The sequence below is a fragment of the Salvelinus sp. IW2-2015 genome, linkage group LG18 (genome assembly GCF_002910315.2).
Source record: "Salvelinus sp. IW2-2015 linkage group LG18, ASM291031v2, whole genome shotgun sequence".
Taxonomy (NCBI): Eukaryota; Metazoa; Chordata; class Actinopteri; order Salmoniformes; family Salmonidae; genus Salvelinus; species Salvelinus sp. IW2-2015.
Genome location: NC_036858.1, coordinates 53,235,986 through 53,308,074, shown reverse-complemented (window position 1 = coordinate 53,308,074; position 72,089 = coordinate 53,235,986). Strand labels below are relative to the sequence as shown.

At 41.5% G+C, this 72,089-nt stretch overlaps 5 protein-coding genes across 8 annotated transcripts in view; 2 read left to right on the top strand and 3 right to left on the bottom strand.

Annotated features, from left to right (window-relative positions):
- Nucleotides 1–5,050, top strand: part of LOC111977808 (transmembrane protein 14A) — a 9,382-nt gene extending 4,332 nt beyond the window's left edge. For 2 of the 3 annotated variants that reach the window (XM_024007499.1, XM_024007500.3), the window contains exons 2-5: nucleotides 4,057–4,139; nucleotides 4,267–4,368; nucleotides 4,485–4,572; nucleotides 4,712–5,050. In XM_024007499.1, coding sequence (XP_023863267.1) covers nucleotides 4,064–4,139; nucleotides 4,267–4,368; nucleotides 4,485–4,572; nucleotides 4,712–4,760 — 315 coding nt within the window. In that variant the 5' untranslated portion in view covers nucleotides 4,057–4,063 and the 3' untranslated portion in view covers nucleotides 4,761–5,050. Of the gene's footprint in view, nucleotides 1–3,594; nucleotides 3,652–4,056; nucleotides 4,140–4,266; nucleotides 4,369–4,484; nucleotides 4,573–4,711 lie in introns of all 3 variants that reach the window. The other variant, XM_024007497.1, reaches the window with a different exon arrangement.
- Nucleotides 4,681–7,644, bottom strand: LOC111977807 (glutathione S-transferase 3). Its single transcript, XM_024007496.2, has 7 exons — nucleotides 7,324–7,644; nucleotides 6,799–6,902; nucleotides 6,581–6,632; nucleotides 6,362–6,494; nucleotides 6,100–6,241; nucleotides 5,806–5,931; nucleotides 4,681–5,326 (listed from the first exon to the last, which is right to left on the bottom strand). Exons 2-7 carry the CDS (start codon nucleotides 6,883–6,885, stop codon nucleotides 5,198–5,200), a joined length of 669 nt encoding a protein of 222 aa, XP_023863264.1. The 5' UTR covers nucleotides 6,886–6,902; nucleotides 7,324–7,644; the 3' UTR covers nucleotides 4,681–5,197.
- Nucleotides 7,645–22,882: 15,238 nt separating this feature from the next.
- On the bottom strand, nucleotides 22,883–35,365 carry LOC111977875 (serine/threonine-protein kinase ICK). Of its 2 annotated transcripts, none has more exons than XM_024007634.2 (14): nucleotides 35,226–35,365; nucleotides 33,321–33,605; nucleotides 31,820–31,874; nucleotides 28,793–28,914; nucleotides 28,563–28,642; nucleotides 28,324–28,456; nucleotides 26,474–26,645; nucleotides 26,042–26,209; nucleotides 25,414–25,761; nucleotides 25,030–25,229; nucleotides 24,794–24,954; nucleotides 24,289–24,405; nucleotides 24,053–24,160; nucleotides 22,883–23,934 (listed from the first exon to the last, which is right to left on the bottom strand). In XM_024007634.2, the coding sequence occupies exons 2-14, from the start codon at nucleotides 33,419–33,421 to the stop codon at nucleotides 23,780–23,782; spliced, it is 1,920 nt and encodes a 639-aa protein (XP_023863402.1). In that variant the 5' UTR covers nucleotides 33,422–33,605; nucleotides 35,226–35,365; the 3' UTR covers nucleotides 22,883–23,779. The 2 variants fall into 2 exon arrangements, with proteins under 2 accessions (XP_023863402.1, XP_070304706.1); XM_070448605.1 differs by having other exon boundaries at nucleotides 35,230–35,365.
- Nucleotides 35,366–37,413: 2,048 nt separating this feature from the next.
- Nucleotides 37,414–44,733, top strand: LOC111978267 (F-box only protein 9). The gene is made up of 13 exons (XM_024008233.2): nucleotides 37,414–37,754; nucleotides 38,741–38,821; nucleotides 39,428–39,562; nucleotides 41,002–41,059; nucleotides 41,457–41,544; nucleotides 41,664–41,791; nucleotides 42,118–42,232; nucleotides 42,432–42,550; nucleotides 42,758–42,848; nucleotides 42,941–43,036; nucleotides 43,165–43,258; nucleotides 43,938–44,098; nucleotides 44,256–44,733. The coding sequence occupies exons 1-13, from the start codon at nucleotides 37,752–37,754 to the stop codon at nucleotides 44,362–44,364; spliced, it is 1,278 nt and encodes a 425-aa protein (XP_023864001.1). The 5' UTR covers nucleotides 37,414–37,751; the 3' UTR covers nucleotides 44,365–44,733.
- A 9,109-nt stretch (nucleotides 44,734–53,842) lies between these two features.
- On the bottom strand, nucleotides 53,843–67,983 carry LOC111978130 (very long chain fatty acid elongase 5). Its single transcript, XM_024007967.2, has 8 exons — nucleotides 67,771–67,983; nucleotides 66,509–66,573; nucleotides 65,914–66,101; nucleotides 59,377–59,454; nucleotides 58,006–58,177; nucleotides 55,283–55,407; nucleotides 54,785–54,919; nucleotides 53,843–54,576 (listed from the first exon to the last, which is right to left on the bottom strand). The coding sequence occupies exons 1-8, from the start codon at nucleotides 67,911–67,913 to the stop codon at nucleotides 54,445–54,447; spliced, it is 1,038 nt and encodes a 345-aa protein (XP_023863735.1). The 5' UTR covers nucleotides 67,914–67,983; the 3' UTR covers nucleotides 53,843–54,444.
- Nucleotides 67,984–72,089: the final 4,106 nt, after the last annotated feature.

Here is a 72,089-nt window from a genome sequence, read left to right as displayed (position 1 = left end):
GATCCCATAGTATAGGCTTGGGCCTTCAACAAATTACTTGTGTGAGAATGATAAAGAAACAGAAGAGCCTTGTCTAGAATAACCACCTGAGCTGCAAAATAGAAAGCAAATATGATATTTTTTTAAATATATTTTTTAAATATTTTATTTCACCTTTATTTAACCATGTAGGCCAGTGTAGAACAAGTTCTCATTTACAACTGCAACCTGGCCAAGATAAAGCAAAGCAAAGCGGCAAAAACACACTTATAACACAATAGAAAAAATCTATATACAGTGTGTGCAAATGTAGTAAGATTAGGGAGGTAAAGCAATAAATAGGCCATAGTGGCGAAATAATTACAATTTAGCATTAACACTGGAGTGATAGATGTGCAGATGATGATGTGCAAGTAGAGATACTGGGGTGCAAAATAGCAAAAATAAATAACAATATGGGGATGAGGTAGTTGGGTGGGCTATTTACAGATGGGCTGTGTACAGGTACAATGATCGGTAAGCTTCTCTGACAGCTGATTCTTAAAGTTATTGAGGGAGATTTAAGTCTCCAGCTTCAGTGATTTTTGCAATTTGTTCCAGTCATTGGCAGCAGAGAACTGGAAGGAAARGCAGCCAAAGGAGGAGTTGGCTTTGGGRATGACCAGTGAAATATACCTGCTGGAGCGAGTGCWRCGGGTGGGTGTTGCTATGGTGACCAGTGAGCTGAGATAAGGCAGGGCTTTACCTAGCAAAGACATAGATGACCTTGAGCCAGTGGGTTTGGCGACGAATATGAAGCGAGGGCCAGTAGGTTAGTCAGTTTTACGAGGGTATGTTTGGTAGCATGAGTGAAGGAGGCTTTGTTGCAGAATAGGAAGCCGATTTCTAGATGTAATATTGGATTGGGGATGCTTAATGTGGGTCTGGAAGGAGAGTTTATAAGGTGTCATAAGGTGAATGCACCAATTTGTAAGTCGCTCTGGATAAGAGCGTCTGCTAAATGACTTAAATGTAAATGTTTACAGTCTAACCAGACACCTAGGTATTTGTAGTTGTCCACATATTCTAAGTCAGAACCGTCCAGAGTAGTGATGCTAGTCGGGCGGCCGGGTGTGGGCAGTGATCGGTTGAAGAGCATGCATTTRGTTTTRCTWGCRTTTAAGAKCAGTTGGAGGCCACGGAAGTAGTGTTGTATGGCATTGAAGCTCGTCTGGAGGTTTGTTAACACAGTGTCCAAAGAAGGGCCAGAAGTATACAGAATGGTGTTGTCTGCGTAGAGGTGGATCAGAGGATCACCAGCAGCAAGAGCGACATCATTGATATATACAGAGAAAAGAGTCAGCCCGAGAATTGAACCCTGTGGCACCCCCATAGACTGCCAGAGGGCCGGACAACAGGCCCTCCGATTTGACACACTGAACTCTATCTAAGGAGTAGTTGGCGAGGCAGTAGTTTGAGAAACCAAGGCTGTTGAGTCTAATCCGCTATCTAAATATGCCATGCTGTTGTGTGTTATYTAATGGCCATATAATTGCATAATTTATTTTTATAGCCGCGTGGGGCTATTGTGGTGATCATGTAACCTAATGAATCACACTTTTTCCAGTATTTGGGAGCACGGACTGTAGGCCTCATATTAGGCATTTCGACTGTTATATTAATGAATTCCATTCTATATAGGCTTGTTATAGCCATTTGCGTTACACAACCCCATCACGCAGAGGCTATATCCATTTCAATAAATGAGACAAAACTAAATATTGATTAAGTCTTGGCTGTAACCTGTCCTGAGYGAAATAGCCAAGGGGTCCCAAATGGTCAAGACTATCTATAGCCTATTCTTATTGCGAGATCTTTTTTCCCTATCAGTCACTGCACGTGCTGCTTCAACAATTTTTTCACATTTATTTAGAGGCTGTATTTAGAGGCCTGTGAGCTAGTCTCTTTGTTTTTATTTAACTAGGCAAGTCAGTTAAGAACAATATTTACAATGACGGCCTACTCTATAATAAAAACAGTTAAACACAAATAGTTAAAAAATGATTCCGCAAGACACCAGTACCCAAAATGAAGTACCCAAAAACCCTAAATTGCAATGCCTACAAGTTGAAGGACAATTTMTTTTATTTGGATAGGCCTAAATTAAACATTTAATTATTAAAGTGAATACACATGCATTTCAATAAACAAGTGGATAAGACTGTTCTATTCTCWTTGGATCCTATTGCAACTCAGACAAATGACTGAATGGATGACATACTGACTGACTGAACTGAATGAAGGATTAATTAAATGTTCAAATATGTTGGAATGATGAGTTGCACGCATCATGCATGCTCTGCACTTTATTTGGCTAGTAGGCAAATAGGCCTACATTAGGGTAAAATTACTATGACTGCATGACTCCGGAAGGTCATCTTCTGAGGCTGAGGGGTGCTTTTCCTCAAGGCGCATTGTGCTGTGGTGCTGCATGGAGTTCACAAGCTCTTCAACTGGGCAGCAGTGTCGCAATGRGGGGAATGGCCTATACGGAGACTACCTAAGCTCCACTGCAACGTTTAACCTCTCCCTTGTTTATTTCAAAGTCCATATGTTCATGACCCAATTCATATAAATTATGTCAAATTATTTTAAATTCATATTAACTCCTCCTACAGAATATGTTTTGCAAGATTGAGTGATGAAATAAATATCAAAATATTGAGTGGCAAAGACTCCAGTGGTCATACATAATTCATAGATTCACCAAACATCTATTATTCTGTGTTTCATTATTCCTGGTATATACTACTGGTTAGGATTTCAGACAGAGCCCAGAGAATGGGATGGTGCAATATTGAATTAGTCATATTTTGATAAGGTACACTTCACCCAGCGACATGCCCATGCTGTGGAGATACACCTAGCGGACTGAAAATGAACTGTTGTAGGCATAATACAGCTAGTGCTATCTAGACTTGTACTGGCAAACAAATCCATTACCGTAGCTACCTAAATGTGAAGTAAACTCAACAGGAGTAATAGAGAATGGAGACTTTTAACTTGAAAACGTGCAGAATACCTTTTTCCGGGTTCCCTGACCTCTGTTTTTTTTAAATGTTATACTGCGTTATGCTTGTTCGAGTAGCACTCCTAACAGACTGTTTGGTGTACGTTTTTTTGTTGTTGTTGGTGAGATGAAACTGCCAAAACTCTGAAAGGTATTATTGTACATCAGAATTGCAACACAAGATTTGTTCAAGCCTAAAGGTCTGTAATCGTTACATGGTGTTTGTATGTTCACAGATTAAATTTCACGCATTGCTTTTCTTTCGAACCTAACAATACATATGTTCAAGCTTTTGGCAGGTATCTGGCTCCATAAGACAACACTTCTACTAATAAGGCTCAATCTCAMAGGCACAAACATGACTGGAGTCTCACTATCATGATAACCTCCCGCCCTGAAAGGGGCAGGTGAAAATGTTTGTCTCATCTGTGATATTTTTGTTAAAAGACTCTGGTCACAAAAATGTAATTATTCAATATACCACATTAGAAATAAATGTTTTGTTTTAGAAACATTACAAGTCATGTGCATCTTTTTTTTGTGGTCTTTTGTTGGTGTAATTTTAGCAGCAAAAATAAAACCGCTGACTGGCTGGTGGACCAAAAAATAAATGTTATGACCTGGTGAGTGTCTGTGCATGAAAACGAACCATCTTTCACTTGAGAAATACTACAGATGATCCATTATATAGACCAGATACTCTAGTGGCAGTTACAAAAATGATAAGATATGTCTTCAAAAATGGAAGGCAGTCAGGAGGAGGCAAGATCAGGTGGGACCATTCTAGCCAATGAGAGGGCAGATGAACAATCTGATTTTGGGCCCAGTTATCCCTCGCTTTGACTCTTCCTCTCTAGAAAAACTGCTCCAACGCTAGGGCATTTTTTTCTTGATTTTCARGCAAAGGTCTTTTAAGGGAAGGGGCTATGTGAGCACATTCTTTCGGTTTGCCTAGTCGAAGCCAGCCAAATCGAAATATGCAGAAGCCTTAAGATTTATTGATGTGTCCCAATACTCCTGTTCCACAGCACTGCAATGGCAATTGACTGGCTTGGATTTGGCTATGCTGCAGCCATAGCCCTGGGGGGATTCATGGGGTACAAGAAAAAAGGTAGGAGTTTCCAGTCAAGCATTTCAAAATACACAAAGCAACATGAATTTGTCTGTGTCATTGTTTCATTGACCCTGTTAACAAGACGATGGAAAGTAATAGCTATTTTTGTATTTTTTTACTACAGGTAGTGTCATGTCACTGATAGCTGGGATATTGTTTGGCAGCATGGCCACCTATGGGGCCTTAATGATTTCATATGACCCAACCAAGACTTTCTATTCCCTCGGTAAGTATGCCTACGTGTTGGTCACCAGAAACCTGAATGAAATATAATTTATTATTTTAGGCCTTGACATATCTTTAAATTGCATTTCATAAATGTATAAATCTTTATTTTCTCAGTTGCCTCAGGAGTGCTGACAATAGTGATGGGAATGAGATTCAAGAAATCTGGGAAAATAATGCCAGCTGGCATCATGGCAGGACTAAGGTGAGAATCACCAAATGTGCACTATACTCAGTATTGGTTACATTTAACTCCTTTTCATTGTATTTGTTTGAATGTTTCAAATTAAATAATGAACATGCACAGTCAATATGAAGTTATCATATCTGGTTTCTTTATTCAGTTTGCTGATGGTCCTGCGACTTCTCTTCATGGGTGTGATTGTAATGTGATTTGAACAACACAACTGTCTAAAGTGAAAATATCACTGCAAGGGATGAAGTTCCATTTGCACATTGTTTGTGCTTGCCTATGTATTGTTTTTGTAATGATTTGTTCAATGAATATGGGAACAGAAATACAGTAACATTTACTACTTGATCTGAAGGTATGACTACTTACTTAGACAATCATGTTTAGCTGCCTCACTGTAAATAACCTAATAACTGTTTGATATAAATGATGGAATAGCTTAGAACAGACATGAAGTGTTTAATTACAGCTGATATTTTGTTTAACAGCCTTTTGTTTTTTGTGTGTATTATTGAAAAACAAATACTTGTTCTACTTGAACAATTTGGTCCTTATTCATACATGTTACAAGAAATGACAATCTGGAATAATGTATATATTATATTCACTTCAACTCTTTACATTTCTTAGATAAGCATCAGTGCTTGAAGTTGAACACCTCATACACAGTCTTTACATAGAAGTCATCTGGTTGAGGCTTTCTCTTGCTGCCTGGCTGCAGGAACTTCTGAATAGCTGGCAGGCTTTTCATCCTCCCTTGAAAAGCCTGAAAAAATAATTTGCACCCAATCAAGAATGAATCAAATGAAGTATTTATGGATATTTTGACCTTTCTTTCAGATATGCTGCTGACTATGTCCTAATTATCTCTCCTTCCTCCCAAAGTGTGCCTGGGTTCACTTTCCTTAACCGATTTGAAAGGAAATGACAGTCAAATAAATATGCCTCCACCAATCCAATGCTTTTAGATTTGTGGGAAGTAGTGAACGAGGGCATACTTGAGAGATTATTGAGACGCAGTACAGTACATTTAATATAGACAGGGTGTTGTAGCAGTACATTCAAAACAGTATGGCCAGACTTATGTTTATCTGTATGAAAATGTGCAGCAGGTATGCAATATTCATATGCTGTTTGGGTTATGTGAACCTGTAACATGTTTTGATGAGATGCACTTYAAATGTATCAAGATTTGTCTAATAACTTATTTTGTCAAGAACAAAATACATTTGTAMTAAACTTTACCTTAACAACAGGGAATTTGGAGAGAATTGTAGGAAATTTCTCCTCCAACATCAAGGTGATTTCAAGTAGCTGGACATCAGCACAGCTCAACTGATAACCCACCAGGTACTGGGAGCTAGCGAGAGCCTGTAAGAAATCAGCGCACACCCTCACATTAGACAATACATAAACTTGTACAGACGTGCCAACCTTTTCACTTAGCAGACATGGTATTTCGCAATGATAATAAAACTGCTTAGATTCAGGTTACTTTAGTGAGCCCTACCCTTCCCGGCTGGCCAAGGCCCACAGTACCTTTTCGAACACGGGAATGTAGCGGCTTGTAGCTTTCCTCTCAATGTCCTCCAGTTTAGTTTTCTTGGTGTCAGGTGAAATGAATGGCAACATCATTATCATTTCCATCAAGTCCCTCACACCTTCAGAATACATGTCAATCCTAAAGGTAAATGAAAACCAAACCCTTAGCAGAATTCCCCCCCTTTTGTACGAACAGCTACCATTATGCCTCTAACACAGCCAAACAAGTAAATACAAGTTATGACATTAAAATTCATACATGACTCGTTCTTTTAGGTCATTCCCGTAAAGATTGTATTTCCCTGCTATGTAGTTTAGGATAGCCTTGGTTTGAACCAGCTTCATTCCATCAATTTCCACCAATGGAACCTGCTCAAACATGAGTGCTCCATCTGGGGGGGAAAAAGGTCCAACATTTAAACACCCTTCAACACAATGAGCATGTTATCGGCGTTATTAACACCGTGACCAAACTTACCACTCAACAGCTTTACATATTCCTCGTGCTTTGTCATATTCACTTCTTCAAACTATGGATATAAAATGTATATTTTCAGAACGACATCAGTTTAGTGATCCATCTGTGCATCGCCTGTAGGCCTGTCCACTATTTCACTTAGGGTAGGTCTACTTGAAAATGCAAGTCCTGTAAACAGCCCACAGCCACATTTTTTTGTATTTGTTCAGCCTACTTACCTCAACTCCAGCAACTGCTAAAAGCCATCGAATTGACTCCATTTTCCCCCTCCCATTGAAATAAGTCAACACCACTTTTCCAGACATGGTGAAATTAAAGTTTACTGCAGGAAGGAAACAACCACACTCCATTACACTTTCATGTGCAAATGCAGTAATGTTGTGTTTGATACATTGCAGTAGATTTAGTGTATGCAGGCAAATCCCTGTCTGTTTGCTAAAAGTAATGTGCATTACTTTTACTGTGCATTTTAAATCAGACTACTCAAACTATTTTTTTTATTTAACTAGGCAAGTCAGTTTAGAACAAATTCTTATTTACAATGACGGCCTACAATGGCCAAACCCAGACAACGCTGGGCCAATTGTGCGCCTCCCTATGGGACTTCCAATCACAGACGGTTGTTATACAGCCTCAACTAGAACCATATATGAAAATAAAGCTGAAAAAAAAGCCTACAAAACATACGGTTGTCTGTTTCATTATCAACCTACAATTTTAAGATAAGTTTAAGAAATACTGACCTTGTGTGTCGGAGAGAAGTATGAACCTGTGTGAACACCAAAAAAGTTAACTTGCAAAGTTATGTAACGCCACACCTTTGGAACTCCTTCCGGACAAKCTCAGGGCTGTTCAGACTGTTGGAGCTTTTGGAGCAAAGTCTAAGTGGAAAGGTTTCCWCTTAGACTTTGATATGGTTATATACTGTATATTTGCTTTGTTTAAAAAAAAAAAGTTTTTTACTTTTATTTTATGAACTTTGAGATTATTCTTGTATAATAATAGTCATCTGCTAAATGACTTAAATAATAAAAAGCGCTTTACAAATGTCATAAATTATCAATGACGTAGCAGGCGGGGGGTGGGACGTCTCTTCTGCACTGTTCAACAAATCCAGTAAATGTGGAGGAGGAGTTAAGATGCAGTGTCGCCTTGTTAATGGTCGTCACTAGTTACCACAGCCACAAAGTCTTAAACCCTGCCTATTTCTACAATTTATCTTATTAAAATCAGATTTTAAACCTCAACCACACTGCTAATCTTATACCTAACCATAATTTAAGAAAGTTCATCTGTGTCGTTTACAGTGGGACAAATGAAGCATAGTGGGCAGAACAGGCAAGGAGGTGTGCAAAGCCAAGCACGAGCTAGCGAGAGCCTATTGGCGCCTTGTTCCGAAGTGCGAACAAACTCCATTCGACCTTGCACTCTTTCTAAACTATGCAKTTTTTTTGTAACTTTGGCAAAGCGTTAAGTCTGTTACAAACACAGCGCACTGTGTTCGTAACAGATTCTAGTTTTGGGAACAGAAAAATGTATTAAGATCAATGTTTCATCAATGACAACATTTGCAGAATGTCAGCCCAGTTTACTTCCATCCTCTCCCACTTCCTCTCACTACATTTGGTGGTGAGAATGTTCAAAACGGATGCTTCAGGTCTGTGTCCTGTCCCTGGTGCTGCCCCCATTCAGCCATGTCGACAGTCTGCAGCTCACAGCAGACAGGCCCGCTCGCCCGACCCACTGTGGAACAGACCCCCTCCTTCCCACACAGCTCTCTCTGCAGTACAGGGCCGACGGGACATGGCGTTGGAGTGGCGTGCCCCTGCCCTGTGCACCATTGTGAAGTTGTATGGCTGAAGCTCCTCCAACCAGCGAGCAACCTGCCCCTCTGGCTCTTTGAAAGACATGAGCCACTGGAGAGCAGTGGTGAGTCCTTACAGTAAAGGGCAGGTCACCCAGGTAGTACTTGAAGTGTTTGATGGAAGCCACAACAGCCAGGAGCTCCCAACGGGTGACACAGTAGCGGCGCTCATATTTGTTGAATGTTTTGCTGAAGTACGCCACCACTCTCTCCCCCTCCGGCCCCACCTGAGCCAGCATCCCACCCATGCCCACATTGCTCGCGTCTGTGTCCAGGATAAAGGACAAGGTGAGGTCAGGGGGGGGCAAGCACAGGGGCCTCGATCATTGCACATATGAGGGTGTTGAAGGCCTCCTCGTACTCCACTGTCCAAATGAAGACCTTGTCCTTCGGCAGCAGGTGGTTCAGGGGAGCAGCGATGCTTGAGAAGCCCTGTCCAAACCTCCTGTAGTACGAGGCCAGGCCCAGGAAACCATTCAGCTGATGCTGGTTGGTGGCGGTGGGCCAGTCTCGGACAACACACACTTTGTCCTCCGTGGTTCTGATACCCTCCTTCCCCACTTGGTGGCCCAAGAAGGACACCTCTTTCCTCATGAAGTGGCACTTCTCGGGGTGGAGCTTCAGGCCTGCGGCAGCCACCCTCTCCAGCACATGCCATAGCGCCCCCAGGGCTGACTAGAAGGAGCTGCCATGGGCCAGGATGTCGYCGAGGTATACCAGACACTCCTGTTGGGGTATACCAGACACTCCCTGTCCATCAACGCTCAAAAGTAGCTGGAGCATTGCACAGGCCGAAGCACAGGACCTTGAACTGCCAGTGTCCTCTGTTAGTGGAGAACGCAGTTTTGGCTCTGGCCTCTGGGGAGAGGGGCACCTGCCAGTATCCACTGCGGAGGTCTAGTGAGGAGAACCAGGAGGACCCCCTAACCAGGTCCAGCGACTCATCGATACGTGGTATGGGGTCTGAGTCCTTCCTGGTTACCTCATTCAGCCGCATGTAGTCAGCACAGAACCTCAGCTTGCCCCCCTTCTTAGGAACCATGACGACTGGTGCCGTCCAGGGGCTGTCTGAGGGCTCAATGAAGTCTGCTCACTGCATCTCCAACACAGCCTTGTCTGCCGCCTCCTGGCGTGCCAGCAGGATACGGTGGGGATGCATCTTGATGTGCCGAGCATCACCTGTGTCGATCTCATGCTGCACCAGATTATTCTGACCCACCTCTTCCTCACTCAGCGCAAAGCTGTCTCTGAATTCAAACAGCAACTGCCACAACCATTCCTGCTGCTCGGGGTCAAGACCAACACAGTTTTCCCCCCATATCTCCCTCACTGCAGACAGTGTCCTCTACTCTCCCATCTGGGGTAGCTGGGCTGGGGGGGGCACGGCCCGGGCTCACGGAGGGATGTATCGTGGAGGTAGCTGGGGGAATGTAACACACAGCCGTAGGTGATAGAAGGGCTGGGAAAAAGTCACACACCGACGTGGGGGAGGGAGGGCAGCCATGTGTCTCTGCTGCTTTAACTGTTGGAGTAAGGGGGTAGTTGGGTTGTGTGAATGGGACATTGGGACATTGGGAGGGCCATGATGACTGCTGGCCCTCCCTGGAAGCTCAGTGTGCCCCTATTTAGGTCTAACTGGCAGCCTGTGCTCCTAAGAAAGTCCAACCCCAGGATTCAAGGGTCCTGCACAGCCACCACCCACACAGGATGACGTACAGTCCTGCCCACTACTGTCAGAGTCATTATTCCCTTTCCTTTCATGGGTGCCAGCTCACCTGTGACTGTGCGGAGCTACACAGCTGTGGGCTCAAACTGAGTCCAACCTGGCACAATATCCAGCCTCACCGGGGTTACTGTGGACCCAGTGTCCACCAGGGCAGAGCAGGGCACCCCCTCCACAGTGACAGGGACATGACAAAAGTCCCCAACACAGGTCCGGCCCACCACAACAACAGGCTCCACCTGCTTGCACTCGTCTGCTTCTGGGGGAAGTGGAGCCTTGCACCCACGTCCGTGCCAGTGGGCTCCTCCTGGCGATGGTGGTGGTTGGGAAAGAGAGCCAGGGGTCCGCACTGCCCCGTCTATGCGGAYCCCGAGCCGTTTCCCTGAACTCTAGGGGACCTAGGGCAATCCCGGCGCAGATGGGACCAGGGCAAATCTGACCACGACTCCATTTTGTTGCTCCCAGCCTATAGACAGAAACTAAAACAGGAAACGTTCGTGCTCAGGTCTGTTCAACGCTGGTCCGACCAATCTGATTCCACGCTTCAAGATTGCTTCGATCACATGGACTGGGATATGTTCCGGATAGCGTCGAACAACAACAACGCTGATTCGGTGAGCGAGTTTATTAGCAAGTGCATCGGTGACTTCGCCAACCAGAAACCATGGATTGATAGCAGCATTCGCGCAAAACTGAAAGCTCGAACCACTGCTTTTAATCAGGGCAAGGCGACCAGAAACATGACYGAATACAAACAGTGTAGCTATTCCCTCCGCAAGGCAATCAAACAAGMTAAGCGTCAGTATAGAGACAAAGTAGAGTCGCAATTCAACGGCTCAGACACGAGAGGAATGTGGCAGGGTCTACAGTCAATCACGGACTACAAAAAGAAAACCAGCCCCGTCGCGGACCCCGATGTCTTGCTCACAGACAAACTAAACAACTTCTTCACTTGCTTTGAGGACAATACAGTGCCACATTCAGTGCCGCTACCAAAACCTGTGGACTCTCCTTCACCGCAGCCAACGTGAGTAAAACATTTAAACATGTTAACCCTCGCAAGGCTGCCGGCCCAGACGGCATCCCTAGCCACGTCCTCAGAGCATGCGCAGACCAGCTGGCTGGTGTGTTTACGGACATATAATCCCTATCCCATTCTGCTGTTCCCACATGCTTCAAGAGGGCCACCATTGTTCCTATTCCCAAGAAAGCTAAGGTAACTGAGCTAAACGACTATCGCCCCGTAGCACTCACTTCCGTCATCATCAAATCAAATMTTTTTATATAGCCCTTCTTACATTAGCTGATATCTCAAAGTGCTGTACAGAAACCCAGCCTAAAACCCCAAACAGCAAGCAATGCAGGTGTAGAAGCACGGTGACTAGGAAAAACTCCCATGAAAGGCCAAAACCTAGGAAGAAACCTAGAGAGGAACCAGGCTATGAGGGGTGGCCAGCCCTCTTCTGGCTGTGCCGGCTGGAGATTATAACAGAACATGGCCAGATGTTCAAATGTTCATAAATGACCAGCATGGTCAAATAATATAATCACAGTAGTTGTCGAGGGTGCAACAAGTCAGCACCTCAGGAGTAAATGTCAGTTGGCTTTTCATAGCCGATCATTAAGAGATACTCTACCGCTCTGCTGTCTCTAGAGAGTTGAAAACAGCAGGTCGGGACAGGTAGCACGTCTGGTGAACAGGTCAGGGTTCCATAGCCGCAGGAGAACAGTTGAAACTTGAGCAGCAGCACGGTCAGGTGGACTGGGGACAGCAAGGAGTCATCATGCCAGGTAGTCCTGAGCATGGTCCTAAGGCTCAGGTTCTCCGAGAGACAGAAGAAAGAGAGAACTAGAGAGACGATACTTAAATTCACACAGGACACCGGATAAGACAGGAGAAGTTACTCCAGATATAACAAACTGACCAAGCCCCCCGACACAAACTACTGCAGCATAAATACTGGAGGCTGAGACAGGAGGGGTCAGGAGACACTGTGGCCCCATCCGATGATACCCCGGACAGGGCCAAACAGGAAGGACAGGAAGGATATAACCCCCATCATGAAGTGCTTTGAGAGACTAGTCAAGGATCATATCACCTCCACCCTAACTGACACCCTAGACCCACTCCAATTTGCTTACCGCCCCAATAGGTCCACAGACGACGCAATCGCAATCACACTGCCCTAACCCATCTGGACAAGAGCAATAACTATGTAAGAATGCTGTTGATTGACTACAGCTCAGCATTTAACAACCTGGGTCTCGACCCCACCCTGTGTAACTGGGTCCTGGACTTTCTGAAGGGCCATCCCCAGGTGGTGAGGGTAGGAAACAACATCTCCACCCCGTTGATCCTCAACACTGGGGGCTCCACAAGGTGCGTTCTCAGCCCTCTCCTGTACTCCCTGTTCACCCATGACTGAGTGGCCATGCATGCACATCTCCAACTCAATCATCAAGTTTGCAGATGACACTACAGTGGTAGGCCTGATAACCAACAACGACGAGACGGCCTACAGGGAGGAAGTGAGGGCCCTCGGAGTGTGGTGTCAGGAAAACAACCTCACACTCAACGTCAACAAAACAAAGGAGATGATCGTGGACTTAAGGAAACAGCAGAGGGAGCACCTTCCTATCCACATCGACGGGACAGTAGTGGAGAAGGTGGAAAGTTAAGTTCCTCGGCGTACACATCACAGACAAACTGAAATGGTCCACCCACACAGACAGCATGGTGAAGAAGGCGCAACAGCGCCTTTTCAACCTCAGGAGGCTGAAGAAATTTGGCTTGTCACCAAAAACACTCACAAACTTTTACAGATGCACAATCGAGAGCATCCTGTCGGGCTGTATCACCGCCTGGTACGGCAACTGCTCCGCCCACAACCGCAAGGCTCTCCAGAGGGTAGTGAGGTCTGCACAACGCATCACCGGGGACAAACTACCTGCCCTCCAGGATACCTACACCACCCGATGTCACAGGAAGGCCAAAAAGATCATCAAGGACAACAACCACCCGAGCCACTGCCTGTTCACCCCCGCTATCATCCAGAAGGCAAGGTCAGTACAGGTGCATCAAAGCTAAGACCGAGAGACTGAAAAACAGCTTATATCTCAACGCCATCAGACTGTTAAACAGCCATCACTAACATTGAGTGGCTGCTGCCAACATACTGACTCAAATCTCTAGCCACTTTAATAATTAAAAATTGGATGTAATAAATGTATCACTAGTCACTTTAAACAATGCCACTTTATATAATGTTTACATACCCTACATTACTCATCTCATATGTATATACTGTACTCTATATAATCTACTGCATCTTGCCTATGCCGTTCGGCCATCRCTCATGCATATATTTATATGTGAATATTCTTATTCATTCTTTTACACTTGTGTGTATAAGGTAGTTGTTGTGGAATTGTTAGATTACTTGTTAGATATTACTGCATGGTCGGAACTAGAAGCACAAGCATTTCGCTACACTTCACTTTGCATTAACATCTGCTAACCATGACCAATAAAATTTGATTTGATTTGGCTTGTGTTTCGTGCCACCTGTAGCGACACATCACGAATGAGTTCATTCATTTCAGCCACCCATGTAGGCTTTTCCGGCTCTGGGCTGCTCTGGAGCTCCCTCTCCAAAGCCATCTCTAAGGCTATCTGCAATGCCTCAGGTGGAGCCAGCTGGGTCTTTATTGGCAGCTCGATCGGAGAGAGCTCCTGTATGAACTGGTCCCTTGCTAGCTTGCTCTGCACGGAGGGGGGCATGTGTATGAACTGCCCCCCGAGATATGTTCTCAAAGAATTTGTTCTTAACTGACTTGCCTAGTTAAAGGTTAAATAAATAAATGTAATTAKGTAGCACCCATRKTGGCTCTCCAGGCTGCCTGCGTCTATGGGGGGTGATAAGAGACTTTATAAAGCCTCGACAATCATACCACCGTGTGGCTGCCTTACTAACGTCTGCATCAATTAAGCCAAGGCAAACGTACCACCGTGTGGCTGCCTTACTAATGTCTGCGTGACGCCTGCGTTATTAATAATGAAAGTCATAATGTGCATAGTTTWTATTTATATTAATTAAATCTCAATCATAAATGTTAGAAACTTACAATTTTTCCCGTACAAGCAGACATTCCRACGTAGACACCTTGAACTATAGTGTAGCCTACGCTTGTGTATTTCCTGTTATTCTAATGGCCTAGAAAAKATGATGCCCAATCTATAGGTAATCTATCTTTCCCTCAACACCTCATGGCATGGTATGTTATCTTATCTCGCTGTATACAGATCTAAATGTAGTTAGCCAATCACAGACTGTGTTGTTACCAGTTGCCAGTAGCCTACATCAGACAACCAATAAGAGTTGTGTCCACGGCTTTCAGAGGAGTTCATGGGTGTTATTCGGGTTCCTTGGGATGTACATTCAGTCGAATAGAGCAGTTCATAGACTTTCCTAGAGGGTACGTGCTATTCGGGATCCTTGGGATGTCCCTACCTCTATCAAGTATAAATATGAAATGGTTAAGTTTAGTGTTAGTTAGGGTAAGGACGTCCCAAGGAATCCGGATTGCAGTGACCGTTCATAGACTGAGAGACTGGCACAGTATTTGAGAGCTCGGCGGCGACACAGACAAGCGGCAGAAGCGATTTTCGAGTGTTTGCCCCAGATAGTTCCCTTAGAGACGATGAAAAGAATTACCAAGATGTACTTGATCCAATTGAGGAGTAAGTAGGCTATATTTAAGTAGTGATATCGTTTGGAAATATTTAGGCCTACTGTGTAAAGGCATATTTGGTTTATTTGAAAAATGTTTTTGTTGATAACGTATTGTCGAAAACACGTAGGCAATATTATTTACTGTGTCGATAGCGGAGTAGGCTAGTGTACAATAATGTAATTTTATGTGCCTAGTATTATTTATCTAATTGATCAATTAAATTGTAAATGTGGATGGGTACACTACTTCATTCAATGATTACGGTATTGTACAAGGTAGATACAGGAGTAGTCTACAATAATAATGTAACTGAATGTGCTATAGTATCATTTATTTCATTGATGAATACATTTGTAAATGGGGATGGGTAGACTACTTCATTCAGTGAATACTGAATTTATTGATACCCCTGGAGTATGTTAATGACTGCTTTTCAGCTGTTGAACTATGGCAATGTCAAACTAATTTCTAAATCTCTTTCTTTTAGTCAAGATGTGATGAGCCAGAGCAACCAATCATCTTCACTGCAGCTGCTCAACCCACCACTCTCACTATTCTCCCTCCACAAGTAACCACAGCCTCTTCTCCTGTTCAAAATGGTGGTGCTATGTTGTGTGTTAYACCAGGCAGATGTTTGAGTACAGAATGAAATGGTGTAAAACATTTTTTAAGTACACTCTTTGAAAAAGGGGTTCCAACAGGTTCTTTGGCTGTCACCAAATGATAACTGTTTGGTTCCATGTAGAACCCTYTGTGSAATGGAGCCCAAAAGGGTTCTACCTAGACACAGAAGGGGTTCTACCTGGAACCAAAAAGGGTTATCCTATGGGGACAGCAGAAGAATCCTGGTAGTTTGTAGATAGCACCTTTTTAACTGAGTGTAGGCCTATATTGCACTGGTGGTTCTGTGGTTTTCTGTAAAAAATCTAATTCATTGGTGGTGGTGAGTTAAGATAATCAGAAAAACTGTGAAACATCCCCACTTTTAGCACACATTTGCACAGTAACCTTTTATGTGTGCTGAGGCATTTCTGATCAGTCAACATTGACAGGACCCCCCAAAAAAAGACATGCTTGGGGCTGCATCTCAGTGCTAGAGGCGTCACTACAGACCTTGGTTTGTTTCCAGGCTGTTTCACAACCGGCTGTGATTGGGAGTCCAATAGGGCAGCGCACAATTGGCCCAGCGTCGTTAGGGTTTGGCCAGGGTAGGTCGTCATTGTAAATAAGAATTTGTTCTTAACTGACTTGCCTAGTTAAATAAAGGTCTAATTAAAAAAAGAAAAACATGCAAACAAAAGATAACGTGTCTAACTTGAACCGTTATGCAATTATTAGGAGACTAGATACAAATAGCTAATCCTGGGTACCAATGTTCTAGCATTAATTTATTGAGGCAAGCAGATCAGAGATATCAAGGTGGTACTTAAGTATATGCCATGTGTATATGTGACACACACACATATGTATGGTCATGTTTTGTATGTTTTATTTTATTTATTTTGCCTCCCAGGTATTTGCATTTAATGTATGTATATAATTACTGCCGCTAGGGGAGCTGTGGCGTCAATGGAGTGCGTTAGTGAGATCTTTCACATTTCTTCTTCATTATGGAGAATTACTWGTTCTGAAAACKAACGTTTCTCCGTCTCATAATTTWATYCAATTAATTCAGGTATGTAGTGTGCAAAGTGCAATATGACTMAAAAATATTGAGGTAACATGGTTAATTACATAGTCCATGAGTTTGATGATGTTTGAAGGCAATTGAAGGGAGTGTTAACCGAGTGAAAAACTGGTTGGTATTTTATCCATTGTAAGTAATGGAGTTAGGCTAGGTTGCTAATGGTTTTCATGTAAGAGAAGGAATTAAGATGTCTGAATTTTTGTACTTTTATTTTACAACTTTTATTTTAGTTTAACAGTTCTCTAGCTTGATGCTAACCATATTTAGCTTGKCTAAGTGCTAGTTAGCTCCAGCCTAGTTAGTTTTAGTCAATGTCAGCTTACATGTTAGTGGTTTATAATGTAATGGTTGTACCAATGTTTCGCATAGGCGTCCAGTAATTACGTTTTTTGAAATTAACACTGATAGTACAGTGAGTTATATATAATGTGAACGTGTATGGTGACTCCAGGTTTGGATGAACGGACCAACGGGACTGCCATGGGCAAGTCCCTTGACGGGTACCAGGAATTGTAGAAGGACAACCAGAAGGTAATTATCTTTGCACACAACAGCAGCGTCCAGGCCTCCAGAGTATTCACTTTATCGCCTGCTGTTCAGACGGGAGCCGCAGCTGTTTACTGGGGTTAAACGATGCAATTGTATATAAAATTATTGCCTATACTGTAGTATAACAAATGTGTGATTGACTTAGTGTTTTTCTATTGATATTTTTGTATAACGTACTTTGAGATCACTGATACTCCACCAGATGTGGTGGAAGTTGTCGAACCAGATCAGAACGCCTTCGAGGACCACCTCCATGCAAGGATGTGGAGGTTTTTGACCAGGTAAAAATTATTGTCTGCTGTTAATTTATTTTCTGGCCTTCCAAGAGATATAAGAGATGCATTTGTAATAATATGAAATATAATTGCATTTATTTCTATTATCAATCAAGGTGAGACTGAACATGGACAAGGCGCATGAGAAAAAGGAGAGTCACCGGAGGAGAATCAAGGGGACCAAATGCTTCGACATCTGGGCGAATGACTTGGCTTGGAAGAAGGACGAAAGGAAAGTGAGACCTGGGAAAGCTTGGTGCTCTTTTGCTCCTAGCTGGGGTCAACATCCGTTAAGGTGAATCTAAAAATCTCAGATGATAACTATTTGCATTTGCCGCCTCATGGTGGGCGGCATTGCCACGTTGTCAGCAGTACCATCACTGGCCCAGGGATTTCTCCAAATAGTCAATCTCAAGGCTAACCACCACTTCCAGTTAGGTAGTTAAGGTCTATGACTCCAGTGGTCATGACAACACCCTGGAGTTTCTCTCACAACTGATCTCTATCTTTTCCAGGGACCATCCCTTACCTCCCTCATCAACCCCACTGACATAAAAAATTGACATGTATCCTTTCTTTTCTGTCTGCCATTAACATTATTGCATGTCTAATCAAACAGTTAAATTAAATCATTCAATAACTGTATTTTGACATACATGATAATCCTTTKACCTGTGTGTTGGCTTGTTTACGTATGTCTCTCCTACCTTTTTCCCTTTACTCTGCTCCTGTTCTCCAGGACCTAGGGGTTCTGCCTAACACCCAGACATGGATCCACCTGATGTCCTCCATAACCAACCACCCTCTAACTTTTCATTACATCAGCTACTGTTATTGTCATTATCTGCTAAGAGCAATAAAACTATCATACTGGGCACATAATGTGAGATGCACAGATTAGCTAAAAACACTAGCACTTCAAACATTCAGAACAAAGAGGGCAGCAGCGCCTGGACTTTGCCGTTCCCCTCATCGAGTCCACCTTCCAAGACTGACTACCTGTTAAAAACATGTGACAGGCAGAACCTCCCATCCACACAGTACCCAACTCCTCTCTATTCCACACACTAGAATTCAGTATTTCAGTCTATGATTGCCATGTGAGTGTACAAAAATATCTGAAAGTAAATTGACACGCATGTACCAAAAAAAATTGACGTYTATGTATTTAAATCTAAAATATTGCCAGATTGGTTTTCACAGCTGTTTCRTAAGGTTTTYATTATTGTAATGTATCCCTTGATGGTATTTGTTAGTTCAACATTATTCATTGTTGTATCATAGGACCTACAATAAATATATATTCAACCACAAAGGTGTATGAATGAGCTATGATTCTTTATTATGATTAAAAAGAGGACTAATATTATTTCAGTGTAGATAAGGGAAGGCCTGTTTAAAATGAAAATATGCCAGCCAGACAAGCCAGTGTATGAATAAAATGTATTTGCAAATGAATGGAGTGGAAATTAGCTGACTGGGATCTGTAAGGTAAGTAACAATGTGTGTGTGGTGGGTTGGGGGGGCATTGAAATTATATTATGTTTTACCCTGATGCCTGTTTATTCATGAAAAGCAGAAGATGGTAAATAACAATCGCAATGCTTAGCCTATGCAAATTAATAGGAATGCATTTAGCCTAATTGGTAACAAATATGATGTGGGATCCTAGTACGGATTTTGTTTGTCAAATCCAGATTAAATATAGGTCTTCATGTGTATCAAATCTGTAGGCGATTGTGGGCTAAATTTACGTTTACATTTAAGTCATTTAGCAGACGCTCTTATCCAGAGCGACTTACAAATTGGTGCATTCACCTAAATCAATGACAAACAGCTGAAATGTTTAGGCTTCATCATGATCTGTGGCTAAACCAGGCTGGGGTGTTTTCGGTTCGGGTTAGTCTAAGGTTATGCGTAAGAACGCAACTGCACTGAAATKAATAGCCTGATTCAATGGGATTCTCCTRARTGATAAATGTTTTTATCTGTTAAGCTGTTTGGTCTATGTATAGACCTATAAAGATTCWAACTTTTTGGTATTTTGCAGTAGGCAGAGCTCTAAATTGCAGAGCATTTAATAAACCAACCACATTTTCCTGTGATATTTGAGGCTGAACAAGATCTTCGATAGGCTAGTAGACAGCAGAAATAATCATGTAGTTAATCATTGTTATAGCCTAGATTGCTTTATATCATCTGGACCATTGATTTTCCTATGGCTAAGCAAACAAGTGGTAGCATATGCTTTTTGCCTGTCTCTATAACAAGGGTTRGGCCTATATCCTCACATACCCCCTCAATTCAAACCTTGCTTTTAACCATAAGACATCTCCACAGAAATGTATAGCCTAAGGATTGCGTGGTGACAGTGATTGTGTCTGTTAATCCGGTAAACTGGGATGTGGGGGGAAAACGGGGTCTAATCATGACATCAGGGATTTTCAGGTCAGAGAAAGATGCCAGAGTTTCTGATTGAAATTCCGAGTTGGATGACCGTTTAAAACAAAAAAAAAATCACAGTCAGCTATTTTTTTTTTTGAGGTCCCAGTTGTCTTGAACTTACTGAAGTTGGAAGTCAGAGATTGCCGACTTCCGAATTGTTTTAAATGCGCCACTAGAGACCTAGGCTACCTCTTGTTTCTGAATAGGGCTACCTCCAACAAAGAAGCCCTTGTGTCTGTATTGATGTGAGAAATAGGCATATCTACATAGTAATGGTGGATGGCTACGATATCAACTAGCCTAATAGGTTTTGTATTGAGGTTATAGCCCTATTTAGGAAAAAAATACAATTTYCCCCCCCACCTTTATTTAACCAGGTAGGCCAGTTAACAAGTTCKCATTTACAACTGCGACCTGGCCAAGATAAAGCAAAGCAGAACGACAAAAACAACAACACAGAATTACACATGAGATAAGAAAACATAGTCAATAACACAATAGAAAAATCTATGTACAGTGTGTGCAAATGTAGTAAGATTAGGGAGGTAAGGCAATAAATAGGCCATAGTGGCGAAATAATTACAATTTAGCATTAACACTGGGGTGATAGATGTGCAGATGATGATGTGCAAGTAAATCAACAAATTAAATAAATTAGATGACTCTGGCAATGAACATGTAGAAGTTTGTAAGACATTCATGGTGAGATCTTTAATAATAAACTAAACAGACACTTAAACTAACACGTCGCTCGTAACACATGTAGACGTTTTTAAGGCGTTCATGGTAAGATCCTTTATAATAAACTTACACGCAAACTGATACATGATGCGAAGTGAACACAATGTGAATACTACGTCTACATAACRTGTACGTATCACTTGACGTGAACGCGTCGGCAGTTTGACGCCTTACATGCTGACCAGACCGGACACGTCAGGTGCGTCGCAAAATAAATGTAGAAATCCATGTTATTCAATTATTGCACCCACACTGCTCGCGCGCGCCAACAAGCGTCTGCGATGCCAAGTGCTAAAATAGAACTCCTTTCTATTTCTGACGCAGATCGCGCTGAAAATCCTGCCTCTCCCATCTCCTCATTGGTTTATAGAAGCAGGTACCCACGTGCCATCTCCTCATTGGTTATACCCACGTGCGTGATTGAAAGACGAACTGTTTTGCCCGTCATCGTGGTAATACTATGATAGTTTAGATGCGATCACCATATAAATTCAAAGATGAAAAAGCCTGAAGGAGGAGAGATGACTAGAAACGATTCGGTTGGTCGTTTTATGTGTGGATTAATTGCCGGAGTAGAGGACCTTGTGCATTTCAGGTAAAATAACAACTCAATGTTTATATCCCAGGACAAATTAGCTAGCAACAGCAAGCTAGCTAAATAAGGCAAATTAGCTAGCAAGTGCAAGCTAACTAGCTAAATTTCCATACATGTTTAATGCTTTTTGACCTGTCCCCAAATTAATGTCATTGGTTCAGAATTTGTTTTGATATTTTAACCTGCTGTAGTGATTGAGTTTGATGTAGGGGGACAAAATAAATGTATGCACGATAGCGCACGCTTTCGGTTTGGGTTCCGTGTAAGAAACAAACTTGTCTCCATTGACAGTCCATGTTAATTCATGGCGGTATTTTATAGCGCTAGGAAGACATTAGGTGACTCGGTGAGCGGTATCAGTAGCTTCACGAGGCTTAATTCTGGCATRGATCACCACCCATAGTCGACGAAGCACTCATKCCCTCTTCAGCGCCCATCATTCTAGCAGTCACCCTCAAGCGGTCTCTGTTCTAAAGACATGACTGAAACAGGAGTCAACTTTGCAGCAATAGTTGAGAGGGGATGTTTCTATGGTGATTTAAAGGGAAATATTTAGAAATACACAATGAAAACAGGAACAGATTGTCTTCCTGGAGAGTGGATATTGAAATGTAGTCTCTTAGTATTATAAATAAATATATATTTAGTTCCTATTTAGTTTTGTATTCAGCGTGTTTTCACTCACAAACCTGCAGCTACTAGTTAGCTCGTCAGTTGACCTTCGAAGTTAGACAAGCTAAATTCTCAAGAGTAACTTTTTAACCATATATGGTAGATACATGGGGTTTGAACTATGTTTTTCTGACCGAATTCTCTATTGAATTAACATATTAGCGTAAACCTTGAATTAATTCATMATTTTATGGGTGATATTGGGGTTGGATAATTTATTTCGACATAAAGAAAAACTTGGCACCTCCCGACCTTACTCCTTAACGAAAGACTGAAGGCCGTGCAGGCTGAAAAACTCAAAGACACTCCTTCCGTGTAAAGTTGTTTTTGACGAAAATGAAAACTTGTCCGTTTTTCACTTTCACAAGGTCGGAGTAATAACATGTTCAAGTACTTAAGACGTTGACTCGAATCTAGGTTGTGCCGTTAGATTGAGAAAATTAACTAAGGATGAATATTTGTGTTTAGATGTCAAAATATCGTAAACATTTAAAAATGTTTTTTTGGTCAAGGTTGGCAATGTGCTTTAAGAAGAACAATTGTAGAAATAGCCGGGGTTTATTACTGTGGCTGTGGTAACCCAATGGGAGGACTGGAGATGTGCATGTCAGCGTAGCATCATGGGTAAAATAACACATGTAATGTTTATTCACAATATAAGACAAATCACATTTTCTCTGACGATTTCGCGTCTACATTTCCTCAAGAGATGTCATAACAAGCCATTTTTAAATATTAACATTTCAAAACGTAACTACAATTCGTATGGGTCTTTCTCAATATTTAAAGTGATGGGCTAACTAAATCTTATTGAATGTGTGAACAAGTGAGCCTAGGCTAGATTATGCACATGGAGTAATGAGTAGGGTTCTGTTTTAAATGCAAAAGTAATTTTTTGTGTGAAAAAAAACAAACTTTCTGCCTTCCAAATGAAAACTAGTTTGAAAATTCAAACATATTTTATGGGAAAGAGATGTTTCTGGATGATGCATTATCAAATTAAAGCAATTAACACAATTAGAGTCTATCCACCAATGAGTTTATTGAATATAAAACCAAAACAGAATTGATGTCAAAGACATGACCTTACAGCTTGTCCAAAAACAGTTATCAAGAAAATAATGTGTCATTACAATACCACATAAATAAACATTTTGCAATGGCATTTGGTAACTGGCAGTTATATGTTTGTAGAATTTGGCCCAGCAGATAGGCCCTACTGTTGACTTGGTTTCTCTCTCAATAAAAAAAGAGCCATGTAATTCAATACAAAGATCATATTAATGCTAGTGTTAGCAATTCTGCTTGAAATATGCACAGAGTTGTTTTAAAWAWTTTTTTTAAACAATGAATAAAATCTAAAAGAATGCATCAAATACAAGTGTTTTCCTGTATTGCATTACAGAATGTCTCATGAAAGAAAGCACCAAGAAAAATATATYCGAACAAAAAAACAAGACAAATCGGCAACATAAAAACAGGGCTCAGCCAAAATATCACAGTGATATTTGCAATATAAAATGCATAAAGACTGGATAGGTAATTTAAACATCATGGAGGCGTTTTACAAAATCTATGGAACAAACATTCTACAAARGCAACAAAGGGGGTGAGAAAGCTATGCAATAAACAAACCTGGTAGGGAATTTGTCACGAACAAAATTAAAAAATASATCTATTGCATGTGATAACACCAACTTTTTGCTGAGTGCATTTAGCCATATAATACACATACATTGAAAAGGTTGTACATTGAACAATATATACACAGAATAATACAAAACCAAGGTTATTGCTGTATAACACATACATACTTTGATATGAAAAACTGATGTTTTCCTTTTATAGGGAAAAGAGAAATCAGGAATACAGACATCTGTACCAGGCCATAACACAAGTGCCCCAAAGAGGCCACTAGCGGTGTCCATATTTGGCAGACCAGTCTGTGCGCCCATGGATGGCCTGTACTGGGGGGCGAGACCGTAGGCCAGGTGTAGTCTTGGTGGGTGACGGCACATAGGATGAGGCACCCATCTGACTTCTGCTTGACGACCTCCAGGTTGCATAATCTATGACAGCAGGGACAAGCCACATTATTACACAGCACTAAGCCTGGATTGACAACTGTGCATTGCGTCTGCTAAATGACTTAAATGTAAATGCATTGAGACTACAAAGATCACTCACTTGATGCTGTTGAGTCCCCTATAGGTCCAAGTTGCACTCTTTGGCCGGCAGAGTCAACCTCTTTTTTGAAATAGGATGGTACATATCCACTTGGAAGTGTATTTGAACCTGCAATTGGGCCATCAAAGATAAAAGGACATTCAAGTTATATTTTTACTGTAAACACACAGACACCACAGCCCTCTGTTTAGTAAGGTGACAGGTGCCAGGACATTGGTCCCAACCCAAACCGTTACCATGAGTGTTTCTGCTAGGAAACGTCCCTCCTACAGGAATACTGCTGCTGCCCCAGAGGTTGCTTTCACTGTAGTCTTTGTTGGAATTTATTGCCATATTMTTTTTGGTACTTAAACCTGCGGGTGAGATAGGAGAGATTAGGAAGTAGAAGTTGAGAAAGTTTGCAATGTAACTTAATTCACAACAAGCTGCCCCTTGTGGCTCAACAAGACTAAATCATCATGACTCAGCAACATTAACCAATCCTTAGATTGGTAAATCAAGTGATGAAAATAATGTAGTTTCACCCAGATTTAAAAAATCATTTGGCATTCTATATCAGAGCATGTACATGCATATGTCTCTGATTTGGTAGACAAATGGCAAATAAAGCGAGTTCAAAGTTTACTGATAAAAAAGGCTCAATGCCGAGTGACCCCATTTTATGATATACATAACAGTAACTAGATGTTCCTTACTGAAAATATGAATTTGTAAAGAAGGTAATGTTTTTGTATTTTCTACCTGGTAGATATCTTGACTGCTTCAAGTAATGCTGTTTGGCAGAGGCTGTCCTCAAAGGCTCCTGGTAGGACATGGCCTTGTTCAGATTCAAAGGTGCATTGTCACCTGTCGACACCTGCCCCTTAACTTTGGGGTTGCTGAAATCCAAAACATTTCCGTACCTGAAAGACAAAGAAGAAATACATAAAGCCTTTATCTGAAAATATCAAACTGATAACACATGGGGACAGTCTCACCTKCTCAACGTCTCCTCTCTTCGTTTTTCAGTAGGAAAGTTTGTTTTGCACAGAGCATTTAGAGAGGTCAACTCTGTGTCCTCAAAGTCATCCCAGCCGTCACCCTTTAAAAGGCCTGAGCCGTGGCCCCATCGCCGGCGTCCTCCACCCTTAGGTTTCACCTGATAGCTTAAGTTGGCATTTTCAGCCTCCTGGGTCAACTGGAAAAAGGAAATAGTGTATTAACAAAGAAGCAAAATGGTTCAATTACATTTTATCAACTTTGCATGCCTAGCCATTGAATTTTGGATGAATTTAACAAGGTATTCTAACATCTAATGACAGGTTTACACTGATGACAAGCATTCGTGCTCAGCTAGCCCTGGTTGATGACTGCAAACTSACCTGGCTCGGCAAGCTCTTATCAACAATGTAAGGTAAACGGGTCTTTGGGACTCTTGCAGTCTCCTCCTGCTTCACAATGCGGTTGGGCTGCTCTCGCAGCAGCTCTGTGTGCCTCTGGTATAATGGAACCAGGGTAGGGGCTCGTTCGATCTGTTGCAGGGGCCTGGACGAGGTGAAATGTGGATTTGGGGGCACTGACTGGGGAGGGGGCACTGGTTTGAGCAGCAGTGGTTGATGCTGCTGTGATGATTGTGGAGGTAGAGGACCAGGCTGAGGCCTGCCCTGCTCCAGGATCTGCTGAGGAGTACCCAACGCCTGACCCACATAGAAGTACGAGTACCTGAGGGCCTGCAAATGGAGAATAAAATGATTGATTGGTTTCCATTGAGCCCTAAGCAGGACATATTAATCAGCCAACATGCCATTAAATGTTAGAATATCTCAAATTGTTTAGCTATGCACAAGCTAACATAGCTGTAGATCTATTAATTAATTCAGTATTCACCACTCTATTGGTGGATGTTAAAATAACTATTGTACAGATGCATGCATGTTCATATGGATCCATTCTCAACATTTCTTTTAGTACAGTTTATAACAGAGATATGCCCYAGCCAGGGTTAGCTACCTGTGCAGAGGCTGGCCTCTTCTTAGGGTCCCACTGGAGTAGGTCTCTCATGAGGTGGATGGCCTCAGTACTGGCGTTAGGGATCAGACTCCTCAGATTACTGGGGACACATTGAGGCCAGCGGAAATTCATGGCTACCGACAACTGGAAGCCCTCTGGCCAGTCATTCTAGAGGAAGTGGATTAAAAAAATATATTATTGAACTGCTTAAATTTCACCATACAGAAAAAAAAATTAACAAATGTTATGACAAATAATCTGAKAAAAAGTTTAATTTCAAAAGCATGTCACACAAGACCAATCACATCTTCAGTGAGGTTTGAATTATGCATTTAACAACACCATGATACATTCTACATGAAGATGTGAGGACAGTATAGCTTATAATCAGGTTGATATACTGGATCTAACAGCCCCAGAAAACAAGGCTACCTTCTTTGGAGTTCCCAAGACTTGGCAAATTTTGAAGATGGTGTCCACTTCACTGGAGCCTGGGAACAGAGGCCTGAGGGTGTAGAGCTCTGCCATAATGCAGCCAACGGCCCACTGGTCTATAGGAGAGCTGTAGGTGGTGGACCTCAGCAGCACCTCTGGAGCTCTGTACCTGGATATCAAATCAAAAAGTTTGTCGCATACACAGATTAGCAGATGTTAAAGCAGGTAAAGGGAAATGCCTTTGTTCCTAACTCCAGCAATGCAGTAAATGTCTAACAGAACCATAGTAATACACAAATAATCCCCCCCTCCCCCTAAAAAAGAAGAAACAAATATCAGAACTAGCAATGTCAGAGTCCGGGATATACTTGGGATGTATAGACAAATAGGGAAAAAGTTATGTATAGCAGTAGTTATATAGGATGATCCATGTCGAGAATACTGTATGTACAGTGCATTCGGAAATTATTCAGACACCTTGACTTTTCCCACATTTTGTTACGTTACAGCCTTGTTTTAAAATTGATTAAATGTTTTTTCCCCCCTCATCAATCTACACACAATACCCCACAATGACAAAGCAAAAACAGGTCATTAGAAATTGTCGCAAATTCATAATTTTTATTTTATTTTATTTAAATAATACATTTACATAAGTATTCAGACTCTTTCCTCAGTACTTTGTTGAAGCACCTTTGGCAGCGATTACAGCCTCAGGTCTTCTTGGGTATGACGCTACAAGCTTGGCACACCTGTATTTGGGGAGTTTCTCCCATTCTTCTCAAGCTCTGCCAGTTCTCTCCAGAGATGTTCAATTGGTTTCAAATCCGGACTCTGGCTGGGCCACTCAAGGACATTCAGAAACTTGTCCCGAGGCCACTCCGGCGTTGTCTTGRCTGTGTGCTTAGGGTCGTTGTCCTGTTGGAAGTGAACTTTCGCCCCAGTCTGAGGTCCTGAGAACTCTGGAGCAGGTTTTCATCAAGGATTTCTGTACTTTGCTCCGTTCATCTTTCCCTCGATCCTGACTAGTCTCCCAGTCACTACCGCTGAAAAACATCCCCACAGCATGCTGCCACCACTATGTTTCACCGTAGGGATAGTGCCGAGTTTCCACCAGACGTGACACTTGGCCTCGGCCCAAAGCGTTCAATCTTGGTTTCATCAGACCAGAGAATCTTGTTTGAGGAGTGGCTTCCATCTGGCCACTGCCATAAAGGCCTGATTGATGGAGGGCTGCAGAGATGGTTGTCCTTCTGGAAGGTTCTCCCATCTCCACAGACGAACTCTATTACTCAGCTCTAGGAAGAGTCTTGGTCGGGTCTAAACTTCTTCCATTTAAGAATGATGGAGGCCACCATGTTATTGGTGGGTATTGTGTGTAGGTTAATGGAGGAAAAAAATATATTTAATACATTTTAGAATAAGGCTGTACCGTAACAAAATGTGAAAAAYGTCAAGGGGTCTGAATACTTTCCGAATGCACTATACATAAAGTGAGTAATCAATTGGTTTAAATCAAATTCAAACAGTATAATGTTGCAGGAATGCTAATCTTATCTTTGTCTAACTACAGAAACGATTTTAGAACAATAGACATTACGTAAACATTAAAGTGAACAGTGTTCAATGACTGTACATAGAGCAGCAGTCTAAGGTCTCAACACAAGGAAGGGAGAAAGGCTTTATAGGCTGGTTGATGCTTCACGTGAGAGAAAATACAAGAGRAATCATGTTGTCACAAGCTGACAGAAAAGGAGACCAATAAATTCAGATTGATCAGTRAGACAGAACTTGATCAATCACAAAATGGTGTCACAGACACATCATATGGAGGTAACAAAACTAACCATCTTGTTGAAACATAGTCTGTGTACGGCGGCCGAGATCTTATCTCACGGGCAAGCCCAAAGTCAGCTATTTTCACCAGCTCTGGTCCCATGCACAGAAGGTTCTCAGGTTTCATATCCCTGTGAAAGAATCCTGAGGGGAAAATCATACAGCGAGCATACAAAGTAACAAGTGTACCTCATTTATAGAAAATGTGCAACTAAAAAACATCTCCATGCTAGTATACAGTGGATCATACCATGCTTATGAATAAATGCTAATCCCTGCAGTATCTGGAACATAATATTTCGCACAGCAGATTCAGGGAACAGCCGAGACCTGTAACATGATACAAATAACAATACATGAGCCATGATTTTGACCTACTGACATACTGAGAAAATGTATCCCCAAAGCATTGAACCCATTTCAAATATCCTATATTTAGGCTGTGTGATAAAAAAAAAAAAAAAAAAAAAATGTATTTACCTGTCTTTCATTAGTTGATACAAGTTCTCCTTCATGTATTCAAACACAAAGTACAAGTGGTCATTTTCCCTTATAACCTCCTTGAGTTTGACCACATTCGCATGGTTGAGTTTCTTCAAGGACTGAAAGAAGGAACAAATTAGATTGTACCTCAGCAATCAAGAACAGGCATAAAGAAATCACCTCAATCTGTATATCATCAAAAACAGCTCTGCAACACTCCATGAAAGACTTCGATACATAAAACRTTAACACATTGAAGGCCTCACCCTTAAACCTGCCATACAAAACATGTTTGTTCAAAATCAAAACATGGTTTGACAATCAAAGCACTTCCCTTTGGTCACTGGCCAGGATGTCATTGTAAAAAATAATTTGTTCTTAATCGACTCACCTGGATAAATAAAAGGTCAAATTAAAAATATATATAATAACCTGTATATCATCTTGGGTACAGTGTGGGAGACAACTGGTATTTCTAAAAGTGCAGCCATTAGTGATTGTTTATGCTTCTTAATGTTTTAAGCAAACCAGGGCAGCTCAACAATGACAAGCCACCGGGGTCTGACAATCTGGATGAAAAATGACTGGGGATAATAGCACACGATATTGCCACATCTTCAAGTGTGTGCCCTCAGGCCTGGAGGGAAGCTAAAGTCATTCCACTACCCAAGAATAGTAAAGCCCCCTTTACTGGCTCAAATAGCCGACCAAGCAGCCTGTTGCCAACCCTTAGTAAACTTCTGAGGGGAAAAATGGTGTTGTTTGACCAGATACAATGCTATTTCACAGTAAACAGACTTTCAGCAAGCTTATAGGGAAGGACACTCAACAAGCACAGCACTTACACAAATGACTGATTATAGAATAACTATCTTCAAAGTAATGACTCGGGACGTTGGGTTTGATATGAAAGCTTATTTTAGTAATAATACTTTTGCACGTTACATTTACAAACTTTAGACTCTACAGAACAATGAATAATGAGTTGCTAGCGCAAAGGAGTCAGGATAATCACCTGTCAATTGTACTTAACTAGCGCGTTCGCTCTCTACTTCCTGTCGCAAGGCATTCTGGAACTTGCAGTCAAAAGCCTAATTCAATACTAACCAGTACAAAATATGTWTGTAGTTCTCTCAATCTCCAACACACAAATTCTAATACAATTACAAATATCTTTAGATAGAGCTCGATGAATTAACTTAAACATTAACTCTGTAACCCATTAAAGTTACAACACTGATTGGCTGAGAGAAATTGATGAAAAAAGATTGTGTGGGCTGTCTTGTTAGACTTCAGTGGAGCTTTTGACGTTATCGATCATAGTCTACTGCTGGAAAAACTTGTTATGGCTTTACACCCCCAGCTATAATGTGGATAAACAGTTACTTGTCTAACAGAACACAGAGGGTGTTCTTTAATGGAAGTCTCTCAAACATAATCCAGGTAGAATCAGGAAATCCCCAGGGTAGCTGTTTAGGCACCTTGCTTTTTTCAATCTTTACTAATGACATGCCACTGACTTTGGTAAAGCCAGTGTCTATGTATGCGGATGACAACACTATACAAGTCAGTTACTACAGCAACTGAAATGACGGCAACACTTAACAAAGAACTGCAGTTAGTTTCAGAGTGGGTGGCAAGGAATAAGTTAGCCCTAAATATTTCTAAACCGAAAAGCATTTTATTTTGGACAAATCATTTACTAAACCCTAAACTAAATCTTGTAATTAATAATGTGGAAATTGAGATGRCTAAACTGCTTGGAGTAACCCTGGATTGTAAACTGTCATGGTCAAAACATATTGATACAACAGTAACTAAGATGGGGAGAGGTATGTCCATAATAAAAAGTGCTGCTCTGCCTTCTTAACAACACTATCAACAAGGCAGGTCCTACAGGCCCTAGTTGTCACACCTTGACTACTGTTCAGTCATGTGGTCAGGAGCCACGAAAAACGACTTAGGAAAATTGCAATTGGCTCAGAACAGGGCAGCACGGCTGGCCCTTGGATGTAAACAGAGAGCTAATATTAATAATATGCATGTCAATCTCTCCTGGCTCAAAGTGGAGGAGAGATCGACTTCATCACTACTTGTATTCATGAGARGTATTGACATGTTGAATGCACTGAGCTGTCTGACTGAACTACTGGCACACAGCTCAGACACCCATGCATACCCCACAAGAGGTCTCTTCACAGTCCAGAACAGACTATGGGAGGYGCACAGTACTACATAGAGCMATGACTACATGGAACTCTATTCCACATCAAGTAACTGATGCAAGCAGTAAAATTAGATTTAAAAACAGATAAAAAATAAATAAAAAACACCTTATGGAATAGTAGGGACTGTGAAGCAACAATAACATAACACAAACAATAACACACACGTGGATTTAGTACTGTAGATATGTGGTAGCGTAGGGGCCTGAAGACACACAGTGGGTTGTGAATGAATGTATTGTAATGTTTTTAAAATTGTATAAACTGCCTTAATTTTGCTGGACCCCAGGAAGAGTAGCTGCTGCCTTGGCAGAAGCTAATGGGGATCCATAATAAATACAAGCCACAGTAAACGGGTGAAGCAGGACTCAGTTTTCCCATGCACTGGACAGTAATGGAGGCAACTTTCAGCATGCCATATTTTCTTAGAAGGGAAAGTCATTATGGGTCTTGGTGGTGGCACATGCTATTTACAGTTGACATTCCAACTAAGATCCCTCAGGGGCTGGATTATTCTAATATGCTTCTTTGGTACCAAGCTCTGAAGTAAGGAATGAATGTCTGGCACAGGATCTAGAGTTCAAATCCAAGGGCAGTACACAGAAGAATCCCCTTCTAGATTACTTGTGCTGGTTTCTGTGGTTCTGAGCTGAGGTGGAATTTAAATAGTCATACAAAAACTGTAACAAGTGAAACAGTTAACAGCTGTGGTAGGTTGTATTTATTATGTTTCCATGTTTTGGAATCAATAGGTGGAGCATTTTACCCACAAGCATCATATCTGGAAAGGAGCACTTACTATGACCTCACGAAGATTCATGCATTCTTCCCATGAGTAGAACTTTCTCTTCATTCTGAAACAAATTTGCAATCATTCACGATTAGCTTAACTTAAAGGGATTTTTGGCAATGAAGCCCGTTATCTACTTTCCCAGAGTCAGAAGAACTAATGGATACCATTTTCATGTCTYTGCATCCAGTATGAAGGAAGTTTTGGAAGCCAATGCTAACTAGCATTAGAGCAATCACTGGAAGTCTGAGGTATCTACCAGCAATAGCGCTAATGCTACTTAGCAACTTCCTTGGGAAATAAAACTGGTATCCACAAGTTCATCTTACTCCAGGGAAGTARATAAAGGGCTTCATTGTCAAAGGGCTTTATTATCCTTTTAATAAAAAGGACAGACATCATAGATCCTTTTTATTATAAAACATACTGGGACTCTTAATTGATATAAGAAGTTTGAGTCATAAGAGATGAATACGTAGTGCGTAAAATATATGATTGAAAACACCAAACATGTTCATAACATGTAGGCCTTCTCTATTTCAATCTCAAGACAGAGAAACCACCAACATCATGGATTTACGCAGCTAATAATGGCTAGTCCGACATTACTATCTGTTCCAGCTGGCAGATAGCCGCTGATACGTTGGTAGTGAGGGATACTGCATGATTCTGGCAAGTTCTACCTGCCCAGAGTCAGACGAACTTGTGGATAACATTTTTATATCCCTGCATATATGGGTATGAAGGAAGTTAGTGGTAGTTTCACGAGCCAATCCTAACTAGCGTTAGCGCAATGACAAAGTCTACAGGTACAGTAGCGTTGCTTTACAACCAACCTTTATTTGGCAATAGGCTACTTTCTCAATTCCCGACTTGGAAGCCACCGCTGTCTTCTAAACTTCCATAGCTAGTTGCAGGTGGTTCGTTGGAATTTAGAAAATGCTGTTAAATTAAATAAATGTTTTGCTCCATGGTCAAAAATTTGCTGTTTACCCTTAACACTACCTACATATCAACAGCTATCCGCCAGCTGGAACAGATAGTAATGTCATACTAGCCATTGATTTATTAGCTTGGATTTATGCTGCTCGTCTGCGGCTGACCCACACAYTTCCTGTCAAAGCTATAAATAGAATCCAGAGGCTTTTATGGTGCCGCCCAAAGGTACCGTACCCACCGAGATGCTTTTTTTATCAGCTAAATGGGTGGGCCTGTCAGTCATCCGTGCACTTTTATTTGTCTACACATCGGTCTAGCCAGCTGTCAGGTTAACCACACATACTGTGGGAGTGGCCACCTGCTAATGCCATTCCTAGCAAATCCCACAGGCACTGGCAGCTCATTTTCTACACGGCTTAGCAGCTACAACCACTTGTAGGCTAAAGCCCTTCAATTTAGCTACCAGAGGATAATATGTAGCCTACACTAGCTACCAACCCTGCAAGGATGTACTGGATAGGCAAACAGAGATCAGACATATTTTTTCAATGACAATGTGCCCTACACTCACTTCTTAATGGCGACTAGTTCCCCTGATTCCAGGCTGCGGCCGAGGATGACTGAGCCGTAGGTGCCATCCCCGAGCTGCCTGAGAGTGGTGTATCTATTCATGGCGCTGCCCTCTCCTCGCCATTGCCTAGGGGAAGATCAGATCACTATGGGCAGGAGGAACACAGAGGTGGCAGGCTTGAAGCCCCCTGCATCTGTTGAGTGTAACCAGATTTTCCTGTGACAACAGCAGTGGACCACAGGCACAGCTGCAGGACWCATGTTGTSATGGGCTTMKTGCCTCTTCCTGAGGAGAAGGGATGGGATGTCATTAGAGGAAGCCAGAAAACCAGCAATAAAATCACAGAGGGAAAATATACACTTGGTAGATGCTAACTACCTTTAGCACCTAATTTAGGAATGCAAATTTCGGTCAATTTTGCTGCCGACTAACTGACCCTCAGTAACCTTAACCGTCAACAAATATTTTTTACCCAGAAAAGACTATGCATGCATACAAGGAACGGCCAATTTAATTTAAGAGCTTAATGGAAACATGCAACAATAGCAAGTCTATCATCTTACAGTCAATAGGATATAGMCTACTGTTGAGCATGCAAGCTAATAGAAGCTAATAAAACGTCATTTTCAAACATTTGCCAAAAGGCAATTCGCGGGAAAACACCGTTCTAAACAGCGCACCTAATGTGAGCGGTTACATGTGTCAGAGATGAACATCTGTTATACATTTTGAAGGAGGGGGCATCTAATAGCAACAACTATGATTAGTTGTTAATATGACTAGGATTAACGTTAGTTGCTAATACGACCTAGGATTGTGCTTTCAGCTTCTGGACAACGAAAGAAAGTTGACACGAAAACCAATAAAACAGGAGAGAAATGCTGGTTAAAGGCATGAGGAAGTCTCTAAAATAATTGCCTCCAYGTTTCTGTGGATGGATTTTGGCAAGGCTACTTTGAATCAGGATAAAACATTATTTGAAGTAAAGTGTTAAAAAGCCTCAAGCTCACATTGCATAATGGTGGGTGACAGCCTGCCTTACCGTTGACTATAGCATATGCACTCGAATGGCAAATGGGAGGCGCGCTTTAATTACGAGTTGAGATGGATAAATAAAAAATACTAGTTTTAATCGTGGCCATCACAACAGTTAAACACGCGATTRMATTTAGAATTGTTATTTTTTAGGCAATGCCTAAATCGGCTCTATATGCTGGCGCGTGTGATAAATAAGATACATGACCACTAACGAAACGCACCAATGTCATTCCACAAAATTATGCAAATTAACTTGGACTGTTAAGCATGACAGGTCAAATGTATTTTCGTTAAAGGTTAATTAACATCTCTAGCGCCTATTGGTGAAGGCATCGGTTTTCTAAACGTGAACACGCATCGCTTGCGGTACGGTTTGGAAACATAAGGAATATCTTCCATATCAGCGAGAAATAAAAAACGAAAGGTTAAATGACTAGGGTTAGTGTTACCACACTAACAGACCGGAGGCAGACCACCTGTGTTACAGTAATTAGTTATCTACCATGTTCCGAACACCTGTTTATGCAAAGAAGGCCGCCAGAAACCAGTTGCAACTGAAAACTACTGTGGGCTGCAACTGTCGGTAGGACACTACTAATTAAGAGTACATACTTTGAGACTAGCTATTTCATCACTAGCTAGCTAGTGACCTAACGTTACCAAAAGACATGCATAAGATTAAGTGTAAAAAAAAAAACTGGTAAGATTTCTGACCATAATGTCATGTTTACATAGTTAGCAGTACTGCTAGATAACTTACTGCTGCAACAAGAAACAAAACAATGCTGCAGCGAGCTAACGTTAACCACACGATCAATCTTTGATTGCTGCTGATAATGACAAAAATTAAGAGTAAAAGACGCTCACCCACTCTGTTTCAACTCGAATAACAAAGCATCGCTGAACTACAATAGTCAACCACCCTCACATCACAACAAATCACAGYTGCGCGACCACCAAGGCAAGGGTGTAGCCTATTCTTCTTCAGTGGTGTTTGGCAACCAATGTTATATTACCGCCACCTACTGGACTTTCCCCTCTTGATGTTCTTCCCACTTATGACGAAGCCTGTCTATTTTTTTAAAATTTAAATAATTAGATAAGAACAGATTWTTTATTTACAATGACAGCCTACCCCAAACAACGCTGGGTCARTTGAGCACCACCCTATGTGATGCAGCCTGGATTCGAACCAGGGACACCTCTTGCACTGAGATGCAGTGCCTTAGACCGCTGCGCCACTCTGGAGTCTAACATCWTTTCTGTTCTGTTCTGACCATTGACTGTATTCTGACACCAACACCTGGTTGGAGCCATAGATAATGATAAAGGACTCTAGTGTCCAAAAGCTTGATTTAGCATGGGCAGAGCCATTGAGACCGTTCAACATTTTGAAGTAGTAGGTGGGACTTCCTATGGGTTATTAAGGAAGGATCTTCTTCTTTGGTATCATGGCATTCAAACATTTTGTTTGTGCATGCCACCACTTACTGTGCGGTAGTGTGTGGTCGATGACATTACATTTTGTGACACAAAAATAAAAAGAGCGAAAGKGAAAAATGCACCACCAACTAACCCTACGCCTACTGTATATACCACTATTTCATCAAATTATCCTACACCAGGCCGACGGCCTGGGAGGACGGGAGTCTTTCGTTCAACACACCTTGTAACTCTTCTGTGATTTATGTAACATTTCTGCAGTACAGTTGATAACCATGACAATGAATGCTAAGAAGCCAACCTTACTGAAGCACAAATTCGTATCACTCTGTATTGGCCTAGAGCTACTACTCACTCTTGACCTATCATCCTCTACTCTCTTCACTGCCTCAGCATCAGACACCGTCTGTTCTACTCTCACCCTGCCAACCTCAACCTGTCTCACACCGGGCACTTCTGATCCCCAGCAACATGGGCACCCCCACAATTGACACACATCCACCGATACTACAAATTCCTTTGTCCCATGCCCTCCTGCACACTTTTCACATCTCAGAATCTCCCTCCTACAGACTGCTGCAACCTGACCATGAGCTTGACATCTAAAACACCTTAGTGGGTTCGGCACAAAAGCTGTCACAGAATAACTGACATATCCTAACATGACTTTGTCAGGTAAAGACTCTACTTCATAACGACAGACAGTGTCTTCTCAGTTTTACCAGGTTCGCCACAGGTTCTGCGTCACACCAAACGGCAGGCTTCACAGACACAGCGAATCTTCCATTTCAGTTGCTCCACCTCAACACTTAACTCCACCCCAGTAATCACTCCTTTCAAAGGTGCCTGCTACGGACAGCAACACTAAATCAAATCAACAACAAAAAAAATCACATGCGCCGAATACAACAGGTGTAGACCTTACAGTGAAATGTTTACTTACAAGCCCTTAACCAACAATTCAGTTTGAAGAAAATCCCCCCCAAATTAAGAGTTAATAAAAACAAATAATTAAAGAGCAGCAGTAAATGACAATAGCGGGGCTATATACAGGGGRTACCGGTACAGTCAATGTGTCAGTTACAAAGAATAGTTCTCTAACATTCTCTGATTGGTGCCCATCATCACATTTTTTTATTTAACTAGGCAAGTCAGTTAAGAACTAATTCTTATTTACAATGACGGCCTACCCCGGCCAAACCCTAACCYGGCGCCGCCCTATGGGACTCCCAATCACGGCCGGTTGTGATACAGCCTGGAAGATGCCAATTGTTGTGGAAATTCTTTCACTGCACACTCAAAGTCAATATTAAATGAATCACTCTTTATTGTCAGCAARCTGGATAGGTCACAGTCAAACTTAGATGCATTAAGTACCGGTCTGAAGTGAGGTCTAAAAAGGGCGTTCCTTACATAGAGCCGTATATACTGCTATCTAAACCTACATACACATTAATAATTGGATTGGATCCCACATGTGACTGACTCCGTCTCTATTTTAATTTAAATAACATATTCTGGGCGTTCTGCCAGATGCTGCTCCGGAGGGGGCCCCCCCTTAATGCTCTACACTTGGTGCTTTCAAGACAACTGGGAAATCGGAAAAGAACGATGTCAAATCATGACGTCAGTGATYTTCAGCTCTGAGTAAAACAAAGATGCCCGAGTTTCCGACTTGGAATTCCGAGTTGCGTGACCGTTCAAAACTATTTTTCACAGTCGGAGTTCGTTTTTCCCCAGAGTTCCCAGTTGTATTTAACGCAGTGAAGTCGGAGATTTCCGAGTTCCCAGTCGTTTTGAACGTGGTATAAGTACTCAGCTGTTCGAGGCAAGTCGTCGAAATGGCTGCATTTCTGCGATCTCTCAAATTTCCCCGATGTGTTGTCCGTTTTTCTGACCGTGATCTGTAGACCCTCATCTGAATACGTTTACGGACAACAGAAGACCACAATGGTAGCTCAATGTCGTTTGCTATGGCTAAGCCTTGCACATAGGCAGTTGTTATCTAGCTAGCTAGGCTAACGTAGCTAGCCAGCAAGTATGGTCACTAACGCCTACTGCTTTGCTGGTGGTTGCATGACCTGTCTCGTAAGCACGAAGGATACGAACTAACTCGCTAGTCAGCTAGCGATAGTTAATGTATTGGTAAATTAAAATGGCCAGGTGTCAACAGATKAATATACAAACTAGCTAACTGTTTGACAAATAAAACATGGCAATGGCATGCTAAACCCTGATTGCTTCTWTAAGTAGCCATCTCCACGATTTACGATGGAGTTGAGGGCAACTAGTCTGGGCGGACTGGAGCTCCGACGTCAGATACTTTTTAATAWWWTTTTTTTTAAACGACGGATTTCAGCAACCGAATAATAGCCTGCATTTACACATGACATTGTCCTCTGTGTAAATGAATTATATTTCGTGCGGATATACATCGTTTTTGATCACTTTTATGTGACATAGAAACTCCAGTCCGCCGCACAAGTCGCTGCTCAAATCCATCATAAATCGTGGAGTTGAGTTTAGTTGGCAATTGTTTAGGTAACGTCAACTAGCTAGTGCCATGTTGGGAATAGGTGAAGCCAAGAAAGGGTGCTTGTTTGCTAGCTAGCTATTGTGGTGCCAAATTTGTTTGAATAATAGTGTTGCAGCTAACTTGTGCACTTTTTTTGTTGCATGCTCACACCTCAAAGTAACTTAAACACTGATCACTTTTTCCTTCCTTGAATATTGGTTGGGTGTGGTTTGTCTGTCTTGTCTAATTAGCCGCTTCACTTCCATAAACACAGCTTGTATTTGGGAGAATGGGTATCGATATTGATGATTTAAGCCCTATTTGTTAAGACAGCCAGACACTCCACGTTTGTGATTCTCTGCCATGTTTAGGCCTATATTATTATTATTTTTTTTACAATACGTTTATTTTTTTTGTTCTGCAGGCTGAAAGCATTATCAATTCTCGTGGCATTGTAGAAGATCATGAGGGAGATAATGAAGATACTGATGACTCAAACCTCCAAGTAAGATGGCCTATACAAAGGTCTAAACAATTGTCTCAGGACCACTCTGAGTGATAATGAAGAGTTTAATAGAAATCCATATTGGCATTTTTTTTTTGCCATGATAGCGTACCTATACACACAGTTATGAACAAAGTTTACAAGATTGAGGATTATTGCATTTTATGTGTGTACACAGGGATTGACATTAAAGTCTGAAATGCACTTGTCATGAGTATTTTTTTTGGTTGCCCGAAGATTATGATCAATTAGCTATTTACACACAGAATTGCCATATTATATTGCCTGCCTTTCACCTGCAAATAGGGGAGGAATCAGAAAGATCAGTACTGGAATWATTTTTTATTTAGTGATCAGTAAAAACATTCTCAGAGCAGGCTCAACTTGCCAGACTGCCATAAATAGTCTGTCTTCCACTTAAACAATGGGGAGGAACCAGAAATATCAGTTTTAGGCTACTGGAATTCWTTGCAGTATTCTATATATATTTTTAAATCACCTGCCCAATGGGGCAACCTCAGAGCATGCTAATCTTGTAAGACTGCTCAGTTCACTTAGGGAAACCCTTAATGTCAATCACTTATACACCGTTGTTCATGTGACTAGGTGGAGCTCAATGTGTTCAGGGCCCAATGGATGTCTGAACTGAAGCCCAACTCTGGGTCCAATGGGGGGAACAGAGGACTGTCGTCAAGAGCTGCAGACTTGAGAAGAAAACAGGAACTGGCCCGGGAGGAAAAAGTAAGCTGTTTTGTTAGAGCCATTTACACTGAACAAAAATATAAATGCAACATGTAAAGTGTTGGTCCAATCATGAGCTGAAATAAAAGATCCCAGAAATGTTTCATATGCACCAAGTGTATTTCTCTAAAATTTTGTGCATAAATTTGTTTACATCCCTGTTCGTGAGCATTTCTCCTTTGCCAAGATAATTCATCCACCTGACAGGTGTGGCATATCAAAAAGCTGAGTAAACAGCATGATCTTTACACAGGTGCTGGGGACAATAAAAGGCCACTCTAAAATGTGCAGCTTTGTCACACAACACAATGCCACAAATGTCTCAAGTTTTGAGGGAGCATGTAATTAGCATGCTGATTGCAAGAATGTCCACCAGAGCTGTTCCCGGATAATTTTATGTTAATTTCTTGACCATAAGCCGCCTCCAGCGTAGTTTTAGAGAATTTGGCAGTACGTCCAACTGGCCTCACAACCGCAGACCACGTGTAACCACGCCAGCCCAGGACCTCCATATCCGGCTTCTTCACCTTCAGGATCATCTGAGACCAGCCACCCAGACAGCTGATGAAACTGTGGGTTTGCACAACTGAAGAATTTCTGCACAAACTGTCAGAACCCGTCTCAGGGAAGCTCATATGCGTGCTCGTAGTCCTCACCAGGGGCTTGACCTGACTGAAGTGTGCCGTTGTCACTGACTTCAATGGGCAAATGCTCAGCTTCAATGGCCACTGGCACACTGAAGAAGTGTGCTCTTTACAGATGAATCCCRATACATTTTATCGATGGCAATTTGAATGCACAGAGATACCGTGATGCGGTCCTGAGGCCCATTGTCGTGCCATTCATCCGTCGCCATCACCTCATGTTTCAGCATGATAAATCACGGYCCCATGTCCCAAGGATCTGTACACAATTCCTAGAAGCTGAAAATGTCCCAATTCTTCCATGGCCTGCATACTCACCAGACATATCACACATTAAGCGTGTTTGGGATGCTCTGGATCGACGTGTACGACAGCGTGTTCCAGTTCCCGCCAATATCCAGCAATGAAAAGGAGTGGGACAACATTCCAAAGGCCACAATCAACAGCCTGATCAACTCTATGCAAAGGAGATGTCGCAATGCATGAGGCAAATGATAGTCACACCAGATACTGACTGGTTTTCTGATCCACACCCCTACCTTTTTAAAAGTTATGTGACCAACAGATTCATATCTGTATTCCCAGTCTTGTGAAATCCATAGATTAGGGCCCAATKAATTTATTTAAATTGACTGATTTCCTTATGATCTGTAACGCAGTAAAATCTTTGAAATTGTTGCATGTTGAGTTTTATATTTTTACTGTCATATAGAATATTAGTTTTACACCAGATTTTACTGCCTGCTATCAGCATCATCTTCACKATCGTTCTCAACGTTTGTTTCTTTGTCTTAGGCCAGAGAGTTGTTCCTAAAAGCTGTTGAGGAAGAAGAAAATGGAGCTGTTTATGAAGGTATGTCTTTGAGACAAGATATGCTTCACAAAATTAAATTTGTATTTTATGGTCAAAATTATTGACCATTAAATGTATCGTTCACCCAAATTACAAAATGACACATTGGTTTCCTTAATCAGTAAGCAGTCTACGGACAAGGTATGACCGCAACTGTTTCCAAATGCTAATATTTTTGCATTTGTAGCATATCTCATTCAAGTCATGGTACCATTTAGATTTTTTTGCACATCATGTTTAAATCATCTTAAAGTATGATTTTAAAAGTAATTACGATTTCAAATGTTAATATTGGTACCATGATTTGAATGGGATTATTGTGTGGCTATAGTTGGGATTGGGAATAATGGTTTTACACAAAGTAAAAGCTAAACTTCTTCCCCTCCCAAATTTGCAGCAATTAAGTACTATCGCAGGGCAATGCAGATTGTGCCTGACATTGAGTTTAAAATCAACTACAGTCGTTCTCCTGATCCAGATGGTGGGTAAGTCTTAATATGTTGGTATACAGTAACACTACAATGACGACTACATACTGAAAGTGTCATGCCTCTTTTCCATACAAGTTCTACCATGTGAATGATACTGCATATCTGTTTCCTAGCAATGAGAATGACATGGATGGTGAAATAGAGGATCTACTGGCCTACTTCCATCAACAGCTCACTCTGCAAGACAACTCTCTGAAGATATGTGTTCCTGAGGTGGAGATGACTCAGATGCACATTTCAGGTAGAGTTTCTGCAATAGTTAGAAAGGAAAAATCCCCACATCAAATAACATTAAAAAAGTTATGTTGGCAACTCTCATGCTACCACAGTGGTTTATTAAGATGCTCCCGCATACAATGTTTCAATCCCACTGGGATCTTGGTCAGGATTGGAACCTCTCAATAAACCACTCAATGAACCACTGTCTGGGAGAATATTGGATTTGCAGTACTCAATTAGTATACTGGATTTTCTGTCTGGTTTACCTTTACACAAACTTTGATGGACTTCTATACATTACATAATCTCTCTCACTGTCAGTCTGTTCCTTTGGGTTTCTGTCCACAGCACTGCCTCCAGAGGTCTTGATATACATATTCCGTTGGGTTGTGTCTAGTGATCTGGACCTGCGTGCCCTGGAGCAGCTCTCCCTAGTCTGTAGAGGCTTCTACATTTGTGCTAGGTCAGACCAGTCATTACAAATCCAACACATTTTAAATGTACTTGCCACAAACATGGTTTTGATTCATTTTAATTCATGCTAAACTTTCTAGTGCTGTGAAACACTGTCCATACACTGTATCAAACAGGCTCCTGAATGATGTATTGTTTTTTTTTAAATGAAACAGATTGTTATGCCCTTGGTGTTGATTTCTCCTCAGGGACCCAGAAATWTGGCGTTCGGCCTGTCTAAGAGTGTGGGGCCGGAGCTGTACCAAACTGGTACCCTTCAACTCCTGGAGGGAGATGTTTCTTGAGAGGCCACGTGTGCGCTTTGATGGTAAACACTAAGGAATATTACTTATTTATCATCCTTAGAGAAAGAAAAACCCTTCTAACATATGTGGATTTGTTTCATATACTTCTCMATTTTCTCAATACCAATGCACAATTGGCATGTCTAGCAAAGGTTGCATAGCTAAAACTAGATTGGTCCCATTTTATCAGATGCTTGTTTTGTTTGGTCAATTCAATGTTGATTTTGCAGGTGTTTACATCAGCAAAACGGCATACATTCGTCAGGGAGAGGAGTCCCTTGATGGATTCTACAGGGCTTGGCACCAGGTGGAGTATTACAGGTCAGTGCTTCAGTCAGTCACTAGTGTCCTTGTTATGACATGCTAATGACTGTACAGTCGGACAAGACTAGCTATAATGTTTGTGTCCCCAGATATCTGCGTTTCTTCCCTGATGGCCAAGTCATGATGCTGACCACGCCTGAGGACCCACTGGTCACCGTTCCTCGTCTGCGTAGCAGGAACACCAGGTATTTAAAATGCAACATACACTGGCATCCAAGTCTGGAGTAACACATTTGAGGGTAATAATGTGTTTTTAGATGATCACAACAGTTGGATTTGTAACATTCATGGCTTTCCTTTTCCCTCTACACAGGGTGGAGTCCATTATGTGTGGTCATTACCGTCTGTCACAGGACACAGACAATCAAACCAAAGTCTTTGTTGTTGTCTCCAAGAGAAAAGAAGAGGTGAGTGAGAGAAGTTACAGCATTGGACAGGGATTCATTGACGTGGGAAGGTATTTGCATATTTTGTTTTCCTGTTATTTGTTTACCCCTTTTTCTCCCCAATTTCGTGKTATCCAATTGGTAGTTAGTCTTGTCCCATCGCTGCAACTCCCATACGGACTCGGGAGAGGCGACAGTTGAGAACCGYGTGTCCTCCGAAACACAACCCAGCTTAACCAGGAAGCCAGCCGCACCAATGTGTTACAGGAAACACCGTACACCTGGTAACCGTGTCAGCGTGTATTGCGCCAGGCCTGCCACAGGAGTCGCAATGGGACAAGAACATCCCTGCGGGCCAAACCCTCCTCTAACCCGGACGACGCTGAGCCAATTGTGCACCGCTCCATGGGTCTTCCGGTCGCGGCCGGCTGCGACAGAGCCTGGACTCGAACCAGGATCTCTAGTGGCACAGCTAGCGATGCAGTGCCTTAGGCCACTTGGGAGGCCCGTTTGTTTTCCTGTTATACCTTAAACCCAACAAGATAGTCTGTTTCCTTACCTATTAACTGGTGCAGTGCAGGACACAGGATAGGATAAAATACTTTTTGGACTCATGTCATTGTTCACAGATAATTGAAGAGTGCTTTGGCTGTCCAGTTCTGACTGTCCGGATCCCTGTGTGCGTGTTCTCTCTTGACAGAAGGTGGCAGAGTACCAGAGAAACTCTCGGTTTTGCCGGCGGAACCCAGCGGCGCCCGAGACGGAGCACAGCTTTCACGTGGGACTGCAGCTGTCGTCTGGCGGGCGCCAGAGCTTCAACAAGCTGAATTGGATTCACCATTCCTGCCACATCAACTACAGGTAATACACTGGGAAGTTAAGGTTTTGATTTGACACCACTCATTCAATGAATGTCATTGCAAGAGAGAAAAGTGATTGGAAATGTAACTTTTCATTGAGTTCTCAGGTGTATCCATCTCCTAAAGCAGCATAAATGTTTTTTATTTTTATTTTTTAGATCCACCGGAGAAACGGTTGTCACTGCCTTCGACTTGGACCAGATGTATGCATCTTTCTTCTTTGCACGTGTGAAAAGCTACACAGCATTTTCTGAACGCCCACTGTAGGGAAGCCTAGAGAGAAGAGATAAACGTCACCACCCAAAAGTTTACACAACACTTAGACTAAATGCATATTTCTCTGCCTGTTGGCTTTGGGCTGAACTATGATTTTTAATGAATGTATCAACCTGCATCTGATTCTAAACTTAGTGTGTGCCACATAGCCATTATGTCTATGGCTGTCACAGAAAACAACAATTATTCTACTGATTCTTTTGAAGACTGGGTAGTTGTCCAGTATGATGACATAAAATGTCAATAATAGATTTTTCACCCATTTCCAATAATGAATATTTTGACGTTGTTTTTGTTAATTCTCTAGTAATATATTTTCTCCCATATGGTAAATCAACTGGAATAAACAAGTGGAAACTGTGTAGTTGTTTTTTATCACTATAAGGCGCACAACAAAAGCAGAACACTGATGGAGTTCCTCTTACCACACCCTCAATCGTAATACAACACTCTTCCTCGTCGAACACACATTTAAATTATTTCATTCTAAATCACTTTTTTTGACCAGGGCACACATAATCAATCCACTTATTGCATATTCTAGGAACCCAGGGCTGAAATGGATTTAGATTAAAACTAATTTGATTTACTATATATTTGTATCAGATTACAAAATATGTAAAATTGTAAAGGCTCTCTTTAGTGATATTTATCTAAATGGAATTGATGAAATGCATAACCTCAAATCAGCCTTCCTCTCAGATGATAATGGTGAAATGAATGATAAAATCTCATCTTTTCACATGACCTTTGATAGTTGTTCAGGTGTGCTAGTGTGTCCTCATAAGCGTCATAAATAATATTGGCATGTTTTCCAATCCTGTAGATTTTTTTTCATCTTCAGAGCCATCATTTTTTATAACCCATGGATCAGTCTGGGGTGAAAAGAGTGTTCCCCCAGGTGATAGTTTGGTCACATACCAGGGAAGATTAGCATATAAGAACAGAGGAAGAAATCATCTAGGATTTGTGACATGACAATCCCCACAAGCTTCATGATTACTTATGGGGTGATATGCATCTATATTTAAATAATAGGCTTACTGTATGATAGCTGGCTTAATAATAGGAAGGTGTGTATAGGGAATATCATTGTAAGTGATAATTGCAATGGGGGGTGATAAGATCCTAGTGCTATTTATTTATTTAACCTTTATTTAACTAGGCAAGTCAGTTGAGAACAAATTCTTATTTACAATGACGGCCTACCCTGGTTATTGAGGAAGCAGTACTGGCTTTGACTTGATCAAAGTGCTCTAGAACRATGCCTGAAATACATCACAGGAGATACAGACAAAACATGAATGATTTTATTATTTCCAATCTAGGACATGGCTTTACTTGCATTGTTAGAAAGCTGAGAACATTTTTACAGACTACTGTAGATACACTTCTGATCTTGCAGTCCATTCACAGATTGGGAGGACATGAGAATGTTGTCATGCTGTTTCATTCTCAACTAGTCATTTATCTGAGAACATTTCATCATTTGATTACATAATTCAAACAGCTAACATAGCATTTCCACTTTTCAGTATTATGTGGCTATAAATGTCTTTCAAAGAGAGACATCTCTACAACATAAGTTGGTGATTTGGCCCCTGAACTTTATAATTAAGGCATATGTGGACTACAATACAACACCATAATTAAGGGAACAAACATAAGTAGCAACATCTATTAAGGAAATGCTTTGGAGAAAATGAGTCGCATTCAAACGTCATGGCTTGATGTAACTTGTAGCCTGATTCAATCTAATGAGTGAAAACAAGGAGTCAAACACTTGAGTGTAAGAGAGGTGTCGGTTTAAAACAGCATGAACCATGCACATATATTAAATATGATACAGAATTGTAAGTTTAGTTTGTACATTAAATGTATTTATTATTTTATGCGTTCCATGGAGTTGAGGTTGAAATTCAAAGAATACAGGTAGTACCAGTAATACTTGGGTAAAGAGATACTGAGAATATGAGAATGTGTCATACCAGAGGCTGGATTCTGAGGGTGGAGTGGACACCTTTATCTACTTCATATATTTTCAACCCAATCCATGACATTATCAGTGTGATTTTTGCTGCATAATATGTTGCAATAAAGTAGGTCATAAATATACAAACTGGGAAACATTAAATAGAAACTAAATTGCTACTGTAGAGGAATGGTCTTGTGCAGTAGCTAGGGCTCTCAATCTCAGACACCCATAACTAAAATATTACGTGATTGCATCTGTTCATGAGAGATTAGGGCTCTCATAAAATGTCCTCGTACATAAACTATTGCTACAACAACGGCAATATCTAAAGCAAGACCTAAAATATAAATGACAATTTCTAATATTTCTCGTTCACAGAATTCATTGTTCTGATCAGTGCCATTTGATGCAAATACTTTCAAATCTGATCAACTGATGGACAACAGACAAAGCTATTATTGCAACTGGTTTTGAGCTATAGCTCTCCTGAGTCATGAATTTACGGTGCAGGTGAACCTCTCTAAGGAGAGTTTCCATACTCACTGGATAAAGTTACTTACTGGATAAATTTGACACTGTGACAKCGTTCTCAATGCACCTGGTAGTTACTTGGCTCCAGACGATGAATACATAGATCATGTTAAATAGGAGTAATTCAACTTATCACGCACATGCAGAAGAATCTGACCCTAGTAACATTCCAGGGATCATTTGAGAGTGAAAGTACAGTCTTTACCGGTGTTTACCTCATTGCTGTACCTAAAACTTTAAAGGTGCTGGACACAATGATCTCATAGTTTATATGGAATAATAAAAGCCACAAATCCGTAAAGCCATACTGCAAAATCTAAAAGAACTAGGGGGTTTGGGGCTCCCTCACTTTCATGTTTTGGATTCAGCCTCTTGACTTTAACTCCAGGGTCAATTATACAATCCAAATCCTGTATGGCCACATCTTTAAGAGCTATCGTATGCTCTCCCCTACCAGCTCCATTTGCTACCTTCAGTAAAGATTACCTGGTCAGACAAACTCTCAAGATATGGAATAACCTAAGGCTGAACCTAGATATTAGTGATATTCTTGCCTACTCACCTTTTGTTTGTAGGCTATTTCCACCATCCCTTGCAGACAAAGCTTTTGATATATGGAGACAAAATGGTGTGAAATCACTCAGTGACCTCTATAAAGAWGGCACCTTTGCATTATTTTAATTTCTTTCAAATACATTCAATTTTCCAAATGCCCATTTCTTTAGATACTTACAAGCCTGAGATTGGCCCAATATACACTGCTCAAAATAATAAAGGGAACACTAAAATAACACATCCTAGATCTGAATGAATGAAATATTCTTATTAAATACTTTTTTCTTTACATAGTTGAATGTGCTGACAACAAAATCACACAAAAATKATCAATGGAAATCAAATTTATCAACCCATGGAGGTCTGGATTTGGAGTCACACTCAAAATTAAAGTGGAAAACCACACTACAGGCTGATCCAACTTTGATGTAATGGCCTTAAAACAAGTCAAAATGAGGCTCAGTATGTGTGTGGCCTCCACGTGCCTGTATGACCTCCCTACAGGCCTGGGCATGCTCCTGATGAGGTGGCGGATGGTCTCCTGAGGGATCTCCTCCCAGACCTGGACTAAAGCATCCGCCAACTCCTGGACAGTCTGTGGTGCAACGTGGCGTTGGTGGATGGAGCGAGACATGATGTCCCAGATGTGCTCAATTGGATTCAGGTCTGGGGAACGGGCGGGCCAGTCCATAGCATCAATGCCTTCCTCTTGCAGGAACTGCTGACACACTCCAGCCACATGAGGTCTAGCATTGTCTTGCATTAGGAGGACCCAGGGCCAACCGCACCAGCATATGTCTCACAAGGGGTCTGAGGATCTCATATCGGTACCTAATGGCAGTCAGGCTACCTCTGGCGAGCACATGGAGGGCTGTGCGGCCCCCAAAGAAATGCCACCCCACCACCATGACTGACCCACCGCCAAACCGGTCATGCTGGAGGATGTTGCAGGCAGCAGAACGTTCTCCACGCGTCTCCAGACTCTGTCTCGTCTGTCACATGTGCTCAGTGTGAACCTGCTTTCATCTGTGAAGAGCACAGGGCGCCAAGTGGCGAATTTGCCAATCTTGGTGTTCTCTGGCAAATGCCAAACGTCCTGCACGGTGTTGGGCTGTAAGCACAACCCCCACCTGTGGACGTCGGGCCCTCATACACCCTCATGGAGTCTGTTTCTGACCGTTTGAGCAGACACATGCACATTTGTGGCCTGCTGGAGGTCATTTTGCAGGGCTCTGGCAGTGCTCCTCGTTGCACAAAGGCGGAGGTAGCGGTCCTGCTGCTGGGTTGTTGCCCTCCTACGGCCTCCTCCACGTCTCCTATGTACTGGCCTGTCTCCTGGTAGCGCCTCCATGCTCTGGACACTACGCTGACAGACACAGCAAACCTTCTTGCCACAACTCACATTGATGTGCCATCCTGGATGAGCTGCACTACCTGAGCCACTTGTGTGGGTTGTAGACTCCGTCTCATGCTACCACTAGAGTGAAAGCACCGCCAGCATTCAAAAGTGACCAAAACATCAGCCAGGAAGCATAGGAACTGAGAATGGTCTGTGGTCACCACCTGCAGAACCCCTCCTTTATTGGGTGTCTTGCTAATTGCCATAATTTCCACCTGTTGTCTATTCCATTTGCAAAACAGCATGTGAAATGTATTGTCAATCAGTGTTGCTTCCTAAGTGGACAGGTTGATTTCACAGAAGTGTGATTGACTTGGAGTTACATTGTGTTGTTTAAGTGTTCCCTTATTTTTTTGAGCGTGTATATATATATATATATATACACAGTGGGGAGAACAAGTATTTGATACACTGCCGATTTTGCAGGTTTTCCTACTTACAAAGCATGTAGAGGTCTGTAATTTTTTATCAGAGGTACACTTCAACTGTGAGAGACAGAATCTAAACAAAAATCCAGAAAATCACATTGTAAGAAAGTAATTAATTTGCATTTATTGCATGACATAAGTATTTGATCACCTACCAACCAGTAAGAATTCCAGCTCTACAGACCTGTTAGTTTTTCTTTAAGAAGCCCTCCTGTTCTCCACTCGTTACCTGTTATAAAAGACACCTGTCCACACACTCAAACAGACCCACCTCTCCACAATGGCCAAGACCAGAGAGCTGTGTTAGGACATCAGGGATAAAATTGTAGACCTGCACAAAGCTGGGATGGGCTACAGGACAATAGGGAAGCAGCTTGGTGAGAAGGCAACAACTGTTGGCGCAATTATTAGAAAATGGAAGAAGTTCAAGATGACGGTCAATCACCCTCGGTCTGGGGCTCCATGCAAGATCTCACCTCGTGGGGCATCAATGATCATGGAAGAAGGTGAGGGATCAGCCCAGAACTACACGGCAGGACCTGGTCAATGACCTGAGAGAGAGCTGGGACCACAGTCTCAAAGAAAACCATTAGTAACACACCACGCCATCATGGATTAAAATCCTGGAGCGCACGCAAGGTCCCCCTGCTCAAGCCAGCGCATGTCCAGGCCCGCTGAAGTTTGCCAATGACCATCTGGATGATCCAGAGGAGGAATGGGAGAAGGTCATGTTGGTCTGATGAGACAAAAATACTCACCGTGTTTGGAGGAAGAAGAAGGATGAGTACAACCCCAAGAACACCATCCCAACCGTGAAGCATGGAGGTGGAAACATAATTCTTTGGGGATGCTTTTCTGCAAAGGGGACTGGACGACTGCACCGTATTGAGGGGAGGATGGATGGGGCCATGTATCGCGAGATCTTGGCCAACAACCTCCTTCCCTCAGTAAGAGCATTGAAGATGGGTCGTGGCTGGGTCTTCCAGCATGACAACGACCCGAAACACACAGCCAGGGCAACTAAGGAGTGGCTCCGTAAGAAGCATCTCAAGGTCCTGGAGTGGCCTAGCCAGTCTCCAGACCTGAACCCAATAGAAAATCTTGGAGGGAGCTGAAAGTCCCTATTGGCCAGCGACAGCCCCGAAACCTGAAGGATCTGGAGAAGGTCTGTATGGAGGAGTGGGCCAAAATCCCTGCTGCAGTGTGTGCAAACCTGGTCAAGAACTACAGGAAACGTATGATCTCGTAATTGCAAACAAAGGTTTCTGTACCAAATATTAAGTTCTGCTTTTCTGATGTATCAAATACTTATGTCATGCAATAAAATGCAAATTAATATTACTTAAAAATCATAGAATGTGATTTTCTGGATTTTTGTTTTAGATTCCGTCTCTCACAGTTGAAGTGTACCTATGATAAAAAATTACAGACCTCTACATGCTTTGTAAGTAGGAAAACCTGCAAAATTGGCAGTGTATTAAATACTTGTTCTCCCCACTGTATATCCCACAGGTACCATCTCACACCATTTTGGGTGACATATTCAAYACAACGCCAAAATTTGCCCATCCACTGTGTATTCAAAATTATGAACTTTTGGCACTCCATGCCTACAATCATTGAGATAAACTTAGGAACAGGATTTAGGATTTTAAATTAAAAATATAACTGTGAGCAGCAATGAATGGGGTTCACAGGATGACAGAAAGGACAAGATTAGTTGGATAACAAAGCAAGCACTCTATCATGTAGGAACAATATCTTTACGAGCAATGATGAGTCTAAATACAAAATATGGAGTGAATCTGACATATGGTTCATTAGAAGATGATTGGAGATGATTTTCAGCATTAGCATTACATATGTGAAGAATGAGTTGTTAAAAGTTTCCTTGTTTTTTGAGATATCAACACCAAATTCAGTGTGGGACGTCCATTATAGCGATGACAATTTGATAGGCCACTGTGGAGTGGATTTACAGATTTGGGCACTGATAAATGCCTAAATTGGAATGCAGTGGCTGTACAGTAACATGCTTTACATGACATCAGAGCTCTAGCTCTGTGCTTCACAGCACTGTATTGGTTTTGACGGACAGCCATTCTGAGCACCTCACACGMGGGATGGAAGTTGCCCCCATCCCTCCAGCTAAATTGGGCAACTTTTGCAAATATATAAATTCTGAGTGAGGAAAATGCTGTAAATTAAAAGGACTGAGACATTGAGGATTATAATAAATACCGCTTTGATGTCATACAAGCAAGTGAAATATTTCCGTATAATAAAACTCATGTCATATACAGTGTCAATGTTTATGATCACTATGTTTGATGTACAGTTACAAGATGACATGGCATCATACCCTTGGTTGTTCTGAACAGAATTACCCCRTTTGTCTATTGTGAAGAAAATTTGCCACGGTACTCACACCTGAATGCACACGTCTCCTTTCTATGCACATCAAAATGCATGTTTCCCTGAATTTTCTTTGTGAAAGCATAACACTGATATATCATATTTTATAACTTAGCTAGTCATGTTGGCAATAGAACAGGATCCAAATGATGCCCACCTGACCCAGACTGTGATTTATAATGGACCGTTTTTGGATTACGTATACAAAAACAGTAATTGTCYGAGGGCGGGGTTGAATGGTTGTGTTCCAAACAAAACAACTACAAGTGAGCTTGGCCTAGTTCCTCAATGGCACAGCTAGGAGAGCTCAAAAAAGCACCACATAGTTGTTGACTCTTTATGAGTCATAAAAGTGCATTGAAATTACTTAGGAACTGTGYACATTTTGGACAGGTGTGTGGCCACCTGGAGATACCAGTTAGTTTCAATCTAGCCCTATCCATATAGGCTGATTCCCACAAGTGTAAAGGGTTAAATGGACACGTAAAATCTGATTTGTCAATAACTCAGCCATCTTTTGACTAATCCCATAGCTTTTCTCAAGCTAAGTTAAGACATGCACCATGAGCCTACGTTCCAAATGTGGTCATATGGTTCATGAGAATAAGATTTCTGAAGTATTTCTTAGCATATGTGCTAATATGCATCTACTGTTATAGTGTGGCCATCTTGGAATGCATCAACACTATTTTCTCCAACTCTTTAGGGACTATTGTGATGAGTCCAAAAACCACATTTGGAGTGAATATGACTTTTAGTTCATGAGATTTCTTTATGATTATTTTAAGCATTAGCGTTGCATAGTCCAAAAAGTTAATTGTTAATCATTTCCTTATTTTTTWAAGATTTCAATGCCAAACTTAACATGCTTCATCATGGTAACGTCTTTGATGACCCTAAACAGTTTCAAGTTGATAGTCCATTGTGAAGAGGGTTTACAAAGGATTTAAATGGACAAGTAAAATTAGATTTCCTCTCTTAACCAATCCCTTAGCTTTTCTCAAACTAAGTTCAGACATGTACCATGGGCCTACATACCACATTTGGAAAATCTATCCTGACAGACCTTATGGGTCCTTGAGGCAAATTTGTTCAGCATGAGGAAAGACACCTAGATACAAGGTCTCCATGTCATATGGGGCTGCAGATATGAGGGTTTAAGTGAGACTGCTTGTAACAGCGCCACCTTCATGCCAATCAGTACAATTATTTTTCACCATGTTACTTATGGTGTATAGTTTGTGTGCCAAATTAGAAAAAAGGTTCCCAATCTATGCTCGAGTTATTTGCCCATGTCAAGAAAAAAAAWTCTAAGAATAACAATAGGTTTCACAGCTTTTATGTGAACACCAAATTAACAGTTTGGAAAAAACAAATATTTTTTTAAAAGCTCTTCTATATGTACCACTCATGTTGTTACACACAAGTTACTACACAAATGCCAAGCTGTCTAAGTTCTACTCCCAAGTTGACCACAAATGTGAACAATGCCAACATACCTCTGCAACTCATGAAAATATGTTCTGGTTGTGTGAGTGTCCAAAACTAAAAGGCTATTGGGATGCTATGTCTAATGCAATGTCCAATATAACACAAGTATCTATAAGTCCTGACCCACTAATATCTATCTGGGACAACCGTTGGTAATTCTGGAATAGCAAAGGCGGAAGCAAATGCCTTGGTTTATGCCTGTCTGATTGCCAGAAACCTGATTTTGACCCCCAGGAAAAAGCCAAACAGACCATTTTACAATCAGTGGGTTAATAGCATGTTGCAAATTCTCCCTTTGGAGAAAATGAAATGTACACAAAGTGGATCCACAACTTTATTTTATAAGACATGGCAAATTTTTCTTTTGTTGAAACCGAAACCGGTGTCAGATTGATTATGTACCTGAGTTTAGATTTGTACTAGTGTGTATATACTCATAACGGGAACCTCAATAAGAGGATACAAAGAAAAGAAAATCCTTGAGGAACATTGGGAAGGGAGGGTGGGAATGATACGGACACATGGTGTAAAAAAGAAAAAGTTCACTATCTATTACTGGTATGTTAGGTAATAATGCTCAGCCATAAGTGACAATCCTGTTTGTTTTTTTCTCTTTCCTTTCTTGTATGCAAAGCCATTTTGGAACACAAATCAGTATCTAATTATTTATGTTGATATTGTACAGCTTATGTATTTTAATGCATTTTTTTGAAGCAACTCTTTTGCATACTTATAAATGATTGTATGACCTTGTGGTCAAATAAAATATATTGAGAGAAAAAAAAACAGATATAGTACCTTTTACAAAACAGAATCCCCAAAATATATATTTTTCCCTCATGGACAAGCATGTAGACAAGTGCATATGTTGTGAATTAAAACATAGAAAATAAGTTATTATTTCTGTATGGGTCAAGGTTGATTAAAGCTTTGTCCCCACCACACTGAAGACAGACAAAGTTGAACATCTTGTGCAGCATTAAAAGGAAGTGGGTCTCTGGGGTTACTGTGCTGTGGTGTACTCCCTATGCTATGCTTGTTTAGAAACTCTAATGAACTTTGATTCAATATGAATAATAACAGGTTGCGGTGTGCAAAATGTTAGGAATCTCTTTCAGATAAACATGTCTTGTCTTTTGTGAATTAACTAGCTTAGACTCTTCTAATACATTTCTTCATTAGTAATCCTCATGAAGAAATGTATTATCCCATCTCTCCTAGCAACATTACATACAGTAGATATGTCCTACAGTTAGGATTGTAACAGTATTCAAGATTCAGTCCCCCCTCACTTTCCTGTGTGTAATGGTTTCCGTGGGTGTYACCCCATTCACATGGCCATTCAATGAAGCAACAGAGCCATTCTGATGATACTCCTTCTTTTGTGAAACAAGGTGTTTCTTGTAAGTCTAAAAACAGAGGGAAGGAGTCAATATATTAGGATGTGCTAAAAATCTGAACCCCCCCCCAAAATGACTGACAACAATGCACTGTTATATTTAACCCCGTCACYATCAGGGCAATGTAAAATACTTCATAACACCATAATTCATTAATAATAATAACAATAATAATTACAGTATGTCTAATTAATGCAAGGGTTTTATATTTGCTCACCTGAATGTAGAAGTTTGCRAAAAGGACAATAAGTGTGATGACATAGAATATCTGGAAATACAGCCACCCTCTGGGGAAACCACATGGCCAAATGACTGCACATGTCGTCTGGGACATGGTCAAAAAGAACTGAATCTAGAGAGTAAATGAGACAAAACTCAAATGACCTGTTTGTAAACTAAGTGAATATCAAATACACACGCAGAAATAATCAAAGAGTTTTGGAACATCTCCAAAATACATATTTCTGTAACTCAGTGCACTTAAAACACTGCTCCATCCACGGAAAACATTGCCATTGCATACAGTGCAGAAGATAAGAGGGATTAGAATGCACATGCTACTTTCACTCTGTACCAATGGCCCAATGGTTCATGTGGCCTTTGTCACATTCACAAAGACCCTGAGATTGGATGAACTATACACTGGATGATTACTATGGATGTGAAAGTCCATCTCTGAGGGTTTTAAACAATACATATGGAAATGCAGGCTCACCAGCTGTCCTTGTGTGATGTATTTCTTCCACCATAGATAGGGCCGCAAGGCCGGGACAGCAGAGAGCCCATAGTAAGAGTACATCAGGACATGGATGAAGCTGTTCAGGGAGGCACCGAAGTAGGCTGAGGCAGAGACATAAGATAGGGGGTAGATGATTMATCTACATTAGCAGTGTCAGAGACTATGGGGTAGATAATTAATCTACATTAGACATCAATTAATTACAATTATTGCCATTTTATGCCTGTTTTCTAACTTTCTTTGCATAGATGATTAATACATTACTATTCTAGGACACTGTGTGCCACAATGAGAGGGTAAAGCTATTACGAGGTGAGGGTACAGTATATCACTGCAAAAACATGCTGCGCAGTCCTGAAATAAAAGTAGGTTCAATTCACACTTAATTCTAACAACGGATCTACTTCACTTGAAGGTATCTCACTCACAGAATCAAATCAAGAAAAACATGTAGTCAAAGACACCTGTATGGCTACTTATAATAATATACCATGTACAGCACATTCAGAAAGTATTCAGACACCTTGACTTTTTCCTCATTTTGTTAGGTTACAGCCTTATTCTAAAATGTATTAAATCGTTTTTTCCCCCCTCATCAATCTGCACACAATACCCCATAATGAAAAAGAAAAAACAGGTTTAAACATTTTTGCAAGTTTATTAAAAATTTTTTTTAAAAAAAAATATCACATTTACATAAGTATTCAGACCCTTTACTCAGTACTTTGTTGAAGCACCTTTGGCAGCGATTACAGCCTTGAGTCTTCTTGAGTATTACGCCACAAGTTTGGCACACCTGTATTTGGGGAGTTTCTCCCATTCTCTGCAGATCCTCTCAAGCCCTGTCAGGTTGGATGGGGAGCGTTGCTGCACAGCTATTTTCAGGTCTCTCCAGAGATGTTCGATCAGATTCAAGTCCGGGCTCTGGCTGGGCCACTCAAGGACATTTAGAGACATGTGCCGAAGCCACTCTTGCGTTGTCTTGGCTGTGTGCTTAGGGTCGTTGTCCTGTTGGAAGCTGAACCAACTCAACGTCAACAAAACAAAGGAGATGATTGTGGACTTCAGGAAACAGCAGAGGGAGCACCCCCCTATCCACATCGACGGGACAGTAGTGGAGAAGGTGGAAACAACATTTGCTTACCGACCCAACAGTCTTTATGTAATACATGTATCACTAGCCACTTTAAACTATGCCACTATGTTTACATACCCTACATTACTCATCTCATATGTATAGACTGTACACTATACCATCTACTGCATCTTGCCTATGCCGTTCTGTACCATCACTCATTCATATATCTTTATGTACATATTMTTTATCCCTTTACACTTGTGTGTATAAGGTAGTAGTTGTGGAATTGTTAGGTTAGATTACTTGTTGGTTATTACTGCATTGTCGGAACTAGAAGCACAAGCATTTCGCTACACTCGCATTAACATCTGCTAACCATGTGTATGTGACAAATAACATTTGATTTGATCCTTTGCCCCAGTCTGAGGTYCTGAGCACTCTGCAGCAGGTTTTCACCAAGGATCTCTCTGTACTTTGCTCCATTCATCTTTCCCTTGATCCTGACTAGTCTCCCAGTCCCTGCTGCTGAAAAACATCACAACAGCATGATTCTGCCACCACCATGCTTCACTGTAGTGATGGTGCCCGGGTTTCCTCCAGACGTGACGCTTGGCATTCAGGCCAAAAAGTTCAATCTTGGTTTCATCAGACCAGAGAATCTTGTTTCTCATGGTCTGAGAGTTTTTAGGTGCCTTTTGGCAAACTCCAAGCGGGCTGTTATGTTCCTTTTACTGAGGAGTGGCTTCCGTCTGGCCACCCTACCATAAAAGCCTGATTGGTGGAGTGCTGCTGAGATGATTGTCCTTCTGGAAGGTTCTCCCATCTCCACATAGGAACTCTGTCAGTTACCATCGGGTTCTTGGTCACCTCCCTGACCAAGGCCCTTCTGCCCCGATTGCTCAGTTTAGCCGGGCGGACAGCTCGAGGAAGAGTCTTGGTGGTTCCAAACTTCTTCCATTTAAGAATGATGGAGGCCACTATGTTCTTGGGGACCTTCAATGCTGCAGAAATGTTTTTTGTACCCTTGCCCAGATCTGTGCCTTGATACAATCCTGTCTCAGAGCTCTARGGACAATTMCTTCAACCTCATGGCTTGGTTTTTACTCTGACATGCATTGTCAACTGTGGGACCTTATATAGACAGGTGTGTGCCTTTCCAAATAATGTCCAATCAATTGAATTTACCATAGGTGGACTCCAATCAAGTTGTTGAAACATCTCAAGGATGATCAATGGAAACAGGATGCACCGGAGCTCAATTTCATATTTCATAGCAAAGGGTCTGAATACTTATGTAAATTTCCAAACATTTCTATAAAACATGTTTTCTTTTTTTATTAAGGGGTATTTTGTGTAGATTGATAAGGATATATATTTTGTAATCCATTGTAGAATAAGCCTGTAATGTAACAAAATGTGGAAAAAGTCAAGGGGTCTGAATACTTCCGGATGCACTGTATATATGCTACTTGTCCAAGCCTATTTCAGGAATTGCGTATAAAGGTTCACCTAAAGCTCAGTGGATTTGACTTTAGTGGTTCTGAATTATTAATTGTGTGAACTGACTTGCTTATTCCACTGTGTTGAGGATAGAAGGGAAATACTGTGTTAGAACACTCACAGTGACCACAGGGCACCCAGTTCATGACGAACCACCAGATGTTGGGCATGCTAGCATGGTGGTAGATGTGCAGAAACGTGATCTGATGGTTGTTCTTCCGTAGGATGAAGAAGAAGGTATCCATAAACTCTATGAGCTTGGAGAAGTAGTACCACCACAGCACATTTATGATCTGAAATGAGAAAAAAAGCGAAGAATAAGAGTCAAGCTTTCAGCCAATACAATACTTTTTCTAGTAGTTCACTTTCCTGCAAGGACATACTCAATATTCATACATTGCCAGATTTGTATTTCACCCTATGAGGAATGGCCAGTGAAAATCATTTGACCAAAAAAKTTGTGTTGAGGGACAAAAAATGGTCATCTGTACTGAAATGCTCTTGAAATCTCTATTAAGGACACAAATAAAAATATGATCATCCACTGCTGTGACGGCAGGGACACTTTTACAAGTTTTAATTACTATAGAACAGGGATTCTTAAACTTTATCAGTTCGAGACCCAAATGAGAAATTGACCGTCCTCCCGTGACCCAAATCGTCCCCAAATCGTCCTCCAACAACCCAAATTAAGAAGAAATAGTGWGTGATTATATATGTATTCTCATAAATCGTGACCCACCTCCCACAAACTCAGGGCCCACTTTGGGTCCCAACCCATAGTTTAAGAAACCCTGCTGTAGAACTGCAATCCAATCACACATTTCACTACTGATGACAGCAGCACAGATTAAATAGACTGGCTGTCTGACCCTTTGGCTTCCCACTGGGCAAAAACTACTGGTTGAATCAACTTTGTTTCCATGTCATTTCAACCAAAATAATCTGTGATGTTGAATCGATGTGGAAAACTGATTGGATTTGCAAAAAGTCATCAATGTAAGGGCTTTACATATTTTTTTCACCCAACTTCTGACCTAAATCCAATGACATGGTGACATTTGTTGGTGATTTCACACTGAATTCACGTTAGTTGAGAACCAAAAGTAAATCAAAACTAGACGAACTGATGTCTGAGCCCAGTTGGTTATCTGTTAGAATTTGCAGGTACTGGCTGAGGTAAACTGTACCAGTAGAATTGGAAGCCACCAGGACAAGAACATATCAATAAAAGTAGCTCAGTACATATTGATCTGGTAATTAGTTTGTCTTTGAAGTTTGTCGTCAAGCTATTATTTGCATCTCTGGTAGTGAGCCAAAGGGTATGGAAATATCACAAAAAGAATGAACGAAAGGGTGAAGTCAAGCTGGTGTCTGGTGACAATGCATTTCTCACCCCACATACTATACACATTTTGAATCTAACAGATTGTTTTATATTAAATTCTGTATAACGTGAACAGAGGGGTTATATAGAATGAGACTGCTTTACCTTGGTATCGGTTTCTCCTGCACTGTGTGTGTCTTGGCAATAGAAGTTATAATCCCCGTGCCACACAGCAGACACAATCTGGGGACAGAGAACAAGGTGATTTAGAAAAACCTAGATTGTCATGTCTTTGGTATCTTCACACAGYTTGAATCACATTAATACCTCACTGCCCTTGTATTGTAATATCACATTTATTTCATTCTTGTATTGCAAGTGTCATAAGATCCCAAAAATTTAGAATTTAGCTTTCTCCCATACAAAATCTGATTGTAAACCTGTTAGAATTTACATTGGAATTTAGGATGCTAGCTTCACATACTTGCTGCAGGCGTGGACAGTGGGCAATATTATATCCTTGAGTAATTTTGTGTCTCCTCCTCTCCATTTTAGTCTCATTTACCAGAGAGAATATCAGTACCCTTTTTGTTGCCACTGCAACATTGTGACTGCATTGTTTATTGTTGTTGAGCAGACCAGTGATGCCACAGTTACTAAATGGAGGCCTTGTTCACACATTTCATCTCATTTGGGATGGATGGAAATGGCTCTGCCTTTATCCACCACTGCCTTGAATAACTGACAAAAACAAAGGGTTAAATGTAACGAGTGTAAATGTCCAGATTCAGGTTCAGCTTAAAGTGTATTATTTTAGCTGTGTTATGTGCTCAAACTCAGAGCACTACTCAGGGACAGAATTACCCCCCCTTTTTATGTTGTACTGAATAAAACATTTTCTGAAGAAAATGTATCTTTCCCACAGGATTTTAGTGCATTTGAATCGAGACAGGACCCAGTACAGAACAGGATGGTAAAAAAGCAGGGYGATTGGCAAATGTTGTGCTCCACTACTCAACTGGGTAATCTCGTACATGCAGAGGACACATCAAATACACAAAAGTCTCAACACAGACACTAATCACGTCAACAATGACATTGTTATGCCTGTTGTTTTAAATGTAATGCTGCATGCCCACTTTTACTATGTTAGCAAAACAATTATTCACAACAATATACTGCAGACTAGGCTATTTTCCTTGACTTATAATACAACATTTATCAGTACTACACTAATACTAAATCTTCTTTATTCTTATTCAAAACGAAGGATATATGGGGTAAATGTCCATATACAGTACCAGTCAAAAGTTGACACCTGCTCATTCAAGCATTTTTCTTTGTTTTTACTATTTTCTACATTGTAGAATAATAGTGAACACATCACAAATATGAACTAACACAAATGGAATAATGTAGTAATCAAAAAAAGTGTCAAAATGTTATTTTTATACTTTAGATTCACAGGGCGGCGCACAATTGGCCCAGTGTCATCCGGGTTTGGCCTGGGACGGCCGTCATTGTAAATAAGAATTTGTTCTTAACTGACTTGCCTAGTTAAATAAAAGGTTAAAGTCTTCAAAGTAGCCACCCTTTGCCTTGATGACAGCTTTGCACACTCTTGGCATTCTCTCAACCAGCTTCACCTGGAAGGCTTTTCTAACAGTCTTGAGGGAGTTCCCACATATGCTGCGCACTTGTTGGCTGCTTTTCCTTCACTCTGCGGTCAAACTCATCCCAAACCATCTCAATTGGGTTGAGGTCAGGTGATTGTGGAGGCCAGGTCCTCTGATGGAGCACTGCATCACTCTCAGTCTTGGTCAAATAGCCCCTACACAGACTGGAGGTGTGTTGGGTCATTGTCCTGTTGAAAAACAAATGATAGTGGGACTAAGTGCAAACCAGATGGGATGGCGTATCGCTGCAGAATGCTGTGGTAGCCATGCTGGATAAGTGTGCTTTGGATTCTAAATAAATCACTGACAGTGTCACCAGCAAATCAACCCCACACCTCCTCCATGCTTCACGGTGGGAACCACACACGCGGAGATCATCCATTCAGCTACTCTGCGTCTCACAAAGACAAGTCGGTTGGAACCAAAAATCTCAAATTTGGACTCAGACAAAAAKSACAGATTTCCACCGGTCTAATGTCCATTGCTTGTGTTTCTTGTCCCAAGCAAGTCTCCTTAGTATTGGTGTCCTTTAGTAATGGTTTCTTTGCAGCAATTCTACCATGAAGGCCTGATTCACGCAGTCTCTGAACAGTTGGTGTTGAGATGTGTCTGTTACTTGAACTCTGGGAAGCATTTATTTGGGTTGCAATTTCTGAGGCTGGTAACTCTTAAAGAACTCATCCTCTGCAGCAGATGTAACTGCGTCTTCCTTTCCTATAGCGGTCCTCATGAGAGCCAGTTTCATCATAGCGCTTGATGGTTTTTGCGACTGCACTTGAAGAAACTTAAAGTAATGTTGTTGCTCTTTGCTTATTTGAGCAGTTCTTGCCATAATATGGATTTGGCCTTTTACCAGATAGGGCTATCTTCTGTATAGCCTCCTACCTTGTCACAACACAACTGATTGGCTCAAACGCATTAAGAAGTAAAGGAATTCCACAAATTAACTTTTAACAAGGCACACCAGTTAATTGAAACACATTCTAGGTAACTGCCTCATGAAGCTGGTTGAGAAAATTCCAAGAGTGTGCAAAGCTGTCATAAAGGCAAAGGRTGACTACTTTGAAGAATCTCAAATATATTTTGATTTGTTTAACACTTTTTTGGTTACTACATGATTCCATGTGTTATTTCATAGTTTTGATGTCTTCACTATTATTCTCTCTTTATGTGTATTCAGACCTTGAAGTTAAGCATGATGATGGCATTCTAATTACCCGCTATTCGTTTAAGGTGGAGATCGATTTCATGAAGGTTTTATTTTTTCCCCACCATTATTTAACCAGGTAAGCCAGCTGAGAACAAGTTCTCATTTATAACTGCGACCTGGCCAAGATAGARCAAAGCAGWGCGACACAAACAACAACACAGTGTTACACATGGGATAAACAAACGTACAGTCAATAACACAATAGAAAAGTCTATATACAGTGTGTGCAAATGTAGTAAGATTAGGGAGGTAAGGCAATAAATAGGCCTTAGTGACAAAATAATTACAAATTAGCAATTAAAACACTGGAGTGATAGATGTGCAGAAGATGAACGTGCAAGTAGAAATACTGTGGTGCAAAGGAACAAAATAATAAATAACAATATGAGGATGAGGTAGTTGGGTGGGCTATTTACAGATGGACTATGTACAGGTGAAATGATCAGTAAGCTGCTCTGACAGCTGATGCTTAAAGTTAGTGAGGGAGATAAGTCTCCGGCTTCAGCGATTTTTTGCAATTCGTTCCAGTCATTGGCAGCAGAGAACTGGAAGGAAAGGCGGCCAAAGKAGGAATTGGCTTTGGGGGTGACCAGTGAAATATACTTGCTGGAGCGCATGCTACAGGTGGGTGCTGCTATGGTGACCAGTGAGCTGAGATAAGGCGGGGGTTTACCTAGCAAAGACTTATAGATGACCTGGAGCCAGTGGGTTTGGCGACGAATATGAAGCGAGGGCCAGCCAACGAGWGCATACAGGTCGCAGTGGTGGGTAGTATATGGGGCTTTCGTGACAAAACTGATGGCACTTTGATAGACTGCATCCAATTTGCTGAGTAGAGAGTGTTGGAGGTTATTTTGTAAATGACATCGCCGAAGTCAAGGATCGGTAGGATAGTCAGTTTTACCAGGGTATGTTTGGCAGCATGAGTGAAGGATGCTTTGTTGYGAAATAGGAAGCCAATTCTAGATTTAACTTTGGATTGGAGATGCTTAATGTGTGTCTGGAAGGAGAGTTTACAGTCTAACCAGACACCTAGGTATTTGTAGTTGTCCACATATTCTAAGACAGAACCGTCCAGAGTAGTGATGCTAGACGGGCGGGCGGGTGCGGGCAGCGATCGGTTGAAGAGCATGCATTTAGTTTTGCTTGCATTTAAGAGCAGTTGGAAGCCACGGAAGGAGTGTTGTATGGCATTGAAGCTCGTCTGGAGGTTTGTTAACACAGTGTCCAAAGAAGGGCCAGAAGTATACAGAATGGTGTCATCTGTGTAGAGGTGGATCAGAGAATCATTAGCAGCAAGAGCGACATCATCGATATATACAAGAAAAGAGTCGGCCCGAGAATTGAACCCTGTGGCACCCCCATAGAGACTGCTAAATGTCCGGACAACAGGCCCTCCGATTTGACACACTGAACTCTATCTGAGAAGTAGTTGGTGAACCAGACGAGGCAGTCATTTGAGAAACCAAGGCTATTGAGTCTGCCGATAAAAATGCGGTGATTGACCGAGTCGAAAGCCTTGGCCAGGTCGATGAAGACGGCTGCACAGTACTGTCTTTTATCGATGGCGGTTATGATATCGTTCAGGACCATGAGCGTGGCTGAGGTGCACTCATGACCAGCTCGGAAACCAGATTTGCATAGCGGAGAAGGTACGGTGGGATTCRAAATGGTCGGTGATTTGTTAACTTGGCTTTCRAAGACCTTAGAAAAGCAGGGTAGGATAGATATAGGTCTGTAACAGTTTGGGTCTCGAGTGTCACCCCCTTTGAAGAGGGGGATGRCCGCGGAGGCGTTCCAATCTTTAGGGATCTCAGACGATACGAAAGAGAGGTTGAACAGGCTTGTAATAGGGGTTGCAACAATTGCGGCAGATAATTTGAGAAAGAGAGGGTCCAGATTGTCTAGCCCAGCTGATTTATAGGGGTCCAGATTTTACAGCTCTTTCAGAACATCAGCTATCTGATGGATTGGGATGAAGGAGAAATGGGGGAGGCTTGGGMAAGTTGCTGTTGGGGGTGTAGAGCTGTTGACCAGTGTAGKGGTAGCCAGGTGGAAAGCATGGCCAGCCGTAGAAAAATGCKTATTGAAATTCGATTATCGTAGATTTATCGGTGGTGACAGTGTTTCCTAGCCTCAGTGCAGTGGGCAGCTGGGAGGAGGTGCTCTCCATGGACATTACAGTGTCCCATAACTTTTTGGAGTTTGTACTACAGGATGCAAATTTCTGCTTGAAAAAGCTAGCCTTTGCTTTCCTAACTGCCTGTGTATATTTGTTCCTAACTTCCCTGAAAAGTTGCATATCGCTGGGGCTATTCGATTCTAATGCAATACGCCACAGGATGTTTTTGTGCTGTCAAGTGCAGTCAGGTCTGGAGTGAACCAAGGGCTATATCTGTTCTTAGTTCTACAGATGGTGAGGAAAGCACTTTTAAAGAGCAACCAGGCATCCTCTGACGGAATGAGGTCAATATCCTTCCAGGATACCCGGGCCAGGTCAATTAGAAAGGCCTGTTCCTTGTAGTGCTTTAGGGAGCGTTTGACAGTGATGAGGGGTGGTCGTTTGACCGCGGACCCATTACGGACGCAGGCAATGAGGCAGTGATCACTGAGATCCTGGTTGAAGACAGCAGAGGTGTATTTAGAGGGCAGGTTGGTCAGGATGATATCTATGAGGGTGCCCGTGTTTACGAATTTAGGGTTGTACCTGGTAGGTTCCATGATAAWTTGTGTGAGATTGAGGGCATCTAGCTTAGATTGTAGGGCGGCCAGGGTGTTAAGCACATCCCAGTTTAGGTCACCTAACAGTACAAACTCTGAAGATAAATGGGGGACAATTAATTCATATATGGTGTGCAGGGCACAGCTCGGGGCTGAGTGGGGTCTATAACAAGCGGCAACAGTGAGAGACTTATTTCTGGAAAGGTGGATTTTTAAAAGTAGTAGCTCAAACTCTTTTGGGCACAGACCTGGATAGCATGACAGAACTCTGCAGGCTAACTTAACCCCCTTTGGCAGTTCTATCTTGGCGGRAAATGTTGTAGTTGGGGATGGAAATTTCAGAATTTTTGGTGGCCTTCCTAAGCCAGGATTCAGACACGGCTAGGACATCAGGGTTGGCGGAGTGTGCTAAAGCAGTGAATAAAACAAACTTAGGGAGGAGGCTTCTGATGTTAACATGCATGAAACCAAGGCTTTTACGGTTACAGATGTCAACAAATGATAGCGCCTGGGGGATAGGAGTGGAACTGGGGGCTACAGGGCCTGGGTTAACCTCTACATCACCTGGGTTAACCTCTACATCACCTGAGGAACAGATGAGGAGTAGGATAAGGCTAAAGGCTATAAGAACTGGTCGTCTAATGCGTTGGGGACAGGGAATAAAAGGAGCATATTTCTGGGCGTGGTAGAATAGATTCAAGGCATAATGTACAGACAAGGGTATGGTAGGACTTTCTAATAATAGCAGCAGGTTTTCAGAAACAATTGAGGGCTTTGTTGATGTTGGGTGAGAGATTTGTTTGTGTTAACAATGATCCTGTCAGAGACCAGCTGTGTCCCACTCGCTCCCCCACAGCATTGTCTTCTGGGGTGGCTTCAGTGCAAGACACCATTTTTGTCTAATCAGAATCACAATTTCCCTAATCCTCACAGAATCCTTCAACAAAATTAGCCAAATAAAACAATCCTTTAGCCACGACTACCAGTCACCCGATCCTCTCACTTCCCCTTATCCGCCTGCAGTGTTGCATTGCGATGATACAAACACCTCCTTCGGATGTCTGTATCAGTTCAGATCAGGAGTAGCCTGCCTACCTCATAGAACATATAGAAGGACAAGATCGTGAGGCCCAGATTGTAGACCAACAGGAGACCCCGGCAAGACACCGGCTGTCTGTGTCTCATGTACTTGGGCCCCATCCATACGATCAGCAGGTACATTACTGTTAGTGCAAAGGTTGGAGGGTAGTTGTCCAGAAGCAGCCATCCCTGTACCCGCTCATCTGAAATACATGGACAGAACAACCTGATACAGTGAGATGCTCCTTCTTTTCTGCACGTTATTCCCATATTTACTSTATTTCCTATCCAGTGAGATAGAGAGCATAGAGAGGGGTAGTTACATTGCAGGACAGGCATATTGGTTGAAGAGGGTAAAAGGACACAATACAGTTTGAGTGAGAATTGGCTGTGACTACAAAGCATGTTTGTTTAACTCCAGGAAAGGTTGCGCTAGAATCATAAAGGTGCAAAAAGACATGGTGTATTCCACTGCATGTATTAACACACAATGCAAACATTTCGTGAGGAGATAGTGTCATAATTAAGTGTTAATAATTAAGCATTTATTCATATGATAAWTCCTAAACTGTAATTTAAAATCACGTAATGAAACAGTAATAACACTTACCTCTGGGACCCATCCATGAGTCTATGTACATGTTTAGTTTATAATTAAAAGTCTCCATTTCTGACCTAAATAGACAGATGAAAGAGAAGAGAGTACCAAGTCACACATTGCAGCTCATCACCAGAGCCATAGTTATACATTCTGAAAGACCTGAAATGTATGGTAAACTACCACTTTGGTATAAATAAAATACCATATTCAAGCAGCACTGCTGGAATGTGACTGAGTAAATCAGCTTAACTGTGTTGACAAATATGTTTGTCTCTTAAATTACACACAGCAGCTTAAGGGAAATCAAAGCTTGGTTCATTGTACCAGAGGTACGATCATTTGGCACAACCAACTTTGGACTGAAAGAACACGCAAAGATGCCAGTCTGCTTTCTGCTTAGGCAAGCTATAAAGTCAATTTCAGAAGGTTAAGACTTAAGCGATAGTCCGACTACGGGCCCAATGCAATTGGCAGTCACTGTGACAAAAGTGTAATGCATTGCCATTCATAAGAAGATAACGTCAAATTCATCAAAGGCTATAGAATCTGGTTACTTCTTGACCACTCTTAGATATTTTTCATCATTCGGATATTTCCTTTATAATTATTATGGTGCCGAAGGAGCTGTTCAAGCAGTCCCAAACGGRTACAAACATTTAAATTACTCTTGTAAGATAATTTATGGGTCAATAGAGGTTAATGAGCTCTCTTCATTGTAAGTAATACTTGTAGTTATTACTGACTTGTCTCCAAATGTTGTCATTTTATCTAAACAGCACCTAAAYATCTTGTTTAAAGTTCGCTAATAAAAACAAAGCAAAAAGTAAATATAACAGAGAGCATCATAGCCTAATAGCGCATCAACTTATTATAGCAGGAAAGTTGGATAGCCTGTCTGCTGTGCTGGATCAGGATGTAGTTTACCATAACCTCACTACTGTCTAAATGTAGTCGTGTAGCCAAAGCCTATATTACTATTATAATGTTGTCGTTAACAAAAAGTAAAAATGTATGTCTAAATCAGCTGCCCAAATCCGGAAACATATCGCAAATAACAATGGCAATCGTTCGCATAGGAGGCCACCGACTAATCATCAATTGTTTTACATAGCCTAGCTAGAGGACCTAGTTGGCGAGACATGAACTATGAAACCGCTTCTTAAATTATATTATCAAGTGTATAAAATATGTAAATATTGTTAGCATATCCACAACTCAATGAAAACGAAGACCATCTTATTTCAAAYCACATTCCAGCTCATAAAACGTACCCCTGGAAGATGCGTAGCCTTGGCTGACGGGTCCCTAAGCACAAATGTGTAGCCTCGTCAGTCAGTGGAAACAGCCGGAGAAACACAGGGCGCGTCGAGCAGATCACTTTTGTCAGGTCAACGCCTTGCGAAGTGTGTTGCATTGTGGGAATAAAAATGTTCCGATTTCAGACTACAGATGACGACTGCATGAACTTTACAAAAACCATGTGATCAAAGGTCATGAAGTTATGACTTCAGTCGACTGCACCTTTCCTCAGTTGCTCTTCACCACTTTATCATGCAGTCATCACCTGCATTGTGGGAGGCTCTATTGTCAACCAATCATTAGGGTGTTMTTTTTTGACCTATGCAAACGTGACCAAAGACTTGACTGAAACAGGAACTAACTTTGCCGCAATTCATGCATAGAGTGGATATGTACAATTGAATGTGACATTTGACGCTCAATTTGACGCTCAATTCCAAGGGATTTATTGGCATGGGAAACATGTTTAMGTTGCCAAAGCAAGTGGAATAGATAATAAACAAAAGTGAAATAAACAATCTGAAATAAACAGTAAACATTACACTCACAAAAGTGTCAAAAGAATAGAGACATGTCAAATCTTATATTACTGGCAAATAATTGAAGTACAAAAGGGAAAACAAATAGACAGACTCTCAGTCTCTCTCACACCAAATTAATAGTACAATGTACACGCATACACTCGCCAGCCAGTTTATTAGCTACACCACCAATTTCACAAAAATGTATGGCTCCTACAGACATGGCCATGGCTTGCTATATAAAGCGGGCAGACAAGCATCAAGGCATTCAGTTACTGTTCGATTGAACATTAAAATGGGCAAAACGAGTGACCTAAACAACTTTGAGCGTGGTATGATTGTTGGTGACAGGCGCGCCGGATCCAGTATCTCAGAAACGGCCGCCYTTCTGGGATTTTCACTTTACCGWGAATGGAGCGACAAACAAAAAACATCCAGTCAGTGGCAATCCTGTAAGCGAAAACAGCTCGTTGATGAGAAAGGTCGAAGAAGAATGGCAAGAATCGTGGAAGCTAACAGGCGGGCCATAAACAGACGATTAACGGCGCAGTAAAACAGTGGTGTGCAGAACGGCATCTCAGAACGCACAACTCGTTGATCCTTGTCAYGGATGGGCTGTTGCAGCAGACGACCACACCGGGTTCCGCTCCTATCAGCTAAAAACAAGAAGAAGCGGATACAGTGGGCACATGATCACCAWCACTGGACAACTGAGGAGCGGAAAAACATTGCCTGGAACACTGCAGCAAGTTCAGTTAATTTGAGTGGCCTGCACAGTTAGTTTTAGACAGTGGTCTAGTAGGCTACTGTTGCTATTTGATCATAATGTAGGCCTACCAGAGTGGCCTACCATCAAAAACTACGGAGAAAATGCATCCCATAACATTTTAACAAGGAAATAGCTGTTCTATCATTCAGCCTACAGTAGCAGCCAATGTGTCGTGTTCAATGTAGGCCTACATTCCATGAGACTTTTGAAAAAAAACATGCAGAGCTTGACATTAACCTGTTTATCCACTTGTCCTCCAGACAAGGAGGTGACTGAAAATKTTGTTGTGTTGTTTGATACAAGAAATAACTTTACAARATAAAATGTATTATTATTCCCAGAGCATTATCAGTCTAATTATGCTACCTTCTGCCTATTGGCTACTTAATTTATTCAAGCCTGTCTCAAAATACAACACTGCCACTTTAAGACATAAAAAGCTATTTCACTCTTTCAAAGATGTCTAGAAATGTACATGTTTTGTGCTCTTGTAGGAAGCAATATCTGCCCCATTGCTCACTACAAATGATCTATAACTGGACTAATAACTCACTAACTATCAAAGGATATGAACAAATGTGCCCACATGGCTACATGCAGCTCTCACTTTGATCTCAAAACAAGCTATCTACTCACTACCGCTCATGCGGTAAAGGCAGTACAGTTCAAATTGAATGGCACAGATCGATCTATGGCCTTTTTGCATAGAGGCCTACTACAGCTCTGATTGGTTATGCCGCACCGGTCTGTGTGTAGAGTATGGGCTGAGTCGTGTGTATCAATCCAGTAGAATCCTACTCCGATGCATTCTGCCTACAACATCTCTTGCATAGTTAGTTTTGCATAGTTAATTTTGTGTAGGTATGTTGCATTAACATTGRCTAATATTGCGTTGATTCGATCACAATTCCCACCGTAAAGGGAAACGTYGATAGTGTTTACTAAGAGAGAAAACTAGAAAGTTGAGTGAACTTCAAGCTATGCTTCTCTGCACGGGCTGATATGTATTCTGCACGCAGTCCAGGGGGAACAGTGCCAGTTTAGAGKGAACATTGCTGCCATGTTGCACTGCGCCTTGCTTTGGGAAAACCTACTTTCGACTGTGGCAGATGCACCTGCTATGATTTCACTCCTCGATTTTCGTCTGCAGTCTGTTGCTTTCGCCTTACTCAAACGAGCCCATTACCTATGCAATGCAAGGAAGTCAAGACTTCCCTCACAAACGGAAACTCTCCGCCAAACCCCTCCCTTCCGCGAATTTCACCCGTGTTTATAATGGCCAAAAGGCAAWWWWWWRWWWTCATGAATTTTACAATATAGACAATTTWGATTTTGTGGCTGTTGAATCTAATGGAAACCATGTATCATCTGCACATGGTTTTGAAAATCACCGCACCAGTTTAAACACCGCCTAATCCTGATTCTTCCAAATAATCAATGACGAAAATCACACATAATTCTACATTACCAACGACAGATTCTCACCGTTTCATCTGTCGACGAGAATCTGACCACGAGAGATTAGCCAGAAAGTGATTTGACCATCTGCTGATGTTGGCGTGCCACAGATAAACGTGTCCAATATAATGCCCAAATGCACATTTACACATGCCAAAGACCTATTCTCTTTTAGACAATGTGTTTATTTAATAATATTTGCGCTCTATTTTACGTGTAACTTTATTTGCCAATGACATTTGCGCGACATTTAAAAAAATGCAGAATCCAGGGAATTGTCCTATGTCAGGAGTAAGGACAAGGTTACTCTTGGGGGTTTTATAGAACCCTGGATTTATAAAAAGTAACAAGACACGGAAACGAATGGCCTCTGCCCCAAGGCATTGGCCGATCATGTGCGGAGATATCACCCCATTCACATCTCGTCAGTGGAAACCAATCAAATCACTGCATCACTCACATGGCTATGCAGAGTCTGGCCATAGAGAACGATAGAGGCCTTTTCGCGATTGAGCTTCCACCATTTTAATGTAGTCAACTGTGTGGGACTTCCAACTTCATTGGCTGACCCCGTTGGAGTCATGTCCAACCGGGTCATCAGGCGGGATCAGCCAATCGTGAATAAGAAAATTGACTACTTTATGGAGATAGCCTCAATGGCTCGGCAGGTAGCCTAGTGGTTAGAGCATTGGACCAGTGACCAAAAGGTTACCCGATCACATCCCTGAGCTGACATGGTAAAAATATGTTGTTCTTCCACTGAACAAGGCAGTTAACCCACTGTTCCCCGGTAGGCCGCCATTGTAAATAATGATTTGTTCTTAACCGACTTCCTAGTTAAAAAAATGTTTTATGTTGTCACAGCTGCTTAGTGCTCACCAGTTTGTAGTCCTAAACCCCAGAAATTAGTMACTCCTGGTTTGTTCAGCTATTCCTATATTGAAAGAATAGGGTTTTGGGATAAATGCAAAAAAATAAGGTCTGAGTTTAACACAGGCTTAGGAGATCATATAYGTTTTGTTCTATGAGATAATATCAGTCAGATAAAATGGCCTTGATGAATTATGAAGCCTTTATGTGCTTTTTGATTACGTAAATGCTTAATAAAAAATAAAGTGATGTTAGCTGATGAAGATTATCTCATATAACAAAACATATCAGATCTCCTAAACCTGTGTTTACCACAGACCTTATTTGGGGTGTTTATGCAAAAAAAAACTACAGAGAACTCAGGAGTTAGTGCCTACAAAAATATGCCATTACCATTGCTCTCTATAATTGCACAAATACAAAGATGAGTCCTCTATCTATCTCTATGGGTCTGGCTCCAGCAGAGATCTGTATAGCCTGATCTATCTTGTATCACCCGTTCAATGGTGAGAGATTCTTGCACAAGCACCCATTGACAATTTAGGCCATTCCGGCTCTTTTCAGTGAGCCGGCTCGTTCGGCTCAGCTCACCAAAAAGAGCCGTCTCTTTTGACTGCCAAACAGTTTTTTTAAAATTATTATATATTTTTTTTCAAGTCAGTTTGCGATAGTT

Bases quoted from the DNA above. Each gene is read 5' to 3' on its own strand.
- LOC111977807 (XM_024007496.2), bottom strand. From the start codon at position 6,885: ATGTCTGGAAAAGTGGTGTTGACTTATTTCAATGGGAGGGGGAAAATG. The intron at 6,495-6,580 runs GTAAGTTTGGTC...TTTCCCCCCCAG, and splicing joins ATATGTAAAGCTGTTGAGTG to ATGGAGCACTCATGTTTGAG. The intron at 5,932-6,099 runs GTACTGTGGGCC...GATTTCTTACAG, and splicing joins ACATTCCCGTGTTCGAAAAG to GCTCTCGCTAGCTCCCAGTA.